The 72,089-nt window shown below is 38.9% G+C and overlaps 1 protein-coding gene and 1 non-coding gene across 2 annotated transcripts; both read left to right on the top strand.

Moving 5' to 3' along the window:
- The first annotated feature begins 11,657 nt into the window (after positions 1-11,657).
- Hao1 (hydroxyacid oxidase 1) lies at positions 11,658-68,252 on the top strand. Its single transcript, XM_004661509.2, has 8 exons — positions 11,658-11,794; positions 17,054-17,205; positions 35,481-35,736; positions 42,750-42,925; positions 54,166-54,257; positions 65,218-65,376; positions 65,740-65,809; positions 68,004-68,252. Exons 1-8 carry the CDS (start codon positions 11,658-11,660, stop codon positions 68,072-68,074), a joined length of 1,113 nt encoding a protein of 370 aa, XP_004661566.1. The 3' UTR covers positions 68,075-68,252.
- Positions 65,402-65,481, top strand: LOC123463203. The gene has a single exon (XR_006638795.1). It is a non-coding gene; the product is annotated as a small nucleolar RNA SNORD45 (small nucleolar RNA).
- Positions 68,253-72,089: the final 3,837 nt, after the last annotated feature.

Here is a 72,089-nt window from a genome sequence, read left to right as displayed (position 1 = left end):
TGGGAGAATTTGCTTCTCTTTTTCAGATGGACACAGATTCTGAGGAGAGAATTGGCCAATCGCACCCCAACAGGGCCCCAGTTGAAACCAAGAGTAACTGGGGAAATGAGCAGAGTGCTGCTTTCTTGAAAACCTGGTATTAGCACAAGGGTGAAGGAGACAGACACAGAGACCACTCAACTCCTACCAAACCAGATATTCAGAGACACAGAGGCTCCCAAGACCTCATGACTGAAATAGACCTAAAATAAACCCATCATAGCTCAGGGAAATTTGTGGAAGATGGGGCAGAAACATTATTAGAGCCACATGTTGGACCATTTTGTACAGAGATATTGCCTCTAAGCCATACCTGAGGGCTAATCCCACAAGCACGACCCACATTCCCCAACAAGGATGGTCCCTGTGGAGGGGAAGGACAGGGAGGAGGCTATTGATGGCACCAACATGGCTGTATACACACTGTACATAACTAATAGAAAAAAACAGCAAAAAATTGCTCTTGAAAACATCCTCACCATGGTTTAAAGATTCCTACTGATTAAAAAAATAATCACTAAAGATGAACTCACAATTCCAAATTGGAAATCACACCAGTTACTCATCAGAAGGACAGGTTAGACTTGTCCTTGAGACAATAAAGTTATTTAGAACATAAGGAATATAAAACAATAGAATAAGACACTTTCTCAAAATATTAGAGACTTGGGGACTGGAGAGATGGCTTAGCAGTTAAGGCACTTGCCTGCAAAGCCAAAGGACCTAGGTTTGATTCCCCAGAATCCACGTAAGCAAAATGCACAAGATGGTGCATGTGTCTGGAGTTCATTTACAGTGGCTGGAGGCCCTGGTGCTCCCATTCTGTCTATATATGCCTCTCTCTTTGTCTATCTCTCAAATAAATATGTGAATAATAAAATATTTTTAAAATATTCATTTGCAAGCACACACACACACACACACACAGATATATATATATATATATATATATATATATATATATATATAGAGAGAGAGAGAGAGAGAGAGAGAGAATGAGAATGAATATGGGCATTCCAGTGCTACTTGCTGCTGCAATGGAACTCCAGATGCATGTACCACTTTATGTATCTGGCTTTACGTGTGTACTGGGGAATTGAACAAAGGCCAGCAGTCCTTCAATTAGTGCTTTTACCCACTGAGCCATCTTCCCAGCCCTAAAAGAATACTTTGAGCTACTGTTATAATTACTCACTTAGTTGGAAGTTACTATTTAACAATTTTCATGGCAGCACAATATCTATTAAAGATCTAAGGGCTTAAGAGATCACTCATTGGTTAAGACCTGTAAGCCTAATGACCTGGGTTTAACTCTCCAGTACCCACATAAGGCTAGATGCCCAAAGTAGCTCATGCCTCTGGATTTTGTCTCCAGTGGCTTGAAGCACTGATGCACCCATTCTATCCTCTCTCTATTTATCTCTCCTTGCAAATAAATAAATAAATAATTAAAAAGATACTATAGTTTGAATGAAATTTTGTGAAAACTTTGACTATAATCCAAGAAGTTATTTATTTATTTTTGCAAGAAGTTTTATTTAGATACTGTGTTGTATGGGAGAAGCCTGTAAGATGTAAAATATTAATTCACTTGAGTCAGAACTTCAGTCTGCCTTGACTCATCCAGGACTTGTGTAATATTGTAAGACATGTCACTTCCCTGGTGAGTCTCCAATATACCCACAGTGTTCACTGTCTGTATGAACTTGATACAATCACACTTAATTCATTTTGCTGAAAACTGAACCTTACTTTCCAAAGATACCCAAGAACAAAAGTGACATTTTGGTTTTGGCTTTTATGAGCCAAAGGCTAGACCTGGAACTGACCTGGAACTCACTCTGTAGCCTGAGTCTGGCCTTGAACTCATGGTGATCTTCCTATCTCAGCCTTCAGAGTGCTGGGTCTAAAGAGGTGTTGTACCATGCTGGCTGAAATGCAACAACTTTGTATGTTCTTTCCAGAAACTTTCTCAACCCATCAGATTGGTCAACAGAGAATAACACATGGACATTTACAAGTCTTTCTGCCTTACAGCATTCACTGTTCCTATATAATTACATTCTGGTCCTTACACAGTCCTAACCAACCCCCCCAACCACTCCAAACAACCCCAGCTCTGTGAAAGAGACTTTTGAATTCCACTAAATACTGTTGAGGTGAAGCCCAGCCAAAATGAAACAAGGTCGACTTTATCTCTTCAGCAGGATGGTCTAGAGATGCCCCCAGCTAGTCCTTGATTTATTAAATGCTATTATCAGACATATTAGTGTTTCCAACTGTGTTTTATTCTAGAGTCACTTGGGTTTTTAAGTGTTACAGTTTCAAAAGGGTAAATTATTCCAGCATCCTTTAGACAGAGAGAGCCATGTAAATATAACTTGTCCAGTCATACTTACATGGATCAGAGCTTGGCTTTAGTGCTACCCTATAGCCGTGGTTTAAAGATTATTAATAGTTTGTGAATAAGGAGCCTTGTACTTTCCTTTTGCATGAGGCCCTACAAATTATGTAGCTGGCCCTGGCTTTGGGAGATAAAGTGAGAGCATCTATACTTACAGAATGTTAGTGTGCAACCAAGGTTAAGAAACACACAGATAGAACCTCTCTTCAATTAGAAAACCCAAGAACAACATCACTTGGTATTAGCTGGATGGTTATATAATATACTGTACACAAATGATAGCCTTAATGTGACAAAGCAATCTGAATCTAAAAGTCTTATTCTGTTGGTTTTGCCTAAATAATTATTATAGTCTCACAGTTAAAGTATTTATCAATCGACAATCTGTTGAATATATCTGCATTTGTTTGCAGTTGCAGCTGTAAGCAATAATCACAAACTATACATATTTAATCTTGAAGTTGTGGAGTTCAGACTTTGTGTCTGTGCAGACTATTTGCCCTCTGAAGCCTGCATGGGGTAGCTGTTCTCTGCCTCTCCCAGCTTTCAGTGTTGCCAGTTTTCGTGTCGGATCATCATCTCCCCCATAGACAGTGTTTCTTTCTTTAATGACAAATCTTGTGATTGCATTTTGGGCCACTCAGATAAACAAGGATCATTTTCTTATTTTAAGGCCCTTATTTATTCTCATCTATAAAGTCCTTTGCTACTTAGTATCTTTACAGGTTTTAGGTATCTGGATGAGAACCTATGGGGATAAAGGGAGTTATTCTACCCCTTAACCATAGCATTGTGCATACCTTGCCTAAGTCCAAACACTGGAGAGTCAACTGGGAAAATGAGAGATCAATTTGTCATTTCAAGTTTACAGCATGTAAAGGGCACTGACTACTAGACATAGATGTGAATAAATAATGTAGTCCCAGATCGTTCCAAGAAGTTTGAAGAGAAAATTGAAGTAAGGGCAGGGAACTTGGGAAAAAACGGCACAATTCCTAGTAGGGTATTGGAGGCAGCTTTCTCCCTCAAAGCACCTTTCTAGCAGTTTTGATTTCACTGGGGAGCCAGCTATTGATAGGGAGATGAAAAGTATGTCTTGCAGAAGGAGGAGTAATTGTAAAGGCTTCAGTAGAATGAGTTGATATCGTCAAATGAAAATGAGCAAGAAGACAGGAAAATGTACACTCTATATGACTGAGGGTGTGGGGGAGAGAGAGAGAAAGAGAGGGAAACTGTTTAACAGACCATGACTGCCACTTTATAAGAAATTTAAAAATTGTGTGTATGGGTGTGCAGAAGTGCTTGCCCTGACAGCATGTATTCTGAGGCCAAGGAGTGTCCTCCTCCTTGAGGCAGAGTCTCTCACTGAACCCAGAATTGCTGGTTTTTTAGTCAGGTTGGTTGACATGTGAATCCCCGTTATAGGCATGCCTGTCCACAGCTTTATTTGTGGGTGCTAGGGGGTCAAACCTGGGTCTTTATGCTTGTGCTACAAGCTCTCGTGTCAGCTGAGCCATCTACCCAGTCCGAGGTATAGGTTTTACTTTGAGATGGAAAGCCGTAGTAAGGGGTTGAAAGCAGGGTGAAAATGTGATTTCATTTAAGGTTTGAAGTCCATCATTTGAGTTTCATCTCAAGTGAAGAAAGAGATGGCTTGGTCTAGGATGGTTGAAATACATAGGAATTGGGATATAATTTAATGTTAAAGTCACTAAGACTTTCTCCTGGGTTAGCTATGGATGGTATAAGGGAATGAAAATTACTAGTATTTCTTTAGAGTTTAGATACCTGTGTGATCATGACAAATAAAAAGTTATTGGATTAAACTACTCTTATGGACTGAATGTTCATGTCATTTTGTATTTCCATAAGAAATCTACAATTGACAAGTTAGTGTAAGATAATAGTCCATAATTCAATAGTCTGGTAGTTTGTTATCTAAATAGTGATAGTTTGTCATTGAACTCATTTCCCCATACATATATATGCCTTCTGTGAACATTTATTAGTAGCCATGTAGCCCACCATGGGGAACTTCTTGAAGAGTTGTCACCTTCCTGTAAGAGTACCAGTGAAGGGAACAGGAAAGGGCACATAAGTGCTGTTCATTTTATATATATCCAAACATTTTGAGAACCTAGATATCCTCTATAGGCAGGAATTATTTAACATTATTAAATGTTATTTTTTTGAACCAGTCATGCTGACTCCCCATGGGAAGAATCATAAAGCACTTAATAAAACATCCTATATTTCTGATTAAGAATACTGGCTAAAATAAGCAATCTGCCCATATGACCATGAATTTTAATTCTATTCTTTTACATTTCCTGTGCTTTTTGAACCTATTGAGATATTGCTTCTGGCATATTGAAAATTATGCCATATTATTTCTGGAAAAGGTTAACATTTATCAATACTGAAATCACATTAACAGATACTATCTTGTCGCTGAGAGCTAAAAAAGCTCCTTATCCACATGACTTCTGGAAAATCCTATTAAGATAAAAGGGCTAAGAGCTGTGAGCTGTCCTGTTTCCCAGTGTTATCTAGCTGTGGCCCACTAAGATGAATGTGGGGACTGGGAGGGAAGAAAATTGTAGAGGTGGGTATATTGAGATCTTGGAAGGAAACACTAGTACTGATGTATTGTACTGTGTTCAGAGATGATATAAATACCCAATGGGAAAATTGTTTCAGATAATAATTTGAGAACCTCTTGATGTAGAGAATGTTTAGATGGTGTGGTGGTTTGATTCAGGTGTCTCCCATAAACTTAGGTGTTCTGGATGTTAGGTTCCAGCTGATGGAGATTTGGGAATTAATGCCTTCTGGAGGGAGTGTATTGTTGGGGACAGGCTTATGAGCTTTATAACCAGTTTCCCCATGCCGGTGTTTGGCACACCCTCCTGTTGCTGTGGTCCACCTTATGTTGGCCAGGGGGTGATGTCTACCCTCTGCTCATGCCATTGTTTTCCCTGCCATCATGGAGCTTCCCCTCAAGCCTGTAAGCCAAAATAAACCTCTTTTTCCCAGAAGCTGCTCTTAGTTGGGTGATTTCTACCAGCAATGCGAACCGGACTGCAACAGTAAAGTGGTACCAGGGTGGGGTTGCTGCTAGACACCAGACTGTGTGGCTTTGACCTTTTGGAGCTGATTTTCAAGAGGAATGTGGGAGGATTTGAAACCTTGGCCTAAGAGATGCCTTACAGTGCTGTAAGTACAGCTTGATGGACTATTATGGTCAGAGCTACAAGACCTGAATGTAGTAAGAACTATGGACTATGAGGTTTGGCTTATGAAGATGAGAAAGAGCTTTGCCTGGACTGGGTTAGTAGTTTATGTGAGAAGATTGCTCTTATGCCCATGTCCTGAGAATTTGTGCAGGGTTGCTTAGCGTAGAAATGAACTGGTGTGAGCAGAGGGCTATGGCACAGAAAGAAAAAATCTTTGGGTGAACTGTTGCCCATTCAGCGGCAACTGAGAGATCACAACCTTTGAGACTGGGCTAGCTGACCTGCGCTGGGGCAACAAGAAGAATGTCGACTGGGGCCTGAGTGCTTAAGGAGTGTCCTGTTCTTCAAAGTTTGCTTTATTCCCCCCTGGATTAACAAATTGGCACCCTACCTGGTATCGTGGAGTATAAAAAAATGATGGAAAGAGGGTCATTGAGTTTGCAACCCAGTCTTTTGTTTTGGAAATGGCCATGGGCAGTGTGAAGTGGGTTTGCTGGTTGCCTGCATGGAGACCCCATGGGGCCATGAGGATGAACCGTGGCTTGCAGTGGAGATGCCGGGACCATGAGATGGCTGCCAAGGAGCTGCCAGCCCTACGAAGTTTTCCAGGACTGTGAGTAGCCTAGTTGGAGGGGTGGAATTGGAATGCCAGAGACTTATTGCTGGTCAGAATTATTGGACTTGGAGATTTGTCACTGGCTAGAGTTGCTGGACTTGAAGCTACAGAGTATGATGTTTGCCCTGATTGTTTTAAATCTTGTATTGGTTGAATGTTTCTTTGCTATGCACAATGCCATCTTTTGCAGTATGACTATTTATTCTGTGCCATTATGGGTTTTTTGAGGTTATTTTTTGGTATTATGGCTCAGTTAAAAGATCTTGGACTATGGGGATGTATGAACATAATTGGGATTGATAAAAACTATGGGGACTTTTAAATTCAGACTGAATGCATTGTATTTTACATCATGTATGGATATCAGTTTATGGGGGCCAGGGGTGGAATGTGGTGGCTTGATTCAGGTGTCCCCCATAAACTTAGGTGTTCTGAATGCTAGGTTCCCAGCTGATGGAGATTTGGGAATTAATGCCTCCTGGAGGGAGTGTATTGTTGGGGGCAGGCTTATGAGCTTTATAGCCAGTTTCCCCATGCCAGTGTTTGGCACACCCTCCTGTTGCTGTGGTCCACCTTATGTTGGTCAGGGGGTGATGTCTACCCTCTGTTCATGCCATCGTTTTCCCTGCCATCGTGGAGCTTCCCCTCAAGCCTCTAAGCCAAAATAAATCTCTTTTTCCCAGAAGCTGCTCTTAGTTGGGTGATTTCTACCAGCAATGCGAACCGGACTGCAATAGATGGGTTACTTCCATTGTCTTTCTGTGGCAAATTCAGCATATTATTTTCAAAATTACAACCTGTATTTTTTGTGTGATTTTTCTTTTCTTTCTTTCTTTCTTGCTTGCTTGCTTGCTTGCTTGCTTTTAAATGAAGACTGCAATAGGATTCTTAAGCACATGTGTATCTAATTTATGGGAGTTATTCCACAATGAGGAAAGAATGGTTTAGAAAGGAAAAAAGCTACCAGGTTTTATTCTACATTGTCTCATTATAACCTGAAAATAAAGCTAGTCATGAAATATGACTTTCCTTTTCACAAAAGCAGTTGTCCATCAATGAGGTCTTCTAGATATATATTCAAACAATGGAATATTTTTCTGCTTCTATGTCCTATAATGAGCTGACTGATAGACCTCACTTGTTAAAATGTAGTTTTTTCTTTTCCCAATATCATGAAGCTCTTGGCATGAGATCAATTAGTAATAATTCACAGGACGTTGGGAAGATTCTGGGTTTTTTTAATTTTTTTTTTCCAGAGAGAAGGAGAGAAAACTGGAATACTGCTGATTTAATCTACTAGATTGAAAGGGTCTTTCTTTGAACTTGACATTAACTGAGCAAAATCACATTAGCACTACTCTGCCATAGCTGTGAGGGGTAATGTCCATTCATCCAGGGAGTGGGCTTCTGTCTTAGCTACCCAAATCCAGCAGAAAATTTTTCATGTTTTTTTTTTTAAATGTCAAGTGACCTGGCTGAGTAGTTCCCTAGGTATTTTATTCATTACCAATAAAAGAAAATCTATAAAGTATTAGCTCTTCTCTTTTAAAAATATTTTATTTATTTGAGAGAGAGAGAAAGAGAGAGAGAGAGAGAGGAAGAGAGAGAGAATGGACATACCAGGGCCTCCAGCTACTGCAAATGAACTCCAGCTGCATGTGTCATCTTGTGCATCTGGCTTATGTGGGTACTGAGGAATCAAACCTGGGTCCATAGGCTTTACAGGCAAGCATGTTAACCACTAAGCCATCTTTGCAGTCCAAGGCCTTCTCTTTTAATTAATTATCTTTTAAAAATTTTTTTTTGGTACAGAGGCTTAAACCCAGGTCCTTATGCATACTAAGTAAGAGCTGTACCTCTGAGTTGGCTATTCCTATAGCTCTTGGCATGTAATTTTGAAATCATATGTTGTAAGGAAATTTGAGAGGAATTAATTATTCTCCTCATGTGATAATCAGTAACTTTGATTGTGCACTGTGGATATTCTCAGAGCTTCTGTCCTTATTGGTGTTGTGTACTTGCATTAGAATATTTTAGTTGCCAGTAGGACCTCGTGGCACAACGGTAGCACGTCTGACTCCAGAATATTTTAGTTGCTCCCGGGCCTGGTGGTGCATGCCTTTAATCTCAGCACTTGGGAGGCAGTGTAGGAATATTGCTGTGAGTTCGAGGCCACCCTGACACTGCACAGTGAATTTCAGGTCAGCTTTGGCTAATGTGCATTGAGCTGGAGTTTCCAAACATTGGTTCCTCAGCCCATTCAGCAACTGCCTGGGTGAGAAGGCAGCAGAAGACCCCACCCCTAGGGAAGCTGGAGGAGCACAAGGCCAGCGAAAGGACAGGGTAGGGTGGGTCTTTAGCTCTAAGGGAAGATCAATACACAACTGTCCATTCCACATATGGGGTGTGGGGCAATGGGCAAATAAAACAAATAAGAGGAAAAGGCAGATAGATCTTATTACCCAAGGTAAAGACTCCAAAGATTATTAACTCACACAAAGGTCAACACTCTGTACCCCTTATTTCAACCTTCACACTACCTCCAGGTGACTGATTGCAAAGTTATCCTGTTGCAACACATGAAAGAGAAATCTTTCACAGACGTTTGTAAACATTTGTGTACCCTTTAACCTCAGCTCAAGCCAAGGCCTCAAAGGAAAGCAAGCCACATGTTAAAATTTTAACTTAAACCTTTTAAGTTGTAGAAAGTGTCCTATGTAGGTAGAGGTAAGTTGCCTGTCTAGAACGTGGCTATAAGAGAATGGCTCTGGGCAGAGGTAGAAAACTAAAAAGAAGAGAATTAGTTGAAGAAAGATGGGGAATGAAGTTAATAAAAGAAAACAAATTGCAGTAATAGACGAAAGCATGAAGAGAGAGATGAAAGAAAATAAAGAATCAAAGAAAAGGTAGAAAAGGAAGGAAGGAAGGAAAAGGAAGGGAAGGAGAAAAGGAAGGGTAGAAGGTGAGTGAGGGTCTGGAGAGATGACTTAGTGGTTTTGTGTCTGTAACTCATTTACAGTGGCTAGAGGCCCTGACGTGCCATTCTCTCTCTCTCTCTCTCTCTCTCTCTCAAATAAATAAAAATATTTAAAATAAATAAATAGTTTTAAAACAATATGAGTAGAAAATTGGACATTCTGCAACCAATACTCTAAATTGCTAAGTGGGACAGATGGCACTGTGAACTCAGTTGAGGATATGGAAAGCTCATAGAGTCCTTTCAGGTTACACTTGAGTTTCACTCAAGGTCAAAGGTGCAGATGAGAGTTCATCAGACAACCTTGTGACTTGGAAATCTGTAGGATGTGCATATACTGAGGCAGTATTATTTAGATTTTATTAGGATAGTATGGAGGGAGATTAGAAGTAAAATAAAATTATATTAATTGCAATTTAAAAATAAAACAGAACCAACAAGATTTTGGGCCACTTTGAATGCATGAGGGGGGACCTTAGTGTACAAGTGCCATCTACATTGCCAGTTACCATTCTGGTTTCTCCAGTCTGAGAGCAGGGTGGGTGCAGATGTGCAGGAAGGCAGGCTTTAGCAGCTGGAACAGAAGCAACTGGGGTTTGCTCTGGTGCCTCTTCAACATCTCCTCTCACAGCAGCCTCCAGGGGAGTTTATAGACTGTGTTATTGCTGAAAGAATGTGGGATATTTAGACAATGTAGTTATCGTAAATTAGCAAAAGCTGTTTTAAAACTCCAACCATGTTGCTTACTCCTGTCCAGCAAGAGATTAATGAGGCTACGTGAGGGCTGAAATTCAGTTTCTTTTCTAAGACAATCAGTTGTTGGACTGCAACAGTACTGAAGAGTAGGGGACTGGTTGGTCAGTTTGCTTTTAAATTTAGGCCCCTGCTTGCCCAACCTGACACCTCACACAGTGTTATGTGTCAGAATCACCTGCAGGGCTTGTGATACATAGCCCAAGAGTTTGCATTGTTTCACTGGGAGCGGTTCTGAGAATGTGCATTGCTGACAGCTTCCAGGTGAGGCTGATGCTATTGGACTCAGGAAAATTCTGACCCTTATTTCATTTCTCTAGCTTTGCCAAGATCTGACCTGTGTAAACTTATTATACAGTAAGAAATTTCCTCATCATCCTCATCTTATTAGTTGCAAGGCACAGCTAGTTATTTTTCATAATGGCTAAAGTTACAAATGGTAGAATATGCAAATGGAAGATTATGTTTAATTTGAAATTTTTGCATCTGTACTCAGCTGCAATTAAGATCCACTTGAACATAGCAATTACTATTTACTGTTAATTTGTTAACTGTCAAACTAAGTGCAACCTGCTGATCATAGAAATAAATTGTTCACATTCCAATATCAATTAAAAATTGATGGAGTTATTTTTTTTGAAGGGAGACTGCTGGGTAATAAACTTTGATATAGTAATTTTAATAAGTCCTCTTATCTATCATTACTGTGATGCAAAAAGTGCTTGTGAGCTTTAGAATAGACCTATGTATAATTAAATATCATCCTAAGCAAGTAAGCAATAATCCAGATAAATCTTTGATTCAGTTGAAACACTTTTATTTATTATGCATTTTTTTCCCCCCTGGGGAAGACCTAGTCAGGCTCTTTTGGTGCTGGTTTCATTCCCAGTTTGCCCAGTGTGTCACCATGGAAAAGGATCTTTGATTTCTAATTGCTCTGTCAGAAGACTTGATCCACACCCTGTATCCTGCTTCTTTCCGTGACTCACAGCATGGGAATTTTACATGACATTGGAATGGGCTCTGTGTATATGTGGTCACAGGTCAAAACTAAGTCTCAGATTGCATAGGAAGCTCTAAGTAAGTCTTTCTCATCTTGGATACTATACTTTCTACCAGATACACTTAGAAGACCCTTACCCAGTGTAAGTTAGAGTTTCCCTCCAGTCCTTACCTGGTGCAAGATATTTTGACTCTCCATCCAATCCTATTTAATTTATGAAGCTTTATAAAGCATGAAGTGACAGTTGAAAAAAAATCTGGCTGCATAAATACATGTTATTTCAGGATGATATTTCTCCTGAGGTTTTAGATAATAAATCAACCTATTCTGGGTTTGAAATAGAGTAAAGCACCTTATAACCCTTAAATTTTAACTCATCTCTTTGAGCATGACTGACTCAACCACTGCTTCTTCTTTAGCCTCAGTTTCTGTGGTGGTGATGTTCCTTGGCAGATCAAGATGTCAGAGCCTAAGCACGTGGTGTTTGTTCACACTGGGCAAACAAGGGAGAACTAAAAGTGAATTTAGGCAAAAGTCTAGTAATAATTGATGAATAACGGAACTGTCAGGGTATAGAAGGCACTCTATTTAGAAACCCTGACAACATCTACAGTTGCAGTACTGTGAAAATGTTTCCCCGGTTGGTCTGCATCAATGACTATGAACAACATGCTAGGTCAGTGCTTCAGAAGTCAGTGTATGATTACTACAGGTCTGGGGCAAATGATCAGGAGACCTTGGCTGACAATATTACAGCATTTTCCAGGTAAGAAATTGGTTATTAAAATTTATTATGAAATTTGTCATCGTGTGTTAGTAGAAAGATTGCATACAAAAAATATCCACTTTTGTATACATAGTATCATATTAGAGGAATTTGTGTATAAAAGAGAGGGAAACACTTCAGGGATGATAAGATGGCCTCTTAAAATATTTTTTAACATTATATTTATTTGAGAGAGAGACAGAGAAAAAGAGAGAGAGAAAAAGAGAGAGGGGGAAAGAGAGACAGACTGGCCCATAGAGAATGGGTGCACCATGGCTTCCAGCTACTACAAATGAAATCCACACAGATGTGTCACCTTGTGTACCTGACTTACATGGGTGCTGGGAAATCAAACCTGAACCTGGGTCCTTAGGCTTCACAGGCAAGCAGCTTAACCAATGAGCTATCATTCCAACCCAATTCTTAAAATATTTAAAATTATTCAAAATCTGGGCATCTTGAACAATTTATAACTAAGACAACCTTACCTTGTCTTACTTCCATATGATCATTTATTTAGCTACTGGTAGAAACATTCATAAAGTCTGTTGGTGCCATTTTCTTTTCCTCTGCGAGTACAGTGAGTGCTTCTGGGTGGTGCAGGAAAGTAGCATTACTTGCATGACAGCCATCAATCCTGCTTGCATGCTAGATAAGATTATTGCCTCCCTTGTTCCCATCCTGTTGGCTTCCCATGTTGTCATTCATTTTGAATACGGTTGTCTAAATATTCACTTTAAATTTCAGTTTGTCTACGTGGCATTAATCTTTCAACCCTGCTGGTTCATCTTTCCTTCAAGATTCTTCATCTCGTTTTCCTAATTAACTTTCCCCTGACTTTCATATTTCAAAGCATAGAATGGTGTCACAGTTTGTTTTCTGTTTGTAGTAAAAACAAGATGTGCAATAGCTGTAAAAGAGTGTTCTCAGCTGCTCAGGGCAGCCTTCATCACCCTGTATTCTTCCAGTTTTGCCCATCGTCTGTTATAGTGCCGAGAAATAGCAGTGCTGCTGTAAGTCCTCGTACATGGTGATTCAGTAGAGGTTTTAGAAAACAAGGAGGTAAAATTTGCCTTTCTTTTTAACTTCCTTCTTTGGTGTACACCAGAATTACTTTTCTATCTAATTTAGGAGAGGTGAAATCCAGGAAGTCTTTGGCTGGCAGCACTGGCTCATCACAAGTCAGTGGTAAAACCCGAGGATGGTGAGGGTTGGAGAGCGGAGTGTCTCCTCAGCAGCCCCCACTGCCACCAAAATCCTTTGACTTCAGCTTTCACTGAAACTCCATTGAGCTCCTGCAATTTCTTGGGAAATTGTGAAAGGGAATGTTTGCTAAGAGTAAAGAGGTTAAAGTTCTGCACTTAAAAAAAAATCCCCATTTAATATGTAGGGGTCTTCTCAAAAGTCTCTGCTCTTCTTAGATATTCCTTCTGGAGACCATGCCAGCTCTGTTTACCAGGTAAATGGGTTTTCTATGAGTACTTCCCTTAAAGAACACCTTGGCCTAAATAGGACATTATAGCCAAGGAAATTTCAAAGCTTCACAGATGCATAGGATTAGTGTCTCATCATTGTTGCTGGTAATCACATAGTACATCTCTAAGGTACCTTCATCATTTCTTAAACACCTTCTGTCTCATGCTGGTCAGTACATGAAGGACTCACTCTGAAATTTCTCCTTCTGATCCAAATAAATGCTGCAAACCATCGAACCCTTAGATAACCTGTTTTGACATAAGGTCAGGGCATTTCTAAAATGTGTATAAATTTTCTGCACTTTCCCATCTCATAAGTACAATGGAAAATCCTCTGTGGCTGCACTTATCAAAGAATACTCAATCTAACAACCACATTTTGGAGGTAGGAGGACTTGGGCTACTTATTTGAACTAGTAACTGCTGGGAGACATTTCTAGATATGCCTTGGACTCCAATATTATCATGATAAAAGAAAAGAATCACAAGAGCATGTAAAAATGAAACTACTCAGACAAATGAAATTTTCTATTGCAAATATAACAGAGATAGGGCAAATGTCAGAAGGTCAGGGTGTTTCACTCTAAATAGCCTACCTGAGTGGCATTAGTTTAAAGGATAATACTACAGCATTTCTCTTCCACATTGACTCAAACTCACTGGGTCTGCATATACTGTGTGGCTTTTTCTGAAATTTATATATGATGAAGAGGTCCACAATTTCGGTGTGCAGTAGCCCTTTATGCCATTGGAAATGGAGCTCTTCTCTTCCCTGTGGTATCAGCTATTAATGCTGACAAATGTGTGGCTTTACTTTTAATGACCAGTGGATCAAGTGGTAAAATCTTCACTATGTTGAACAGCAATAGAGACTCATGAGTATTATTCTTATGGATATAAATGTCACAATGCTTCTCAGTTAATATGTTAAATAGATGCTGAAGTTGCTTTCTGAATCATTTGTTTTACATTTTTGAAGAAGTTAAGTTGAAGAACCTGGAATTTTGTGCAATTGTTTTGTAGGACTTAAACATTAATTTGGAGTGTTCAGTTGGTGTGACTATTCAGCACATGGCTTGAAAAAGTCAGGTAACTTGCGAATGTCTTCAGAGAGAAGTTACCTTTTTGGTAGAGGAATATTGCTTGATTGATTATTTAGAACTGAACTCTTGTATGGATGTAAAGCATGGGCAGAAAGTCCTGCTGGAACATTCCTCTTTTCACCTGCTTCCTTAACTCATTTTCTACCTATTCAAAAATACTGATTATCCCATTGATTAATGTTCTCCGTCCATCTTCACAACATTTCCCCACATTGTTGGCTTTGTAATGACACAGTATAAGGTTATGTTAAGGCATAGTGGGTGAGGTTTGGAAAGCTATAGAAATGATCGGGCCAATTACTGTCATTAGTATTTGGAAGACGTACACTTTTTCTACCCACTATCTTTATTTAATTTTGCCCGGGAATTGCATTTCATGCACTGGCAGACAAGTCTCTGTAACATCTCAGAACAGAAAATGATATTTATGGGAAAACAAGGGCTCGTGGTTATTAAGGAGACTGCGCCACCACGTGGAGGAACACAGGCTGCTGTCTCCAGATGGAAAGATTGAGCCATGGCTTATAAATGGAAATGTGACATTTAAAAATCCACGTGTGCACATACACAGACACACATACATGCATGCACGTACCACAGCTGATGCCCTACAGCTTTGTGTGTTCTGTTCATAAAAGCGCTCATTGTTCCTTCATCCCTAAGTAAATATTCATGCCTTCCAAGGTTGCCATACCAGTGGCTGTTATTAAAACCTCTTTTATTCATCCTAATAACACACTTAGAGATGATTGGTAATAAAAGCTCTCTTGAAGGCTCTTACATCTCCAGCTTCGAAGTGGAGATCAAAGCGTCCTACTGTGAGGGTCAGGTGGAGAAGAAAAGACTTCCAGAAACAGAGCATGTGGTGTGACATAAAATAATGACAATTATGATGTCCAAAGGAATAACATAGAAATCACACAGTAAAACTTCTTTATTATATTGTTCAGGGACTGGAGGTTTTTGCTTTATTATGTGACCACTGTTAGTTTACAGACTCTTAAAGCAAAATTTCTGCTACAGGAAATGTGATTCAGTGAAGGGCTTTTTATTTCTTGCTTTATCCTTGCCTAAGTCATACTTAGCTTTGTTTACTTTAAAATAGTTCAGTCTCTCTGAAGGTAGAGTTAAATCCAGAAAGTGAGATGTGAGTGTTGGTTAGGTCTTTGTGTGTATGTCTGTACACAGTGATTACATTAATTCTTCTTAAAATAAGGCAGTATTTACTTTAAATCATTTACTAGTGAGGAACATAGTGAACCCGAACAAGTAGGAGATATATATTTTGTTGACAGGAAAAAGAAGTTGTTTTCCTATAATCTTTTTAGTTAATATTTGTTTTTGGCTTAATGATGATTTTTTTTATTTCAGTATAGAATAATTACAGAATAAGTCATACAAAATTATTTAGTCTAAAAAAATCTTTAAATAAAATTGTTAGTTTCTATTAATTATTTAAAACTTGTAATTCATTCATTTACATATTTGTGTGCATATGTATGTGTATGGTGGGAACATATGTGTCTCTTTGTATCCAGCTTTATGTGGGTGCCGGGGAATCAAACTCAGGCTAATGAGCTTTGCAAGCAAGTGCCTTTAATCATTAAACCATCTCTCCAGCTCTCCTTTTAGTACTTTTAGTAAAAATATTTAAGTAACAAATAAAATCCCCAACTCATTCCTAATCATCATTCTTTAGTGGATAAGCATTTAGTTGAAGGACCTTGAAGAAGGCAAATTATAATCTTAAAAATAAATTCCTCTAGCTACTGAGCTACTGTCTATTACAGAAAGCAAAAAAGTATATGTAACCTATTTTCTTAAACTCAAATCTACCTATTATGTGTTTGTGTGACATTTTCAGAATGGCCTAGGAAAAGTAAAATAAAATCTACATTCATTCTCCCAACCACCTATAGCAGAATATTCATCATGACACTGTGTATAGTCACTATAACATAGAACCATCCAAATGTTCTTTAGCTTGGGAATGGTTTAACAATAGCAGGACTCATGTGTGGTGGAATGAAATTCACCAGTGCAAAGGCACATAGGACTGACAAACCCAGTCAGCACCATGGTGAGTACCGACCACATTACAGTTCCCAGAAGGAGTCAGGCTCCAAAGCTACCCATAGGCCGTAAATCCATGCATATGATAGTCTTTAAAGGCAAATTGTGAGGACAAACAAAACAGTCCAGTGGCTGTCAGATGACTGAGGTGAAATTTGGGCATGAGTGAAGTGTTCTAATTTTGATTGCCTTCGCTATTAAACCACTATGTCTGTCTGTCTGTCTGTCACAATTCCAAGAACTGAGTACATTGCATAGATGAAATATTCTTCCTGTTAGCTATGTGTTAGTGAAATTTGCTTAGGAATTCATTGTCGTTTTTCTTACATTTAAAAATTTTAACTGATGCACACAAAATGAAAGTAATGTATGTTAGTGGAATAATAGCATGTAATCTTCTACACAGGTATACACTATTTAATGTTTATGATCATCAGATTGCTTCCCATGCCAATAAATATTAAAATTTCATGTTTTCCTTTAGTGTTATAAAAAGTAATTTGCATAATTAAAAATACAATTTTTTTCTCTTTTTAGTTTACTGCAACTGTTAAAGTTTTGGCTATACATTTAACATTCTAAAGTTGTCAATTTTTAAAAAATTCTAGATGGAAGCTCTACCCGCGGATGCTCCGGAATGTTGCTGACATCGATCTGTCAACTTCTGTTTTAGGACAGAGAGTCAGCATGCCAGTATGTGCCGGGGCAACAGCCATGCAGTGCATGGCGCATGTGGATGGGGAGCTGGCTACTGTTAGAGGTAGGAAGGAGTCCTCCGCACCAAGGCAGTAGGGGGCTAACAGTGGCTCCCTTCCTACATGAGCCAAATGAATACTTCCTTGGATGCTTTTGTATTCACAAAGCCTATATCCATTGGATCTACCTTTAAAATTACTCTTCTTGAAGTTTTTACTTTTTGGATCTGGGCATGACACACTGCTTTGGGTTTTCTCAGCTATAAAGTGGGGATATAAATAGTTGTCTCATTGGTTTACTTGAGGATTGTACCTATGCCTCCAAAAATATTTCTTGCATTATGAATAATATAAACATCTTTAAAAGGAATGGTCTGATAAATGGCTCACCCACAACCATAGGTAGGTACTGGCGGAAGTGGGATACAACCAAGTGATACCTTTCTTCATAGATCTGCTCCTTCCAAACTCAAGTGATTTTCATACTAAAGGGGAAAGCCCAACGAACTGATTGGTTCTGGTTTTTTCCATGGCTTTAGGATGTGGTTATATTTTATGGATGGGTTATATTGCCAGTAGAGAATTTCCAGCTATCTCAGAAGGAAGCAAAGAGAAAAGAAAATATGATGTAAAGAAGTTTCTTTCCATGGCTAATATATGAATGTCCTAGTTGCCTAGCAATGATGAACATTTAAAAAGCTGTGCATAGATATCTTCACATTTTGCTTTAGAAACTCATAGAAAACTTTGTAATGAATTCTCCTTGACATCTTTGGATGATAATCAGGGCAGAGAATGAAGGCCAAGAGAACATAAAATAAATACTATTTTATTGTGTTTTGGTTTGAGAATGAAGGATCTCATGGATTTACATTACTCCTTGAAATGATTGCCACAGAATTCTGCCAGGAACATCAAAATTCTGCCATGGAACAAAGAGGTTATATGGCACAGGCTTAGGCCAGGGACTGGCAGTTTTGGGAATACAGTCAGGTAAGAAGCTTTAGATATTTGGGGCATTTTATTGCAATCCAAAAACGGAGTAGGAAAAGGAAAAGTTGGGAGTGAGGGATATGCTAATTGGGTATTCAAAGGTGGGTTAAGAAGCTATAGACAACAACGAGTAAAACAAAAGTGGATAAATGAACATGTGGCTGGGAATATGGTGCATCTCAAAAAGGCACTTCTTGTAAAGCATGCTGGCCCAAATTTAATTTCTCATAATCCAGATATACTTGACCTCAAAAATGGCACAAGCATCTGGAATTCAGTTGGCAGTAGCAAGACTATCTCTCCTATCTGTCTGTCTCTGTCTTACACACACACATATACACAATTTAAAAATAAATGAGCAGGGGCTGGAAAGTTGGCTTAAGTGGTTATGTCATCTGCCTGTGAAGAACCCACATACTCCAGATTCACATGCATCTGTATTTCTTTTGCAGTGGCTATAGGCCCTTGTGCACTCATTCATATTCTCTCTCTCTCTTTTTCTCTGTCTCCCTCTCTTAAATAAATATTAAAATATTAAAAATAAAAGAAAACACAACCTGCATTAAGGAGATTGAGGTAGGAAGAATGCCATGAGTTTAAGGCCAGCCTGGTCTACAGAGTGAGTTGTAGGTCATTCTGGGCTACATTGAAACCTTGCCTCAAAATGAAAAAAACAAACAAACAAACAAAATGAACATAAAAGATTAAAACTTCAGTGTTCCAAAAATTAAGATAGCTATCAAAGGCAAATTGAAAAACAATTGAGAAAATATGTGACTGCAAAAGGTTAATACCCATCAATGTAAAGAACATTTGTTTTTGAGTACGAAGAGACAGATATAAATTAACAATAAAATGTAAATAAGAAGTTAACAAATGGAGGTATAACAATAGCCAATCAACAGACGAAAACTTTTAATTTCACTTATAAATAATTAATATATAGTCTGATGAGATTCAGAATAAATGTTCCTTTTCAACATGGATGGGAAGAGTGTAAAGTTAACTAATTTTTATAAAATTACTTTTATACTTCCAGAAATGTGAATGATATCAGTTACCTTCTAGAAATCCCCAGAAATCACTGATTATTTTGAGGAATAACTTTTTTTTAAGAATTTACATATCAGCTGTTTTTAGTAGGCTTAAAATTGGAAAGTCTGTCCCAAAATTGGAGATAGGTTAAAATTTGAGTGTATAAAGAAATAAAATTATATTTTTGTTCATTTTTATTTAGTTATTTGAGAGTGACAGAAAGAGAGGGAGAGAAAGAGGCAGATAGAGAGAAAGAGAGAGAATGGGTGTGCCAGAGCTTCCAGCCACTGCAAACAGATTCCAGACACATGCACCCCCTTGTGCATCTGGCTAATGTGAGTCCTGGGGAATCAAACCTTGAACCAGGGTCCTTAGGCTTCACAGGCAAGCGCTTAACCACTAAACCATCTCTCAAGCCCTAAAATTATTTTTTTTAATAATACAAGTAATGTTATAAGTCTCCTTTAATGTTGAGTTCTTAGCAGCCTCTGATTTTCTGCTTTGATGAGTTTTGAGTCTCCTCAGTGTCAACCACCATCTCCCTGCAGAACCTCAGAACCTCAGGCTAGCAATGAGAGCAGAACTCACTTTTTAAAATTTTATTTATTTGAGGGAGAGAAAGAGGGAGGGAAGAGAGAGAGAGCGGGAGAAAAATGAATGAAAATGGGCATGTCAAGGTCTTCAGCCACTGCAAATAAACTCCCGGCACATATGATACCTTGTTCATCTGACTTATATGGGTCTGGGGAACTGAGCCTGGATCCATTGACTTTGCAGGCAAACACCTTAACAGCTAAGCCATCTCTCTAGTCCAGAAGTCATTTTCCATCTGCCACTTCCTCTGTAATGTTTCCTGGGCCCTGGCAGATGGGGTAGAGATAACTTGGTAACCCCTCTGAGGAGAGCAGGGCACTGGAAACATAAGAGTGCAGCCTTCTGGGAATAAGACCAATTTGAATTATGTTTATATAATAAAGTTCTCTATAAAACTCAATAAAGTTATCATAGCTATTTTCATTCTCTTCTATTCATTTATTTACATGTTTGATACAGGTTCTCATTGTGTACCTCATCCTCGCCTTGAACTCATGATCCTACTGCTTCCACCTGCTGAATGCTTTAATCACATACATGCACCACCATACATGGCTGTAATTTAGTTCTTATAAAAAGTAGTCACAAGGCTGGAGAGATGGCTCAGTTGTTAAAGCACATGCCTGCAAAGCCTAAGGACCCACGTTTGATCCTCCAGGTCCTATGTAAGCCAGATGCACATGGTAGTGCATGAGTCTGGTTTGTTTGCAGTGGCTGGAGGCCCTGGTGCACCCATTCTCTCTCTCTCTTTCCCTTTCTCTCTCTGTCTTGAATATATTTTTTTAAAGCAGTCACAAACAATACATAGGTTCTAAATATATTCTGAAGATGCCTTCTGTTGTTATTGAGTGGTGAGTTTACTATTATGCTCTTCTGTTTATGTAAGAAGGAAAAATAAAATAAAAATAAATTTAAAAGAGCAGACCAAACCAGAAACCCATAAAGAGGTTGGAAACAACAAGAAGAAATAGGGAAAGCATTAGGCTGAGCTCTCCTGCTCTGATACTATGGAGGAAGAATGTGATGTTTACATGGGCCTCTTCACTGAATGTTGCTGTTACATTGTGCAAGCAGGTCGTGTTCTAGAGCTTGTTTCATAGCTGGTACATGAGTGTTTTACTCTTCTGCTCACTTTCAATGGTTCAAAGGCCAGTACTGCCTATTCTAGTGAGAATGGGCTGAAGATTAGTTAAAAATGCTCCCTTAGAAACTGAGCTGATAACTTAAGACAGGCCTATATGCCCATCATTACATCCCCTGGCACCAACCATGACTAGATGTTATTGCCCATTAGAGTCTCATTGTTAATTTTACTTTAAAAAGTCTATCACTATCACAAGTATAATGTCACTGAATCTTTAGCAAGAACAGAGCAGCATGTTATATCATTAAGCCCATATCACATGTGAGAAAATGAAGCACATGTCATAAGACTCAGATTCGTGCTTTCTGTCTCCAGAATTGGGACTTCTAACCACTTTGTGTTGCTTGAATTTCCAAAGCCCATTTAATATCTCAATTACAGTTCTCAGAAGTCATTAGTTTATAGATTTGGGTGCATGCGCAGCAGGTCCCCCATGAGATTGACATACACAATAGGCATGTGGACAAGGAGGAAAAGCAGAGGGAAATGGATGCAGTGACTCCAAGTCTGCAGAGGCATTGGAAACCACAGTGCCAGGCCATATGCGCTGACCTCAAGAATACTAGAAACCTCTGTTAAGGACTTCAGCCTTCTTAAGCTTTGCATTTGTTTTCCCACGAGTATCTGCAGGTTGTTTTGCTGTTTCATATTGCAACTAATCCTGTAGACTACTGGCCTATCACCTGATAACCAATATTCCTTGGTCAGTGGACTTTGGCTGTAGGATAATGAGTAACCTGGAAAGAAAAGGTGAGGCTCTGGGGTTGTTGCTGCTGCAACAGAGGATAACAGAGTCCTTTATTAATTCTTCCTTTCAGAATCTAAAACTTTTTGCCTGACATTTTATGTTTGTCCACAAAAGTCCACTGTTTGGTCAGCTGGGAGTAGGCCAGATCCTTTAGCCTGTAATGCAGCTATTAGTGGCTGACCACCCAGCTCCCTTGATCACAGCAGTGTAAATCTGGCTAAGGTGTCCACAAAAACTGTTTGCCCATTAACATTTTTCTCCATGAGCTGCCTTGCTCTCAGTCACTTTCCCCTTTTTCCTACTCAACTTGGACCTCTCCCAACTAAAAAGATTTGTGCTTAAATCTTATTGTCATTTCTGGCATCTTCAGGAATGTAGCTCAAGATTGAAGCTTAGTGAAGATTATAGCTAGCCATTGGAATATTGAAGCAAGGATGGAATTCTATCTACATTTAGTAGAGATTCCTTTGTGAAACTCAGAAAATCATCATGGAGATATGGAGTTATTATTTGATTTTTTTATCACCCTCAGAAAGAATATGGAAATCTCTCCTGATAGATTTCATCCTAAGGAATATTATGAAATCAATAAATATTACTGTGAAAAATTGTTTTGTCACCATTTAAACTTCTTGGCCTCTCTCCATTTCCAGGGTGATAGCCTCCAGTGAGAAACAGAGGTTGGGGCCAAGTTCAGAAGACAAAGGTTAATTTTTAGTCTTTCTAGAAAAAGTATCAAGATCATCACTGTTTGTGAGAAAAAGAGAGGGCCAATCATATTCATAGGGTATTGACTGGTGTGCATAATTAGCATGTGTATCCTGCTGTTGCCTTGACATACATTCCCTATGTGATCTTTAGAGTACAACGCCAAGGACCCTTCACCATTTCCTATCACCACAGCTGGGTATGAACTAGACCCAAGGGCAGGATTCTACACTTTAATACTGCTTCTTGATTGTACAGTACCCAACAGAACTATGCTTCATTTCATTTTAAAAGGCCAATTAATATAGGGTTGACAGAAAAATGCAGAGGGCCATTTTTTAAAAATAAATTTTAATAAGCAACAAGTTCACTTGGTACATAAGGATATAAGTAAGAGCCTTAACTCTCGTGGATTCTTGTAAACATTCATGAGATAGATGCTAGAAAAGCTGACAGAAACAGGGCATGCCACCACTTTATTTTCTTAGAGCTCCAAGTCTCAAAGTCTCTTGCTTTTACAAAATCTTTCAAGAAAGTACACTCCATTTCCACCTTAGTTGGAATGAAAAATCACTCCTTTTATTTAGCTAAAAATATTTTTGACTTTTGTCTGGACCTAAAAAATTACATTTAAAGCCAAGCTTGAAGTGTTTTAATTCTAAAGAAGGACAGAGGTGAGAAAACAGCAGTGCAAGCAGAGGGCCATGGCCATCAGGAGGGGATGGCCGGCTCTCTCCCAAAGGGGGCAGCCATGTCCTTGTTCTCGCAGACTGCTCTTGAGAGAGTGAGGAGGGAAGCCTGCCAAATCATCAAATCTCTTAAAAGAGGCCAGAAATCTCCATTTTTTATGTACAATCTCCTGTTTTTTATATGTTGGCAAATAAATCAAAATTCTCTAAAACAGTATTTGGGGCAACAATATGTGGGCCAAAGCAAATACTTTTGTGGGCAACAACTGTCCCCAGGGCTGTTCAGCTGGGGCATCTGATTTATGTGGAAATTTACCACTAACTGGTTTTGCTTCTTGTGGCAGGTCATTTTCACTCTCTAGGATTACATTTCCTCACTGATAAAGAGACCTGCTTAAGCGAGGCCAGTGGTTTGTATAGTAAGTCCCAAAGGGCTCAGGGTTGTTCTAAGGGATCCTAGAGAATTTAGCTGTCACTGAGCACATAGCTGCTATGTTGCACTAAAGTTCAAAGGAAAGAGTTCTACTTCAAAAACAAAAATATGGTAAAAATTATAACTATTAAACTTCACAAACAAAAACAGCTGGATATGGTGGCATATGTCTACATTCCCAGCACACAGGAGACCGAGGCAGAAGGATTGCTGTGAGTTCAAAGCCAGGAGGGGCTACATAGCTCCATGCCAACCAGGACTGCATAGTACGATGCTGTCAAAAAACAAAACAAAACAAAACAAAATACACCATAGAGCTGGATACATCTGAGTTCTGCTTTAGACCTAACATTGTAGAGGCTGAGACAGGAGATAGCAGTGACTTTGAGGCCAGCCTGAGGCCACAGAATGTGCTACAGGTCACGAAGCTTAGTGAGAATCTCCTTTGAAAAACAAAACAATGAAAACCAAACAAGAACCAGGAGGAAATGTCCTATAAGAGTAAGTGATTTTGATACTTTTGAAAATGATAGATGGTTTTTCTACATTTAAAATTTCATGAATTACCAAATGAAAGAAAGCTCAACTATATAGATGCCCTTTCTTCATTTTCTGATATTTTACCTTTGTCTACTATATTATATGTCAGCAGGCGGATGAGGCAGGAGATGAGGTGGGAGTGAGCATTTGATTTCTGTTTCTTATATTACATTCTTGAGATGTAGGATAGGAATCAGATGCATACTTACCTTTGCATCTTGGTCATTTAGTAAATATTACATAAATTCAAAAATTGGCCCCTCCAAATGTAGAAACGATAGCCAATGCTTATTGAGTACTTCATGTTTCCCAGGCAATTCCCACTACATTCTTCTAGTTGGCACAGTTATTCCCAAATATAATGAGCTATAATGAGGAGCTTGAAGGTCATCCCCATCTATATTATAGGATTTGTCATTGAAATGTTATTTTAATAGTTTTATCCTTTTAATTTTAAGAAGATGAAATATATGACAGAAAATGAAACTCAGAAATATGAATGTTCTATAAAAATTAGGAGCATATGTAAGAAATCTTGAATTATAAATCAAAAAAATCAAAGTTTCTATAGCTGTTATGAAGTGAATTGACTACACAGATTGTATATATATTTATGTATGAATGAAAAATATTTACTCAATATTTTAATAATTGTCAAAAGACATGATATTTAATGTGAATTGTTTCCAACCTAATGATACATGTATTTGGGGCTCCATTTATTTTTGTTTTGAAATTTTTGTCCCTAATATTCTTCAGGGGAGAATATAAAATTATTTTTACAGGTCTTTCATATATTGAAAGAATTAGAAATAATGAACATAAATTACTAGCTGATAAAACAGGTGGAATTGTGTGGCTTTATTTCAGTCATGTTGAACGAGTGCTGTGCGGCTCCATGCTCTGCTTTATGCCCTGCAGCCATGATTAAACTTTACTTTGTCTTCCATGGAGTTACTTCATCTTTTTTTTTTTCCTCTTCCTTGCTTTTAAAATGGGAAATAATTTAAAAAAATAAATGCTCATTTATTCTTTTATTTCTGACTTGTTATGTGGACAAGTGCCACGTGAGGGAGTACTGGGACCTCATTTAGAGAAAAATTAAAACCCACCTAATGCGTTCCAGGAATGCTCAGTATATTAGCAAATTCTTATTAAACTGTCCAAAAAAGAGAAGAGTTTGAAAAGAAATCCCTGCCCCTGCATGCAATTAGAGGATACCACACAGGATTTGATGGGCCATAAAACCATTACATCTAAACACTTTCTCTTTGAGCCTAAAAGGGCAGAACATTCCAAAGTGAAGTTTTGGGGATTCGGCTATGATCTGGCCACCTATTAAGGTGCAGGTGGAAGAGACTTCCTGGTAACACAAAGAGTCATGCAAACCCCAAGAATGAATTAGGATGTAGGTGAGAGCTCTAGCTGTCGAATTTTCTGGATTTGCTAAGATTAAGTGATCAGCTTTAACACTGACTGAAAGAGCATTCAGCAGAAAAAAAACAAAAAAAAACAAAAAAAAAAAAACTATCATTTCCTTTACTTCCAACCCAAATGGTGTCGTTTTGAAAGTTTTATTGATTTATATATTTATGTGTTGCAGCAGGCAACCGAGGAGATATACATTGCTGCATTCCTCCTAGGAAAATATCCCCATTGTTCTTAACTTTCCCCAATCCATGCAAAATAGTGAGCATGTTTTAAGACTCTTTCATTCCTTCAAAAGTGTCTTATACATCCTGTCTAATGGTTGGGCTGTATACCCCTGTCATTCTCAGGGCAGATGTACAAAGTCATTGTCTTTGTCATTGTCAGTAAAGGCAAAGGAACCCCTTGAATAAGGCCTCTCCCATAGTAGACAGAGTTTAATGCAAGTCTGTTTCACTCTGAATTCTGACCTAGTTGTTTGTCATTGCCCAGTATTTTCTGCACTTTAACCATTAAGAAGCAAATTTAGGAATAAAGGAGAATTAATTGCCTAAAGCTTTGCCCAAATTATGTTACCTAAATATTTAGAAGAGAATGCCTAAAAAAAAACAAAAAAACAAAAATCCAAACAGATAACTAGTAGTCCACACTGTTTTTATATTTGTTTCAACCAGTTTTAGCTTAGTTTTGTGATTTGAATCTGCTTTCCAGCAACCAAAACTGGTGAAGGAGACACATGAGTTAATATACTGAGTCAACTGACCTCTAAGCTCAGCAAGCCAGGACATTGCATTGTTGTCAGCTCTGATGTTCCTGAGGGTCATGGGAGCTATAACTCACTGTTACTGCTGAGCATAGCAAGAAATTATCATTTGGCATATTGCTAGCCTATAAAAGATCAACATTCAAAATTTGAAGTATGGTTTCTTCTAAATACACATTTGTTTCCTTATATCCTAAAACTGGAAATAGTAAGTTGGCCTACTATAAGTTGAAGATTACATGTATGAGGTGTGTAATTCCTCTCTGAAAATATTTATGAACATTATAATTGCATTTTGTCTAAAATGGATTCAATGATCAAATCACTTTAATGAAGTTAAAATTTATTTTTCAAAGATGGCTATTAAAACTTTCAACCAAGCTGTGTTAAAGATCAACATCAAGTGGAATATGATAACAAGGACTTTACACCAAAATGTAATCAATCAAGTCACTTTGTAGAGTTGCACGAAATTATTTCTGTGAGTTTTTAGTAAGAAGCAAAGAACAGAAATGTGTCCTAACACTGAGGCTGTTAAGCTGTGAGAACTTGACTGAGGTCCTCAGGTATAAATTGATGCTCCTCAAACTATCCTTAAGAGAAAAGCATCTTACCCTGCAGTATGTCAGGACCCAAATAGTCAGACTACAGGACAGTCACCTGAGAAGCACTGCAATCTAGGTGATGCTGTATTTTGTTAGTGTCCCACTCTAGAGACCAAGTGGAAGCAAGGCAGGGAGGTGTAAGATGTCGCTGGGACTCACTGTTTCTTACAGATGCTTCCTTGTGGTCTTAAAGAGGTTTCAGGGTCAAGGGCAATGTGGTGTGATCACTGCAGAATGTACTGCTCCAGACTCAGACTATGAAACTTCATGTGAACACTAAAATTCAGCCTGGCTTCCTGGCCTTTCTTAAGAGTGCTTCAATTAGTTCAGTTCACTACATGAAAAACAAACAAACAAACAGTAATTTGACCACTTTTAACTATTTCAAGCACAATTTGTTCTGCACTTAGATTAATTGCTTGAGAATTTTACTTTTGTAGGTTCTCTTAGTAGTGATTTTAGACATTCTTACAACATTGTGTTTTTAACAAACTTGTGTAACTAGTTTCTGCACAATGACAGGCTGACATACGCAATGGATGTTACAGTGAACACTTATGCAAACACTTCGGCCTGTCAGACCTCGAGTATAGAGCCACACAATGACTGGATACTTTGTCACTGCATAGTTTCCCTATTACACAAGGACTTCCTGTATAAATGACAAAATTCATTTTTCCAACACAATTATTTCCAGTGCATCTGTTATAGTGACTAAGTTTTGTAGGAGCTTTATAATCAAGTACACTTTTAAAATGTCTTAAAACTTTTGGGTAACTCCTTTCTCTCTCCCTTCCTCCCTCCTTCCCTTTTTTCCTTTCTTTTTCCTTTAAACATGTAACTTTGGAAACTCAGTGCTATGCTCAAAGATGTCACTTGAATTCAAAGGAACACATTGTTGAACTGTTCTGCTCTAGTATGAGTACATTACAAACTCACAGAAATTAATATTCCACTTGGTCCCATTGGTAAATACTATTTTTTCCTCTGGTGAGGTAGGGATGGAAGTCACTGTGGATGGGTATGAGGTCTGTCATCATGCTTTTGACTGATGACTGGCATGCTATTTGCAAGGTTGACTTGATGCTAACATTTGGAAGCTATTCAAAACTTGGTAAATTGTACCTTATCAGCTCTGAGTAAGCTCTCTCTCTTTTTCTTAATTTTGGTCATTTTAATTTTGATCCAATAGGATTGAATCTGAAATCTGGAAGCTGGGGAAATCATGGGCAAGTGACTTTACAAAATACATTTAGTTATGGTTGTGTTGAGGGGTTTTCACCCTAATGATTTTAAGTTTCTTGACTCTTAAAAGTAGTGAAGGGTGAACAAGTGAGCAAATGTGGCCTGTGAAACCATGCTTTTGTCCAGTCTCCACCAACAGACAGCAAAACTGCCTCAACAGAGCATGGGTGGTCACTGACAAGGCATGTGACAGCCACTGCCCACTTTGCCATCACTGGTCAGTTTCTGCCTTTCATTTTCTATAAAATCTGTCTTTGAAGATGATCAAAAGTATTCCACTTAACTGACAAGCGTTCCTATGATAAGAGTTCCTATGAACATATACATGAAGCACTAAAATCACTTGGGAGCTTAAGGGAAATGCACAATATCAAGACTCCCTATGGGCTACTTGGACATAATCTGAGTTTCCTCAACATCCCAACAGTTTCTGTGACATCAAGCTTGAGAATAATCTGATAGAACCTGTGAAGAAAGTTCTTAATGGTTCCCAAAGGTATAGTTATATCCTTGAATATGGAACAGGCCTGGATGTAGAAGAAACTCATTCCTTTCTGAAGACCCTAAGACTTCCCAGTCTTTGTGGAATCTTCCAATTTCAGAGTAAGCACCAGAAGTAATGAGGGGATAAGTCAACTCTAGTCAATGAGAGAGGTGAATTTTTGAATTTTCAAGTAAAGACCTGGCCTGCACAGGCTTAGCATATAATCACCTAAAATGTAAGCACATGACAGCTTTCCTATCTTCACTCCTCCATACCCATATTGTCTGAACCAAATATGTATGTTTGCATTGATGCTTGATATGAAGAAGTTGCCCACATCCAAAAGCACAATTTAATTCCTCAGCCATAGGGTGGATACTGACTATCCATGATGATTTCCAAGGATATTTACCTGTTCCAGCTTCCTTAAGTTACTGGGCACTGGAGCTTAGGGTTTGTATAATGCCCAGAGGTAGCTCCATTCAGATCTGAACTGATATAAAAATCCGTTGACCATCTGCTGAACATTGGTCTAGTGAGACAGAGCCACACTCACTGAAGATAAAGACTCTTGTAGTACTGTCACACCCTAGTGTATGCAATTAAAAATTTAATTTAAAAAGCTTCATTATGACTGAGTATAGGGAAGCTTTCACTTTGTAACCCTGAAAACACTAATTGTTTCCCTTTGGGTCATTTTTTTCGTATTGAATCAAGTACCTCAGATACTATTTATAATAGCCCCCTATTAGATGTATTGTTTGCTAATATCTTAACCCAGTCAACATGTTCTTGCTTCACTTGATAATTGTTTTCTGTATTAATGCTTTATAGTTTGATGCAATCCCTTAAAATATGAAAATTGTAACACATGATCATGTAATCCTACCCCCAAATAAGTATTGGAATTGAAACTGCTAAGGTAAAGATACATTTTCATTCCCATGTTGATTTCACCACTATTCACAATAGCCAATATAGCAACCTAATCATCCATCACCAGATGAATAAATAAGGAAATTATGGTGTGACCATACAATGGAATATTAGACAGCCTAGAAAAGAAATAAATTCTATTGTCCTCAATCCATGGATGGAACTGGAATAAAATAAAGCACACACAGAAAACCAAATACTATGTGACATCATTGTCTGTGGAACCTGTCAATCTCATGAAAATAGAAAGGATAATTTCCAGAATCTGGGGTGGGGAAGAAGGACAGAACAGGAATATGTTGGTCAGATGCTACAAAGTTTCAATTAGACTGGAGGAAAAAGTGGTAGTGAACCACTGCACTGCATGTAACCACATTCAATACTGAAACATATTTCTATTTTTTTTTTTTTTAGTTTTCTAATGCTGGTGATTAAACTCAGAGCCTTGTACATGATAATCAAGTACTGTACTGAGCTACATCTCCAACTACAAGTAATAGATTTTGAATGTTCTTATCATGAAAATTAAGTTGGATATGTTATTTAGCATGACTGAATATTGTAATCATTATTACTTGTCATTTGAAATATATAGAAATTGATATATTAAAAGAACAAAAATATTGCCACAAGAAGCTATGGGAAAGGTTAATGTATAATAATGTTAAACAAAACTCTGGTCTTGAGCAAAATTATAAATAAAATCACAGCTATCTCATAGTTTTTGTTCTACCTGGCCTTAAGAATCCTTCTACCCAGCTATTTGCAGTTGTGTGCTCTAAAGCATATAGACATTGTTTGAAAACCTTGTCACAAATACCCATCCATCAGTGCTTAAGGCATTTTGCAGTTGGAATGTGCCTCATAGATGGCAAAACTGGGATTGTAATCTGGGCCTTGAACCTATGATCCTCCATTGCCCTTCTGAGATGCCAGTGTTATCTCCCAAGTCATAGACATAGTTTTGTCTTTAGTACTTATGTACCTGTGACAATGTCAGTGCCTTTTTGAAAATGATATGCTTGTTCTGAATTTTCTCTAGAGCAATGGTAAGTGCTGTTGCTTGTAAATCAAGAAGAGAAAGAAATGCCAAATATATTAATAAAGTCTGAATAAAGCCAGTGCATCAAAGGTTTTTTGGGGGGGCATGGTAGTGCATACTTGAAATTCTAGCACTAAGGTGGAAAAGGACCCTCATCTGTATTAGGATAGCCTGGAATACACCAAGTTATAAGTCAAGCTACAGTATGATATAGGACTCTATCTCAACAAAAATAGCAAACAGACAGACATTAGAGATCTATTCTTTCAGTTGTATCTTAGGAAATTATAAGAGGGGATGAGAAAGGAAAGTTCTGGGCTGTTACTAGAGCTCAATGGTCATTCATTTGATGGTATGCATTCTTAGATGTGTTATCTTTAGGATGTGTTTTCAACCTCGGAACTGCATCAGAAACCTTCACTCTAGGTAAGAGCCAGGCTGTGCTTTCACAATACAGCTGAGAGCTGTACTTCCCAGGTGTGCTAGAAAAAAAGCACATCTTGGCGTTTTCTGTTCTCACGTGGTGAATAGGCACATAGTGTGCAGAAATAAAAGTGGGATCCTGTCCTTTGTAGAATGGCATCTGATGGTTCTTGACTTTGAGGGTGGGAGGTCAGAGATTCAAATTTCACAGGGAGAGTCAAACTGAATAGAAGGATGAAACACATATATGCTTCCAAGCCCTGGACTAACAATGCCTGACCCTGCTAAGATACTTATAAAATTTTAAAGGTTATAATTTTTATCTCCAAAGATCAATGTGAGCTAGAAATATTTATTTTTATCTCTCAAGTAAAGGTGACATTTGAATTTTTTGTTTTGTTTTGTTTTGAGGTAGAGTCCTCACTCTAGCCCAGGCTGACCTGGAATTCACTATGGAGTTTCACGGTGGCCTCAAACTCACAGCAATTCTCCTACCTCTGCATCCTGAGTACTGGGATTAAAGGCGTGCGCCACCACTCCTGGCTGTCATTTGAAATTCTTAGCAACTAGTATAGCAAAGGACCTTGACCCATTAAAGGTGATGCTCAAGTGCTGGTCTAAGTGGAGATGCCACCCAAGGTGTTCCAGGCTTTAATAAGGTTGCTGGGTATAGAAAGCTCTGAGGCTTCCCTGAGGAATGAAGGAACTGATGACACACTGAAGCTTTTTGAACATTCAAAGGGAAATGAGGACAGAGGAAGATTTACTTTGCAGCTGTGGTTACTTACCTATTAGAATGGAAGTATTTCCATTCTTTTTGTTTTTGTTTGAGTCAAAGACACACTATAAAACTCAGGCTGGTCTTGAACTTCTATGCCTCCTTCTTCATCCTTCTGTATATTGCAGTCACAAGCACCCACATTTGGGATTATTTTAATACATGAACAAGTATAATTGCCATGCTGATGTGTTCCAGCCTAATCTCAGATCTGATCTTACTAAAATGGGCAAATCTTTTGGTCTCTCCCTAAATGGGCCTTGTACAATCCCAGACTATTTGTTTATGAAGGAAGGCACCCTGTTAAAATTAAATGGTTTGGGTGTCAGTATTATCTGTGCATTGTTTAGAGACTTCTAGTGAAATCAGGGGCATATTTTTGTAGGTTTTAATGTTCCCATTGTAGAGTTGCTGTGGAGTGTACACAGTACTTTTCATTTACCTGCATGAAGGTTCTTGGTCTACTCACTGCTTTGTGCCAATTCCCTCTGCACCTATAGCCAGGCTTCCCTCTAGATTTCAAAGTTATATGCCTTCCCAGACCTGTTGGCATGTGAGCATCCTAGGCACATGGTTAACCTACTCTTTTGGGTGTCATGGCCGTGAAATATTCAGGAAGGCTATTTATCTATGCTTGGTACCAGAGAGTCTTGTAGACATAACCTTGGACAAATAGACTTTCTGCATTTTGTCCTGTTTTACTTCCAAACTCTGTGTGACCTTAGGTTAAATCTTTTGCAAGACATAGTCTCTTTGTGATGAATTGATGATTAAAAGATTTTGACCCAAATGATCAATACCCTCTGGTGTTGTTTTGACATTTCTAAACTTAATGAAAGTTGGGCAATGTTCCAGATGTTTGTATGTGTTATTACCTAGGGAAACATAGATTTTGAGGATGTGTTTTGCAAGCTAGGTGAAATATGATAGAAATTCTCCAAGGAGCTCCTGGGAGAGAGGAACAGATTTGTGGCCCATGGACATGGTCCTCTCTACCTCATGGCTTTTGTATGTAGTTTGTGATTTGAGAATGTTGATGAAAACACTGTCAAAGTCATGAAAAGCAACATTTTTTTAAAAAAAACAAATTCACCTTATTGCTATTTGAACTTATACTTTTATTATTTGCTGCTGCTTCTATTTAAGTGTCAATGCCCAGACTGCAGCAATGTCTGGAAACTGACTGGAAGGCCAAGTTCCTGGTTCCCATCTTGAGCCTATGGGTCAGAAACTGTGGAGAGGACCCAGGGTCTAGTTTCATCATCCCCATGGGTACTGATTGTTGACTAAAGTTTCGAAGTGAAGTGAGTTCTTATTTTTTAATGTTTATTTATTTATTTATTTATTTAAGAGAAAGAGGCAGAGGGAGAGGGAGAGAGAGAGTGGGTATGCCAGGGCATCCAGCCACTGCAAACAAATTTCAGATACATGTGTCATCTTGTGCAACTGGCTTACATAGGTCCTGGGGAATTGAACCTAGGTCCTTTGGTTGTACAGGTAAGTGCTTTAACTACTAAGCAATCTATTGAGCCCTGAAGGGAGTTCTTGAATCTCTCAGAGAAGCTTTATAATGGCATCTCTCTAGATTCCCATCACCATCTCAGCGAATCACTCAGGTAACACCTTTTGCTCCCGTTTGGTGCATTCTGAGCACTCAGATGATCCAAACTTCTTGGAGTCACATAGCCAGTTTAGAGATAATTATGATTTATCTCTTAAAGTTTTCTATATAGCATGAAACATCTAATCCGTTTCTCCTCCATTAATGTTTTGGAGGAAAGTACATTGTACATGTTCTTCCACGTCTTCTAAGACTCTTTTTTTTTTCACTTGCTTTTTTCTTGTTACATTGCTTACAAGGATATGCCTCTTTATGATAACTTGCTTATACATTTTTAAAAGCTCACATAAATGGTAGGGATACAACTTACTATAAACTTTAAAAATTAAATTTAAAAAATTAAAAAGGAGAAAATATTGAACTTATCCATAAATCTCCTACCATCATATGTTAAAAATTACATTTTTCACAAATTTGGAATTGTGTTATATATATTGACATATGGAATGATTTCCTTCTTTGATGTATCTATATTCTGATTATAAAGGTCAGTGTTCTCCAGAAAGACAGAATTAATAGTATCTCTATCTTTCAAAATCTATCTATCTATCATCTATCTATCTATCTATCTATCTATCTATCTATCTATCTATCTATCTATCTATCTATCTATCTAATCTACCTACCCATCTAGCTATCTGTCTATCATCTACCAAATTACATATGTATAATAACTTTATATTTACTTATCTACCTATAACCTTCCCATTTATTATCTCTCTCTGTATTATATACCTACCTACCTATCTACTTACTTACCTATAATAGGGATTTTTTTTTGGGGGGGGTTAAGGTAGGGTCTCACTCTAGCCACAGCTGACCTGGCACTTACTTTGTAGTCCCAATCTGGTCTTGAACTTACAGTTATTGATCCTTCTACCTCTGCCTCACAAGTGCTGGGATTAAAAGTGTACATACCTGGCTATGACTTTTTTTTGAAAAAGGAATTTGCTTAGATGACTATGGTGATTCTTAAAAACCCCTAATTGTCAGGGTGGACAGCAGGCTGGATACCTAGTGAGATGATGTTACAGGTCAAGTCCAGTGGTAGTCAGCTGAGAAGTTTCCTTCTTCTTTCCTTTTTAAAAATTTTTTATTGACAAGTTACATAATTATAGACAGCAAACCATGGTAATTCCCTCCTGCCCACTTTCCCTTTGCAACTCCACTCTCCATCATGCATCTTACCCCTCTCAATCAGTCTCTTTTATTTTAATGTCACCATCTTTTCCTCCTATTATGAAGGTCTTGTGAAGGTAGTGCTGGACACTGTGAGGTCATGTATATCGAGGCCAATTTCTGTCTGAATGATTGAATGTAAGAGTCCTACCCTTCCTTTGGCTTTTCCATTCCTTCTGTCATTTCTTCTGTAATGGACCCTGAGCCTTGGAAGGTATGATAGAGATGTTTCAGTGTTGAACACTCCTCTGTCACTTCTCAACATTATGGTGATATCATCCCAAGGTCACCACCATCTGAAAATAAAGCTCCTGTAACCAAAAATGAGAGCAACATTAACACATGAGTATGAACATTAAGAGAAGTGCTTACCAGGAAATTTGGTGAGCATAGTATATACATTTAGCTAGACACCAACAGATGTCACTCCCCTAGAGCTCATGACTTCCCCCTCATAGGTTTTCAGTATCAGGCATGTCTTCCCTCCCATGGAGTGGGCCCCTAGTCCAATTAGAGAGCAGTTGGATTCCCCCATAACAGACTGCCACTATTGTACCAGTTGGCTCATTTGGCCTGGCTGGACAAATTTTAGGCTTGCAGTGTACACTCTTGTTTATCTCCACTGATGATTTGTCTCTCCCCCATGGAACTGCATGCAGCATAGCATTTTTGCTGTCAGCTAGTCTCAAGGTCAGTGCTCTATAAAGGCCTTCAATTAATTAGATGATAGAACTTCTTTGGCTATTTGTTCCTTTTTGTTTAGGAGTCCACATAATATTAAAAGAAACAAATGTTTTATGTTTACAAATATTTGAATTAATGCTGTTATGGCATTGAAAAAGTTTTTTTTTTTTTTTTCCCTTTTGAACCATAACTTAAAGGCTTAGGGGCAAGAGGAGCTATGCTAGGCCTGTGTCATGTCTCCTCTTTTTTTTTTTTTTTTTCTAAATAGCCTGTCAAGCCCTAGGAACTGGGATGATGCTGAGTTCCTGGGCCACCTCCTCAATTGAAGAGGTGGCAGAGGCTGGTCCCAAGGCACTTCGCTGGCTACAGCTGTACATCTACAAGGACCGCGAAGTCACCAAGCAGCTAGTGAAGCGAGCTGAGCAGATGGGTTACAAGGCCATATTTGTGACCGTGGACACCCCTTACCTGGGCAACCGCCTAGATGATGTGCGTAACAGGTTCAAGCTGCCATCACAACTTAGGTAAGTGTGCTTAAAGTAGATCTTGTCTGGGATTGTTGGGCTTTGAGATCTAGAGATAGTGTTAGTGCTAAATACCTAAATAACATGTGTTTTCATGGGAATGACATATTTGAACTGTTAAAACAAAATAGGAATTGGTATGTATATACTTATAAAATCAACCCCCCCCTTTTTTTTTTTAACCAGAGTACATTAGGACTGCATGAAGTAGTAATTAGATGGAGGAAAAAATTTCACTTTACACAGACAAGTGTTGGTTATTGAGAGCCTGATATCCTATATTTACTTTTATCTTTCTTTATTCTTTCTAGCCCTAATTGTTCCAAATGCAAACATTTTCCTTTATATTTATTTTCAATCATATTAAGAACAAATAGGGCTAGGAAGATGGAAGAAGCAAAAAAAGTGGAGGTGAAAGAAGCCATGCTTTGGACCCTTCTTCTGTTTCTTTCATAGGGTTCTTCTACTGATCAATGTTTTCTTATTTATTCATTCATTCACTTGTGCCAGCAAAACAGTATATCAAATAATATAAAATTGAACCATAATGAGTTTTCCCTATCAGCCAACCTTTTTATTAACTTTCCTTGTAGTATTGAACAATTAGAATCAGCTTGACTCAGATCCAGGAACTCAGTGGAGCTCACAGAGAAAAGAATGCATTTTCCCATAGCTAGAGACCTCTTTCTTCATTGCTGTTTCTTTCCTACATTTGATACCAAAATCGGGCTGGGGAGAAGGCTCAGTGGAAATAACCATCTCTTGGATTTTTTATACCAGTTGTGACTGATGTGTAGTAGCTCTTGGTGATAAAAGTATTTGAACTAGGATCACACTCTTAGTTTTAATGGAGGTCATTTTGATAACAGTGTATGAGAGGTGATCAGAGATGGCTTTCTGGGAATCTTGAGTTTATTCCACAAGGATCATTGCTCACACTGTCTACACTTTAATTGTGTTTGAAACAATAAGGGCTAGAAAGATTGAAGAAAGATAAAAGACTAAGAACAAATGAAGCCACATGTTAGCATAGTCTGTTTATCATTTTAAAATAATCCAAAATTAACAGTTTCAAAAGTCAAGTTAGATTTTCCTATAAGGACAAAAAATTGCTGACAAGTGGGGATTTTATGCATTGTAGAAACAATTTATGTTTCCTAACTCCATATCTAGTTTGTGTAGGAACCACATAGTCATCATTTACCTCTACCATGTGTGTACCCATGAGAGTTTAAACTGTTGCACATAAAATCTTTCTGTTGAGCCATAGGTAAATTACCAATGTCATTAGTTGCAATACCTCCCTATTACTTCCAGGTAGGTTTAGAATATTATTTCTGTATGTGAGACCTGCCGTGGGACAATGATGGACTTGATAACGAGGTTAGTCCTCATATCCCCAAGTCAGGGATACCCAGACACCCTGCTAGTGAAGAGAACAAAGACAAAAGGTCATGATACAGTCCTACCCTTGCCAAAGTTATCAGGAGGCAGATAAATTCCAGTTTTTCTAGTAGGAGATCTGCATTTATTCTTTCTGTACTTTTACTATCCAGTTCTTGTAGATTTTGTCAAATAATTAGTTTCTCACAATCTTGGCTTCTTACAGGAAACATTCCTCATTATTTCCCTTTGGCCATTTGGAAAGAAATTTATAACCCTCCATCCATAACACTACTACTTCTCGTGCTCTAATAACAAATGACATTTCAATGTTTGCTTTTGGTTTGTATATTCTTTGCAGCCTAAGATTTTCTTGGTCTGGATGGCAAGATGCTTTTCACAGTTATCTGGTTAGCTGAGCATTGGACCTGACAATTAACTTTAGCTGGGTCCTGTCAGTCCTTCAGTGCTGGGGCTACCTGGTGAGGAGCAGTGGGGGATGATTTGCTTCCCCCTTTCCCTTTGCTCTTGGACTTCTATCCAGATGATGTGGAGGGCCATGAAACAAAGACCCTTTCAGCTGTCTGTATGATAGAAGTGGCAGTGTCTCTCTAGCTTGTCACTGCTCTGGTCTGAAGATGATCAAACAATGAGCAACACATCCAGGTTATGGAGAACAAGAAAACACTGCAGCTGGGTGCAGCCCAGCCCCAGCCTGCACTCTGGCAGGGTTTGTTATGAGGGATCACGGTGGCCAGTATCTTCTCCTCAGCTCCTCACTGGCCTACATGCAGCTCTCAAAAGCAGGACACATAGATGAAAATTGAGGCCTTCTGTTTTAGGCCACATACACCCCAAAACTCATCTGTTAATTGCAAGATGTGAAATCAGTTTCTTTCTGCACTGACCTGACTCATAGAAGGTGAAGCCTGGCTTCTCAGAAGTGAGGTTTGGCAGGCAAGGGAGACAGGAAATCCAGAGGAGAATGAGTCGGTGAGTAGTGGCTCCCTCCAGCCCTTGTTACTTCCTCTGGCTGGGGAAGTGGGGGGGTGGAGGTGTCCTCACTCTTGGCATCTGGGAGCAGCAGGAGTTCAGGGGTTTGGTAATCTCTGCTTGGTCTATATGTAAAACACACATATGTGAGCACTTTGAAAGTGGCACAGAGGTTCCTGAAAATAAGAGGGGCAAAGAGAGGTCTCCTTTGCTCTGAAGGTGAGAAACTGAGCCTGTTCACCTCATAGAATTCTGGGGTTTTGAGACAATAGCCTTTTGCTTTGCCCATAGCTCCTGGAGATGCTTCATTTTCCTGGATTAAGAATTGGCTTTTCAGTGATGTACAAGGCAATTTAGAGAATAAAAGTGATATCTTATTATTAATTATGATCCAGGCAGATTGCTATTAGGAAACAAAACAAAACAAAACAAAGCATGTTCTCTGATAAGTGTGATAGCTGAAGGTGTCCATATCCTCAACCAAGGAAGTGGTCACTTTACATGGAAATATAGACTTGGCATATGTGATAGTTAAGGACCTTAAGTTGGGAAAATGGTCCTGTTTTATCCTAGTAGTCATAAAAGGGCTCATCAAAGACAGACATGTTTGGGAGTCACAGAGAAGCTAAGATGAAAGAAGCAGAGGTTGCAATGATGTTGCCAAGAGTCAGGGGATTAGGTGGTATCTACAGTGGAACGAGTCAAGGGAACCTGTCTACCCCTAGGAACTGGAGAGGGAGTGATATTCTATAGACTTGAAGTTAGCCCAGTGAGAACATATTGGACTGTCTGACCTTCAGAATGATAATAATTCTGTAGTATTTTGAGGCTGTATATTTGTGATCATTTATTACAACAACAATAAATTTTAAAATGACACCATGGATTTCATTTGTAAAGTACTTTGAAATGAGGCTAACCCTGATTTTCATTTAACCTGACCTCCTGCCAGCTCATGTACATCTTGTTCTGTGCATATATATTGACTTTATTTACTGGTAGACCCTAAATACTTAAAATAATAGCCCATAATAAATGTTCAATAAGTAATTGTTGAATCAATAAAAACATAAAAGATTATTTGAGATTTTTCCAATACAGCATAACTAGGAATTCAAATGTATGGCCTTAGCCTGTCTTTTTAATCACCTGGAAACATTGAGAAGGAAATTACCAGGGGCCTGTTCTGAACATAAGATTTTCCTAACTACCGAATTAAAGGCTGCAGGCCCTCACCTCATCTTTGGTACACTGTGACTTTCTCCCACTCTTTCTCTGATCATATTGTTAGCCCTACTGGTTTTCAGTTTATTTCATTTTAGTTTAGTTTTTTCCCCCCAATATTGATATATGGTTTTCTCTTTTACCATATTATCTATCTATCTATCTATCTATCTATCTATCTATCTATCTATCTATCTATCTAAATAAATATATTTTACCAAATAATGCCCATCAGTTTTAATGTTACAACTAGCTGTTTATAACATTTAAGTTTAGTCATCATTACTATTTCTATGATACTAATTTACAAAAAGCTAAAACAAATTCTATATTAGATTCAAAAGTATATTAAGAACCACTCAAAGCATAACAATTACCTTAAAAGGAAGGAGAAAACTTGAGCTGGAGAGATGACTTAATTGTTAAGGCATTTGCCTTCAATGCCAAAGGACCCAGGTTTGATTTCCCACAACCCACATAAGTCTTATGCACAAGGGGGTACATGTATCTGGAGCTCATTTATAGTGGCTGGAGGCCCTGACTTACCTATTCTATGTTTTTCTCTCTCTCTGCCTCTTTCTTTCTCTCTCTCTCTGTCTCTCCAATAAACAAACAAACAAACAAACAAACAAACAAATAATATACACTTAAGAAAAGCAAGGACAAACCTTGTTTCATTTTTGTGTCATAAAGCTGCTTGTGATTCTGAAAAGTAAGCTCTGCTTAGTTATGTTGATATTTTTAAGTAGCCCCTTACAAAATGGAATGATTTTGTTACCAGAGGCTGCCTTAAGTATTACAAATATATACACATATATGTCATAATCTGAATAAAAATAGCATTCATGGCAGTTTCTTTCAGATCCATTGCTAAAACACTCCATCGTGGTTCTCTGTCAAGATATCTGCAAACTTTTTCTTGGCTTCTGGCTTTGAACAAAGTTTCAGAGTAACAACAAGGCTTCATTGTGCCTGGAGATTTCTGTAAGGCAACATTCATTCAAGTGTTGATCTGCATTGCACCGTCCAAGAATAACAACAGTTATTTATATAATTTTATCCATGTTTCTGTTTTTTCCTATCCCTTTAACCCTTTCACCCCACCCCTGCTGAAGGACTGTAGTTTGTTTGGGATGGGGGTGGGGTTCCATGCAGAGTAGACACATACACATTTTTTTTCATCCTGCTCTTGTTATGGAATAGATAGTCTGGACTCTTACTTATTAACCATATTATTTAAAAGCTTCAAATTTAATGACATTTTGAAATAATTAAGTGGGTCTCCCTCATTAGGATATGTTTATTGAACAGAAAGCTTAATTCAATTCAAGTTAAGTGACCACAGAAAACCAAGGAGTGTGATAAACTTAGAACCCTAAATGGTTTGAATAAAACAGGAAAAGCCCAGGCATTTCCCCCTCAAATCCCTTCTAAAGCCCAACAGCTAAATGGATATCCATATGACTCTCAAAGATTTGGATATTTATATGATCTTTCTGTGTTTTTGAAAGTAAAAAATCTAACAGTTCAATCCTATTGAGAAAACTTTGCCATATTCAATAGAGTTTTATAGGACTGATAATACACACTGCATAAGCCACACCATCACTTATTTTATCTGAAATATATGAAGAGTAAAAGCATCAAATACAGTTGTATTATAGGATTGTATGAAAATAATTTAAAATATTGTGCCTAAGTTAGTTATAGCTCTATCTATCTAGCTGTCTATCATCTATCTTTCTATCAGATATTATAGAGATAGCCCAAGACATTTTCTACATGTAATGGCAGAGCTTGTGAAATGGAAAAAAGAGATAGGATTAAAGTCAGAGGTCAATAGGTAGCTATGTTTGTATCCAAAAGGAGAATGCTTACCTACCAGTATAAAGTAAATCTAGGTCCTCCTTCTCCTTATTCAAAAACAGCCTTTCAAGAAATTAGTTTGCAAATAACCTGGGGCTGGGGACTGGTAGCAAAACCACACCGAAGGCGCCATTGCATATCCAACTTGCCATCCATCCATGTAATGGTCAGAACCATGAGCAGAAAGAACTCTGTCCTTAGCTTGGACAACTGCCCAAATATAACCAAGATATGAGAATTTTAGGCCAAGAATAATGAACCAGTCAAAAGGTGATGCAGGAGTAGATGTGAGGTGTGAGTGAAAGAAATACTGGGCTAAACTAGGCCAACTAGGTTACATAGGGGAAGGCACCAGCTCACTGGTAACATATTTCTTCTTGGATCCCTATTAGGAGACTGTGAACCAGTTATTTAAACATAATTGGTCCATTTGGAAAGCGAAGGGAATCTCCTTAAAAGTTTAGTGGCAAGAGCAGGGAAGAAGCAAAAAAGGAGGCTTATTTCAAGGCAACTGTATAACTGTGGATTACTTACACCTGAACCTATGGGGACATTCTTGGAGAGTTTGTCTACTGAGGGGTGTAGGAGGTGGCACTGAAAGTTTCAGTGGGTGTAACTCAGGTCCAGGATCAAGAAAAGCCACAGGAAACAAAGGAAGGTGAGGATCACTGGAAAGCGTCTTGTTGGAGTTATCTAGATCAGGCTTTGCCATAGAGTCCCAGAGTATGCAGCAGAGAAGGCCAATACTGGTAATCCTCTGCTAGGAAACCCATCCTTGTTCTTGTGTGACCACCACAGAAGCTGCAGGTCAAAGAAGCCACAGGGCCACACTGACTGAGGGAGGTGCACATGTTTCTTCAGTTCCAGCCTCCTCTGGAGCAATCTAACTCTGTGTCAATTTATTGTCTATACATGAGGAGAGACCAACCCCCAAAGAGAGAATTGAGAGCATTGAAGATTTCCCAAGGTCAGATGCAATAATCAAAACGCAACTTGTATAAGAAAAGATGTTAAGTCAAGAGGCCTGGATAGGATCCCAAATAAGGCCATTAGATAGCTTGATTCCTGAGACTTCTCATTTTGTTCCTCTCTTACTATTTTCTCTCTCTTACTATTTTCTATGTAAAATGGCAATCATTGAATTAATTGTACCCAACAATGGTCTTTGAAAGAGAAACTGAAAATACAGGACTACAAAAGGTCTTTGTCAACTATAAAGCACAATGCAAATGGTTTTCATTATGATTAACTTGCATTGCCGGCTAGAAATAACACAGAGTCTATTGTCCACAGACTGAAACTGACTGAAACAGGAAATGTTTGAACATGGCCACATATTGTTCCTTGAAACTGATTTGTCTGAATAAATGTGCAATGCAAAATTAACTTTAGGTGACCAATAAAAACATGGAAATATGCATACATCTAACTTGTACGAGACTGAAAAGAGAAGCACTCACTGATTTAAAAGGGCCACATTTTTTTTTTTTTCATTGAATCAACCCTTGTAGAATAGTTTTAACTCTTATTTTATATATCTATTTCAGGATGAAAAATTTTGAAAGGAATGACTTGGCATTTTCTCCTCAGGGAAATTTTGGAGACAACAGTGGTCTTGCTGAATATGTGGCAAAAGCAATAGACCCATCTCTCAGCTGGAATGATATTCAGTGGCTTAGACGGCTGACATCGCTGCCTATTGTTGCAAAGGGCATATTGAGAGGTTTGCTTATTTCTCTACCTGGGTGTGTACTGCTTTCATAATATCACTGGAAATATTCAGGATATTTTAAAAACACATTTTTATTTATTTATTTTAAAGGGAAGAGGGAGAGGTGGGGAGGGGGGAAGAATATATGGGTGTAACAGGGTCTCCTGGCACTGCTAATGAACTCCAGATACATATACCACTTTATACATCTGGCTTTACATGGTTACTGGGAAATTGAACAGCTGAGTCACCTCTCCCAGCCCAGCCATGATTTTTTCTATTTTTAAAATTTATTTTTATTATAAATGGGCATAATTAGTATATAAACAACACATGTTGGTACTGTCATTTCCCTCATCTCTGGCCTTTTCCAAAGAGGCCCTCCTCCTTGGGGACGCAGGTCAAGCCCATGAGGATTGTGGGTCATGCATTGTGGGAGCAGCAGTCAGTTACGGGGGAGAGGCAATGATTCTGTGCAAAATGTTCCAACTTGTGGCTCTAACAATCTTTCTGCCTCCTCTTCCACAAAATTCCCTGGGCCATGTTGGGTGCATTTTAAATCTCCTTCAGTGATGGGCTCTTAGGAGTCTCTGGATCTCTGCTTTGTTAGGTATTGGATGTCCTCAGTGTCTCTCTCCTTTACCCTTGTTACCCTTGTATTGATATCAGATTTCCCCAGAAGGCTGCACCCTTGCTTATTTCCCCATTTCTCTGTGGTTTTATCTGGGGCCTGGGTGAAGTATACCAGGTCATTTATCTCCTCCCATACTGCTACCCTCTGAAAAAGAGAAGCAGAATCTCCAATGGAGAGTGAAGTCAGCACCAGTTAAATGGGACAAAGATTATTAATTTAGAGAGAATTTAAGGGGTGTAGAACCTCTTATAGCCCAAGATTCATGGGATCTTGACATTAGAAAGTGGAATTGTTACCTGGATATGATTCTGACTTATTTCCCAGTCCCAGATATGGTTTCCCTTCCACTGAGTGGATCTGTTAGCCAATCCAAGAGCAGTTGGTTTTCCACCATGGCTGTGTGCCACTATTGCACTTGTGTGAACATCATATCATGTTGTTTGCTTCTGGGTAGCTTATACTTTGAGTTTCTCAGACAGATGTTGGCCACTTTTCCCCAGTAGCTCATGTAGCGCCTTCTAGCACTAGATGGACTGTCTGAGAACTGGCTCTCTTCTGGATTCCAACCAGGTCTCTCCATGGTCCATGTCAACAGCACATAGTGTCTTCAGCAGTAGTGTCTTACCACTAAATTCTATTGGATAATCAAGTCCAGTAATGATATTTTAAGATAAAATGATCAGGAAAAATTATCATCTGACTTGAAATAGACATTTTGGCTCTCAGTTCTCCCTTTTAGTGTTATCAAATTTTACTTCATCTGTAGATAATATTCTGAGACAGATTAGTACTCTCCCTAAGTAGAAAGTTACCTTTTTCCAAAATATTGAGATATCTTTTCCTTATTTTCTAGCTGCTACTGAGTCACAGAGCTTGGCAAAGTATCAGTACAACATTATGAGCTCATTGCTTTACCTAAAAGCTACAATAGTTGCTCTCAAGCCAAAGAGAAGCCCAAAAGAGAAACCAGACCTGTTTTAAGAGCCTTGTGTCTTTTTCTTGTTTTCCTTCCAATAGGTAGGACTAGTTGACGAGTATGTCAAAATCAATATCATCTCTCTATGGAGAGTGGTGGACAAGTACTATAACATCCTTAATTACCAAGCCACTGGCAGAAGGGGTATAGCTTTGAATCCAGCTTCCACATGTATTCAAATTCCTTAGGAAGATAAGATGACTATAGTAATTCTGGAGTATTAATGTATTTTCTTGCATTTAAAACTTTGTAATACATTTGCAAAGTGATGACTATAGAAGGGCTACCAAAATATATGCTTTTTAAAAAGAAAAATAAATGTTTGAGTAAGAAACACTAGGATGAGTCTATTAACATCTCAGAGTCTGAGTGCATAGACACAGACCTTGTTACAGATTTAACTTAGAACAAGTGGGTCTTGTGGCTCCTGTTTATAAAGCTCGAGGACCACCATCTATCCAAACTTTGTAATCTCATATACAAATGAAGGTCCTACAAATAAAACAAAGAATGGGTCTAGTGCAGCTCTTAAATGCTGGAAAAGATATGTCTGAATAGAACTCAGTCTTAATTCTTATTTTTTTCAAGATTTTTACATTGTTTCTTATTGTTTATTGTCCTAATTCAGAATTTCTGCACACTTTCTATTCGGGTGTTTATGTCCTGCTTTACACATAACTTTGACAACAACCAGCTTACCTTATTGATCACCCATTTCTATGGCCTCAATATACTCTGAGTACTAAAGAATACTAGCCAGGAGGTTCTGTTCATTCTTTATCTACTCTCATTCACTCATTCCATAGACGTTTATCATGTTGACTTAGAACTCACTTTTTAAAATTAATAATTTAGTTTCCTTGGCTGAAAGGAGAGCATGTTCTTGTAGGGTCAGAAATATGAACATGCATTGTGGATATAATAAAACTGCAAAGATGTCAATGCTGAGATAAATATCTGTGCAGTACAATGCAGTCAGTTTAAACTGGCTTCAGACAATTTTGAGAAGCATTAGAAAATATTTCATTTTGGCATGAAAGATGATGCTTGGACTTTGCCCTCATCTGAGATCAACAGCTAATTTTGGCTGAAATGCTGCTAGAATGAAGAAGCTGTGGATAATCATATATGTGACATAAAGCCACCTTAAAGGAGGTAGACTTAAAGGCAGTTGAGAAGCTACTTTATTACTTTAGCATCTTAGTAAAACCATGTCTTTTTTGTTTGTTTTGTTTTTTTGAGTTAGGGTTTCACTGTAATCCAGGCTGACCTGGAATTCACTATGTAATCTCAGGGTGGCCTCGAACCTCTTACCACTGCCTCCTGAGTATTGGGATTAAAGGTGTGCGCCACCATGCCCCAGTTTAAAACCATGTTTTGAACAATGTACTTTATGGATGATGGTGGACAACCTGAACTCAGGGAGATCATCTATGGCACAGGCAAGAAACGATTGTGGGCACATCTAGACTAATACCACAGAAGAGACTGATCAGCTGTAGTTCAATTAGGATTAAATACTATTAACCCTAGGGGAACTGAACTGAAAACACTAGGAAGAATAGGTGTTTACTGAAGTCTCCTGGTTGTCTCAGTTAAATAAAGGAAACATAAAAGAAAGGGGTCATTTCACCTTGACTGCCTTGCAATTTAGGATTCTCAGTTTATGCCATCTTATATAACTGGGTTCTCTAGGATATGCTACATATTTATTAAATTAGATTCAATATAATGCATTCCACTGAAAACAATACTTTGACATCTAAAGCATTAGTCTGTGATTATTTCACCAAGTATAGCTACCCTGCCACCATCTTTATCATCTCTCTTTTCACCGCATCCACATGGATTCTCTGGCTTGTGTTTTCATGCTTTCATGGTGTTTTCTACACAAGTCACATGATTGTTGGGTAAAGTCTTCTGTGGAAACTATGTGAGGTTTTATCATTGTAGAGAGCTAAAACAGCAAGATAAGGAAAGCAGTACATTCAAGAGGAAGTTATTTATACATGAAAGGTCTGTGTTGTCTAGCTTTCCTGTAACTATTTTCTTCATTTATTTATCAAACAAATATCATCTCCATAGCAACAACTGCAAAGCTGCACCATTAGCACATGTGCTCAGTCTAGATGGGGGAAGGGAGATGAGCAGTTCTGAGAAACCCAGGTTTTCATCCAGAAGCACATGGATTCACTGAGACTCATCATTTTATTTCATTTTCCTTTTACCAGAAAAGTGAAGAATTTCTTTGCAGGAACATGAAGTCATGGGCAACTGGAAAGATATAGATGCAACATCCCATTCTTACTACGATTTTAAGAACAGCATTTTAATGAATGCTAATTGGCACACAGGATGTAATCTCTTGCTGTGGTTAAGCTCTGCCCTGGGAGAACTTTAACAAAACTCAAACATGTGCTTCAGACAGTATTTGGTCTTCCCCAGAACTCACGCTAACAAACAAATGGCTTTTATGAGGAAAAGGATAATGCTTTTTAAAATTTCTTCTTCTTTTTGTCTAACTTGGCTCTTGCTTTCATTATGGCTTTTGCTTATGAGAAACTGTTTGCTAATTAGTACTTTTTTATGTAGACATGTTTAGGAAACTTTTAAGGAATAGTCACTTGATATTCCTGAATTAATTAATTATTAAGCTAATATGTCAGTTAAGAGTCCTGGCTCAAAAACTCCAACATTTTGAGAGCAAAACTTGAAGTTTTGAATTTGCTTTGAGGTTTTAAAAATGGAGACAATTTATGAAAAGGGTAGCCAGCCATACTATTACTCATTGACTATTGTCTTTCTTAAACAGTTCACTTAGTGGCAGATTCAGAAATAAAATGTCACAGCCTCATTCTCTGAGAATTAGTAAAAATGTCAAAGATTTATGAGTATTTTTCTAAGCCAGAGCATTTTCACCCTTTCATGAAGGCAAAACTGCTTTTCTATCTGGGTTATAAAATTAAGAAATATATAATTAGATATAAAATTGCTAACAGCTGTCATAAGGCACTAATGACAGTGCTTTATATCTGACCATGAGTTACTTTCACTGTCTTTTCTTCTCAGACTTATGATGCCATTTTAACAAACCCTTGATTACCATACTGCCTAGAGAACATGGAAGACCACTTGAAATAAACTTTTAAAGTAGCATTTAGTTCAAGTGGATGGTCCTTCTCATTGCAACCTGACTAGAATATGACTTTTCTGTAGTAAATAAAACTCATAGAGTGGCCCAAAGTATTTAAAGTGTCTTCTTTCCTAACCACATACTCATCTTGTTCACACCTATTCCTTGCATCATCAGATGAAAGTAAAAATTATTCATACTTACTGAAGATGCAATATATGTCAGACATTTTCTCCACACTCTTCTCATTTATTCCACAAATAAATCTGCTATGGACTTTCACCCTTGTGGGCTACTTTAGGACACTGATATACAGTGAACTTTAGGAAATGGCCAGTTGCACAGCAAGTGAACAACAGCTGTGGAATTTCAATCCAGGTGGATGTGGTTTAAGCCATCAATCACTTCTCCATAGTGTATGTTGATAATGTTTGATATCTCAGGATGCACCCTGGAGCTACTTGATGGCAGACTATAATGGAAGACTGCACAAATGCTCAATTATAGGGTCATAAACTACAATAACTTGTATATGTTAAGTTCTTGCTTATATACATGACTTATACATTTGTACATAACAAGATAGCCAGAAGATGTCACCCCATTTAAGAACATAATTTTATAAAAGCATAATTTTACATTGCTAGTTATGGTTACATTTACACTTTTTTTTTGTTTTTTTTGAGGTAGAGTTTCATTCTAGTCCAGGCTGACCTGGGATTCACTCTGTATTCTCAGGGTGGCCTTGAACTCATGGTAATCCTCCTACCTCTGCCTCCTGAGTTCTGGGATTAAAGGTGTGCACCGCCATGGCAGCTTACATCTAAACTTTTAAAAAATATTGTGAAATGTCTCTTTATTTGGAAACTAAGGCAATGTCAACATTGATGGTGAGATGTCCAAGGCAGTAGTCATGGGGGCTAAGTGAGCTAATTATTATTATTATTTATTTATTGTTTGTTTTTTCAAGGTAGGGTCTCACTCTAGCATAGGCTGACCTGGAATTCACTCTGTATTCTCAGGGTGGCCTTGAACTTATGGTGATCCTCCTACCTCTGCCTCCTGAGTGCTGGGATTAAAGGCGTGCACCACCATACCCTGCTAAGCTAATTAATTTTTTAAAATTTGGTTATATTTTATTAGCACACAAAATTTTTTAAAAATATTTTATTTATTTATTTATTTATTTATTTATTTATTTATTTATTTATTTGACAGAGAGAGAGAAAGAGAGAGAGAGAGAGAGAGAATGGGCGCTCCAGGGCCTACAACCACTGCAAAAGAACTCCAGACTCGTGCACCCCTTTGTACATCTGGCTAATGTGGGTCTTGCAGAATTGAACCTGGGTCCTTTAGCTTTGCAGGCAAGTGCCTTAACCACTAATCCATCTCTCCAGCCACACACCAAAGTTTTATATGGAATTTTTGGGCAATTTTTTTTCTTTGCCCATGCTTTCCTTACTCCCTCCCCATCTTGTTCCTCCAACATAGCCTTCTTTCTACTTTTATACTACTGTTTCCTTTAGTATTCCTTCATCTCATCACTTCCTGTTCCCCTCTTGTGGCCTCCTATAGCAAATCATTGCCTCACATTCCCTTACTCACAAAACATAAACATTAATAGTCAAGATCCACATATGTGTTACCATATAGAACTGCACAGGTCTGGAACATTCCCATAATCATGGGCATTTCTATTAGAGAGCAAAGTGGAAAGGCAACACATTTGGGAAACTACTTCCTAAGTATTTAAATGACAGCACATTGTACTTTCAGTTCAATATGATGGATTGAACACATACTTACCATCTGATAACACCCAAAAGCTTACTGAAATGAAAGAAATTCAAATCTCTTTAATCTAGTAATAGCAGAGGAACATGAAGAGCACAAATGGCAGGGAAATTTGTGAAAGAAACACAATGTATGGAACCAAAGTGCAGAGAAAACACCATCTGAAGATATAATTCTCTGGGAGCCCAAACAGTTTTCTTTGCACTTTCCTTCTTGGTTACTCTCATAAGAGTTATGCCTCTCTTGCACCAATGGGTCAGAGGAGTCATAAAAGATGTACCCACTATTGCATCAAGGGCAAATATTGCCTGGCAGGTCAATATTGTAGCTCCAAAGATCTATAGCTGAATAAGACTATGGACTTTTCTCTCCAAGCAGCCTGTGTCACGCCCGCCTCGCCAGCAAGGAGGACGCCACAATCAGGATTCTTCTGAACACACTTTATTGGGGACTGCCAAACTGCTAGATGCAAAGACGCGAAGACCCAGAACCACGAAAGGCAACTGTTTATATAGGGTTTAGGCTGCTTACCCACAAATGATTGGTCAACTGTGGATATGTGGCCACCAGTGATTGGTTACTTTCTGGATGCCTCATTAGCATCGGCCCGCAACGGGTTGGAGCATGCGCACTGTGCTAAATTTACACCAGCTGTGACCAATAAGAGGCCAGAAACCGGCGCCAGCTTGTAATAGCGTCTGCGCGGCTCCTAACATCTCCCCCTTTTTTTATTATTTAGACACCAAGGGACCAAATCACCGATCTAGCCTTTCCCACTTCTGGCAACAGGCGATCAAGGTTATAAGGCCTTGGAAAACTCACAACTCACCTTATCCTGTGCAATGAGTTATTCCTCAGGGATGTGCAAAGGCTGAGTGTGAAATAAAACTAAAAGTCTTATGCCTAACCTGGTGCAATGAGAATAAGCTCTCAGGGTGCAAAGGCCACAAGACAGCTCAAACGAAGGGAGAAAACGTCCAGGTCAAGCAATAGCAAAATTACACACAGGCACATCATGCAAGTACCAACGAGGCCCAGAGTAAGCACCAATCACTGGTTTCAGCTCCCTATTGTTTCAGAGTTATCAATCAAGCATTAGGTGAATGTCCTATTTCCAGTGCAGCAAATGCTTGCACTAGCATAGCATTGTTTCTGAGTCTTTGACTTCGCATTTTACAGAAACACCAAAAACATCCGATTGCAACAGCAATCATAAACAGCATTATGGAACCCATTCCAGCCCATTCCTTCAAATAAAGGGTAGCTTTCTATATCCAATCCAATAATCCCGTAACCAAAAACAAGTCCACTCATGTTGAATTCTAATGGGTCAGCAGTCCAGTTAGTAAGCAAATAATGTGATAACTGGCGTGACAGATTATACACAATCCATTTTCCATTCACATTCCAATTGTGCCAATTACCATAAAGTATCAACTTGTTCTTACACTAAATTAATTCTTTGATTAACAATCATTAACCCTCCTCTTAATTGTGCATTAATAGAAGTTTGAACATCCAAAGTATTAGCTACATTAGCTGATAAATTATTCAAAGTCGCAGCAGTTTGTATAGTAATAGCAGCCACAATGGCTGTAGTAATCCCAAAATCTCTTTTGATTCTAAACAATGTCATAGAACTAGGAGAACAGCATATAGTAATAGCAGCCACAATGGCTGTAGTAATCCCAAAATCTCTTTTTGGTTCTAAACAAAGTCATAGAACTAGGAGAACAGCATATAGTAATAGCAGCCACAATGGCTGTAGTAATCCCAAAATCTCTTTTTGGTTCTAAACAAAGTCATAGAACTAGGAGAACAGCATCATGTATTACAGGTAGAGGTTTTGGGAATACTGAGAGTATTCCCCAACGGGGTTCTGTCCATATCCCCAGCAGGTTGAACAGGGGTAATATCATCAGCACAGCAATCACGATCTTCATCCTTTTCTGGACTCTCTTTGACCACTCGCGTCAGTCTGGCAGGAACCCAAATGGGATTGTCTTGATCCTGTGGAAAAACACAAACAGCTCCCCTGGATCTTATTAAAACAAGATCCGGGCCCTTCCATTGATTAGATATAACATCTTTCCATTTTATTTTTCTGAAACTGGTGATGGTGGCAGGCAATGCCTGTCTGCTGCTGACCTACCCATCACGTCCAAATTTAAAAAATTAAATGTGTCTAGCCTGAGTGGCGCAGGCATCTTGATAGATAGATTTCCAATCAAGATATTGTCCCATTGTTAAGCAGGCTTTCACTGTATTATACCAATCTGCAGGAGTCATTGCATGAGCAGTGAGCCTCTCTACCTGAGCCTGAGTAAAGGAGGCATTAGTCCCATACGTCCTAACTGACTCTGCAAGATCTTTTAACTGTTTATGTCCTATGGGCTCATGATATTGGCCCTGAGCTGGATCGTCAAACACTGGAAATATTTGTTGAATTTTTCTTATTTCTTTTGGCTTGCAGAAAGAAGTTCCCTCCATGTATCTCAGTACTTCCCTATTTGTTAAAGGTGGGGCAGAAGGCACAACAGGCGGGTCAGGGCGATATCTCTCAGCCTGATGCCTGTCAGCTTCCTCCTCTAACAGAGCCTCATCATACAAGTCCAACTCCCCTTCGCTATCTGAAGATTCAAAAGATCTTACAGAAGCAGTCTCAGAACTTGATGAGCTTGCCACATGTAAATGTTTGAATTCACTTAATAAAGGATACAAATCATTACCTTCCAAATCTTTAACCTTAGTTTCCTTTTTATCATTAACCTTCATTACATTTTGTTCCTTCCTTTTATTACCTTCTAAATCTTTAACCTTAGTTTTCTTTTTATCATTACCCTTCATTACATTTTGTTCCTTCCTTTTATTACCTTCTAAATCTTTAACCTTAGTTTCCTTTTTATCATTACCCTTCATTACATTTTGTTCCTTCCTTTTATTACCTTCTAAATCTTTAACCTTAGTTTTCTTTTTACCATTAACCTTAGTTTTCTTTTTACCATTAACCTTCATTACATTTTGTTCCTTCCTTTTATTACCTTCTAAATCTTTAACCTTAGTTTTCTTTTTACCATTAACCTTAGTTTTCTTTTTACCATTAACCTTAGTTTTCTTTTTACCATTAACCTTCATTACATTTTGTTCCTTCCTTTTATTCTGTTTTCCTTTTTGTTCCCTTTTTTCTGTTTCTGACATACTGTCCTGATGTTCCGCTAAAGTCCTCTGGCCCTCTTTCACTTTAATGAGCACACAGGGCAAGAAGAAAATCATAACAATAGCATCAACCTCCCAGGGCAGCATACCTCTCAGAAAAAAGTCCGGATCCGTCCGTCCCGTGTGTCAGTTCTGAATCCTCCTTAAAACAGGGGTCTTCGCTGGTGCAAGATGTTCTTCAATTCCCGGGTTTCGGCACCACTTGTCACGCCCGCCTCGCCAGCAAGGAGGACGCCACAATCAGGATTCTTCTGAACACACTTTATTGGGGACTGCCAAACTGCTAGATGCAAAGACGCGAAGACCCAGAACCACGAAAGGCAACTGTTTATATAGGGTTTAGGCTGCTTACCCACAAATGATTGGTCAACTGTGGATATGTGGCCACCAGTGATTGGTTACTTTCTGGATGCCTCATTAGCATCGGCCCGCAACGGGTTGGAGCATGCGCACTGTGCTAAATTTACACCAGCTGTGACCAATAAGAGGCCAGAAACCGGCGCCAGCTTGTAATAGCGTCTGCGCGGCTCCTAACAAGCCTGCATAGCACCTTCTAGCACCATAAAAGAGGAAACATCCAGCTTGATTTTTCAATGACCTGCAACCAACGCATGTGGTATCTTTAGAAACTATGTAATTTTGTGTGTAATCAAGAACATTGTCAATAACATTGTTTTGGGTTCCTGAGAATGCCCTTATCAACAACTCATAAAGCACTCCTGGTCCTGTTTTTTCTGTTTATTAGTTAGTGGCTTCTAGGAACAACATATTATACCCACCCAGGACACCACTGTTAATTTTTTTTTACTTATATTTTCAAGTTAACTTACAAAGTTGTAGTTCTCCTTATTTGTTTCATATATCCTTAGTTTTGGTTTATCTCTCACCTTCTCTGCTCCATATGCTCACTTAATCCTTTTTGCCTTTTGCATTTTCCTCTCTACTTCCATATCACATATGTTCTACTATTCACCTTCTTAAGTCTCTCCCCACCCAGGGCCACTTTCTAGCTTTCTGTACTCTATCAACACTCACTTCCACTTAAACACACATATCTTTTTATGTTTATTTATTTATTTGAAAGTGACAGACAGAGAAACAGGGAGAGAAAGAGAGAGAGGGAGAGAGAGAGAGAGAGGGCATGCCAGGGCCTCCAGCCACTGCAAATGAACTCCAGATGCAAGTGCCCCTTGTGCATCTGGCTAACATGGGTCCTGGGGAATCGAGCCTCGAACCAGGGTCCTTGGGCTTCACAGACAAGTGCTTAACTGCTAAGTCGTATCTCCAGCCCAAACACACATATCTTAAATTCAAAGCTAAGGTCTGCAAATGACAGAGAATATGAACATACAATGTTTGTCATTCTGAGCCAGGGTCTTTGGGTGTATTTCAATAGTAAAAGTGCTGATCAGCCTTCTTTTTCTTGTATGTTAAAGCATTGATGTACAAATCTTTTGTCAAGTTGCTTTTTCAATAAAATTATGTTTTGCTTTTTCCAGGTGATGATGCCAGGGAGGCAGTGAAATGTGGTGTTGATGGGATTTTGGTGTCCAATCATGGTGCTCGACAGCTGGATGGGGTACCAGCCACTGTGAGTGAATGCAAGTGAAAGGATTTCTCCTTGGGTTTTTCTATTGTAGTACAGTCCTACCAATATATCTTCTCTCTGTACTGTTCTGTGTGATACGTTTTACAATTGTTAGGTATGTATACAGTGTATAAAGTTATATTGGTACCATCATTATTCTCCTCTCTGTTCTCCCCCTTCTGAAGGGACCCTCCTCATTGGGGAATATGGCTCATGCATTGTGGGGTAGCCATCATTTATGGGTGAGAGGCAATGTCTCTGTGCATAATGTCCCTATATATGGATCTAACAATCTTTCCACCCCCTCTTCTGCAAATTCCTCTGAGCCATGTTGGGTTTGTTTTAAGTCTACTTTAGTGATTAAGTCTTGGGAGCTCTGTGTCTTTGGATATCTGGTTTGGTAGGTATTGAGTTTTCTCTGGGTATATCTCCTTTACTCTTGTGCTGGTACCAGGTTCACCAAGAAAGCAGCACTCTTGCTCATTTCCCTAATTAGTTTCAGTTGAGGCCCTGTTGAGATGCTGACAGGCTAATTCTCTCTTCAGGATCTGCAGCCATCTGAAAAAGAGAAGCAAATTCTCCAATGGAGAGTGAAGTCAGCACCAGATAAATGAGATAACCATTATTATTTTAGAGAGAATTTAATAGGTGTAGGATCTCTTGTACCCCATGATTGGTGGGAGCTTGATACTGGAGAGTGGGCTCATGGTTTTGGATATGGTTCTGACTTGTTTTCCAGAACCAGCTATGAGTTTCATTCCACTGAGTGGATCCATTAGCCAAATCAAGAGCAGTTGGTTAACCAACTGTGCCTCTATTGCCCTTGTGTGAGCATCACATCAGGTTGTTTGCTGCTACATAGCTTAAAAAACAAGTTGCTTGGACAGTGTTGGTTATTTTCCCTCAGTTGCTCATGTAGCACCTTCTGGCACTAGAGGAGTTAACTGTCTGGGAACTGACTCTCTTCCAAATTGCAGTCAGGTCACTCCATGTTCCATACCTACAGCATATTGTGTCTTCATCAGTAGGGTCTTACCACTAGCCTTTGATGGGTCATCAAGTACTCTGACATAAATCTACTTTTGGGAAACCTTGTAGGTCTCTTTGATTAATAGCTCATTGTGGATGTTAACCACATGGTGGTACTGGGAGTAGTTACAGGCCATTGCTAAAGAAAAGAAGGAAGAAATGGAGAGGCAATATAAAAGAGAAAGAGAGAAGAGGGAGGGAGGCAAGGAGGGAAGAAGGGAGGGAGAGAGAGAGAGAAAGAGAGACAGAGTAAGAGGGAGAGAAACAGGAGAAGATTAAGGTTAGTCTGCATCATACCCTCTCCAGGGCCCTGTTGTTCAACCATTTACTCTGTCTTTTAGGACATAGAAATTTATGGTACCATTGTCATTTGGGTCCAGTTTTGTGTTCCCCACCTTTACCCTTCCCTTATGCCCACCCTTCCTATTGTTCAGTCCTCAAGATGCTTATTAGGTAGGTATGTCAGCATCTTGGGCAGGTTCATGTTAGGAGTCTTAAGAAAATTAGGTGTGATTATGTGAGATCTCAGTGTTTAATTGACACATTTTTTTTCAAATTAGTGAATATAATTTTTTCAATATTTATTTATTTGAGAGAGAGACAGATAGAGAAAGAGGGGGAGAGAGAGAGAATGTGCATGCCAGGGTCTCCAACTGCTGCAAACAAACTCCAGACACATGTTCCACCTTGTGCATCTATCTTGTGTGAATCTTGGGGAGTCAGACATGGGTCTTTTGGCTTTGCAGGCATGAACCTTATTTGCTAAGCCATCTTTCTAGCCTGAATATAATATTTTTTGATTATCCAGATATATAATTTTATGTATTTTAACATCTTAAGTCACAAGAAATGTATGTGTAGTGATTATTTTTATTTACTTTTTAAATTAATTAGAAACTTTGTTATATGGACAAATCATGTGTTGGTCCTCATTTCTATTCTCCCTACACCCGTTCCAATGAGGGCCTTCCTTGGTGGAATTACTGATATTCACCATGGGGTTATGGGTTATGAGAACAGGAGTCAGTCATTGTGCGGGGCATGTGTCTTGGTACTCCTTTCTGCCCTTTGACTCTTAAAATATTTCTGCCTCCACTTCCTCAATGTTTTCTGAGCCTTGGCAGGTATGTTAGAGTCTAAATTAGTACTAAGCTCTCAGCAACTTCTGGATTTCTGCTTTGATACATTTTGAATGTCCTCAGTATCGATCACCATCTCCCTGGTGCAGGTTGGCTTGCCATGAGAGCTGCACTCATGCTTAACTTGACAATTCCTTTGTGATTTCACCTGGACCCTGGCTTATGTGCAAGAGATGACTCATCTCATGAAATGGAGTCATCTAAGTTTTCTTATCACATTGATGGCTTTTGATTCTCCCAGTTTTCACAGCCTTCTGTGAAAGAGAAAACAGTTAATTAAGAGATATTTTGATGGTTGTAGCCTCCTTTGGCTTGTAACCATAGGCACACCAGTAGATGCAATGTAGAGTGTGAGAGTAAAGCTTAAGCCATGCCAATTCCGAGATGAAGGCATTGGCAGTTGTGGGAACTACAAAAGCCTTTGGTGGGGTTGAGATCATGGGCACAGTGGTAAGAAGTTGGGAGGAGAGACAGGCTGGAATTTCCAATGGAGGTGGCCAAGTAAAAGTGAAGAAGGAGGGTGAGGGGTGGGGACAAGAGAAAGAAACCCTGTGTCACAGAAGAGGGAAAGCCAGCTGAAAGCAGAGACTCAGAAAAAAAATGGTAAGATAATTTTACTACACATTTTCATCAATCTAGAGATTTTCAAAGAACCTTGAGGTCCAGACTGCATGATAAACTATTTCATCACAATCTCAGGGTCAAGGGGAAATACACAGGCACCAGTGCTTTTTAGTTATCTAAGAGATTCCAATGTGCTTTGAGGAGTTCACACTGTGCTAAACAAATCATAAACCAAAATCTAGATATAAAAGTAAATCAAACTGTCCCACAAAGTAAGGTACTGGGCTAAGAATAATGAAGAACAGATAGCCCCAAGGGAACCCAAAGCCCAGAAAAACACAGGGGTTGTAGGATAGATTTTAAGAACAAAGCTTGGAAGATGGGGTGAAATGGGTTAGTGGTTTAAGGCATTTGGCTGCAAAGCCAAAGGACCCACCCAGGTTTGATTCCTCATAACCCACGTAAGCCAGATGCACAAAGTGTCACTTGCATCTGGAGTTTGTTTGCATTAGCTGGAAGCCCTAACACACCCATTCTCTCTCTTAAATAAATAAATAAATAAATAAATAAATATTTTTAAATAAAGAATCATGAACACAGATACATATCCTGGGGTGGATGTCACAGATGCATGATCTAGAATGTGGCTAGAGCTGTTGAAGTGTTAAAAAGTGGACATGCTGTCCACTTGTGAGAACTTGGCAAATATTCTTCTCATAAAGGATATAATAAGTGTCCTTTATCTCTGCCCTGTCCCAAGGTGCACTCATCATAAGTGAGTCGGTGATATGATGGCTTATGTGGATTGTTAACTTGATGGGACCAAGCATCCCTGTGAGAGAATATCTTCATTAGGTTCATTGAGATGGGAAGACCTATTTTAACTGTGGGCAAGATCCTGGGTCTGTATACAAAGGAGAAAGCTGGCTGAGTAGCAGCATTCATCTCTCTGCTCTGCTGCCTCAGTGTTAGACTGAATGTGACCAGCTCCTGCTACCATGCCTTGCCTTCTATGATCAGCTGTAACCTGAAAAAAACCTTTCCTCCTTTAGGATGTTTTTTTTTTGTCAGGTTTTTGTCCCAGCAATGCGAACAGTAATTAATGCATGTAGAATAGGAAAGAATGAGATATGCCTGAGCAATGTTGAGAAGTAACTCATTGCATTGTCATGAGTGGAAAAGTCTTGAGAAGTATACCTGGCTGGATAGGAAAGTGATGGACCTCTTGAATATTCTATGTCATTAGTTTAACAGCAATGTGTCTTGTAAGATGGATTTTGACATGACAAAGGGCAGGGAAACCAATTGTGTGCCCTTAATAATTATAATAAACAAGAAAATAGAAAAGAAGAACAAGAAGTGTCTAGGGACAAAGGCAATCTACTTTTCCTCTGAATTTTCTCCTTATCTTTTGGAGTTAGACATTAACTAGATGATTTCTTTAGTGCCTTTCAACTGTGAAGTTGTGTAGTTTGTTTTATCACACATGAGGTAATTACATATCATAATAAAGCTTAAGTGTACATTTGTTCAAAAATATGCTAGGTTTTGCAGAGCCACCTTTCTCTGAACTGGGTCATTACATGCACTATTCTTTCTCATACTAGGGGTAGTCACATGAATGGCTATCAATGGGATGAGCAGCTGAAATTATTCAAGCAGCTGAAAAGAGGATAAGACAAATAATTTAACCAAGTAGTAGTGAATGACTGTTTCATTGCACTAGCAGGTTGATTTAGCTAAATCCCTAGACCAGCTGAGTGAGTTTTATGACAGAGTACATGCCAGCAGGGAATATTGGGTGTGCACAGGGCACTCACACAGTTTTTCCTAAATCACTAAAGGTTGCAACCAACCAAGTGTACATACTGTGGGATTATACTGTCAACGATTTAAAATCATAAATAGCTGGAGGTTGTCAGCCCTTTCCAACTCAGCCTTCATACAGGAGACAGGACATTTTGGGTGATATTAAATGTTGCCTGCAGGTAAAAGAGGTGGAAAGTGACGCCCTCTTTGAAGCTGGGTGGAGAAGTTGGTCACAGCTCAAAGCTTTTTCCCAAATTTATGCCTCACTTGTGTGTGAAGACATAGACTCAGTGTGCGGGCCAAATGAAGTTTGTTTTCTAAAAATAAAATATAAATCTACTGAAATCAATTCTAACTTGATTTTAAGGGAAAAAATATCTAAATGGTGTGGTTTCTTTCCCTCTGGCTGAGGGCATATGGAAACTTATCTAAAAGGGCTTTTTGAGTTGTGGTCTCAGAGACTGTTTAAAAAAAACAATAACTCTCCCCTTTGCATGCTGTGCGCATGGAGAGGAGACTTGTTCCAGCTTTGCCTCATGCTTTAGGCAAAACTAAGGCCCCATAATGATGAGAGAAATGTAAGAAAGAACTTGGTGGAGGGTAACTGGTGTTTTCTCCTTGGTGTGAGTGTTCTGAAGTGTGCAAAGGCTTGAAGGTGGCTGTGATGTGAAATTTTGCATTAGGTCTTATTGTCCTACAGTTTGGGTTACCACATCACCAGAGCACAGGGCAAGCTGATGTCATGGCAACATGAAAGAGAGAGTCTTGGGTTTGACTCATTGTCTTGCTTCTCTTCAGGGATGAACAATAAAATAGCAGGTCACTCAGATGTTTATGGCTGAGCTTCTCCTAGTCTTGTATTGTTTGCATAAAGAAAGTGGCTAGGCCATTGTAATTCTATATACCTCACAGGGTTTCCTACCATGGAGAAATACTTGCCACTTGAATTCCTAAACCAGGAATTTACCTTCAGTCCTTCTCAAGACATTGCTCTACGAACTACTGCCAGCCCTCTGTTTTTCACAAAAGTAATCAAAAAATGATAAGTTCATCTCAGAATTCTATTTTCATTGTAATGTGACCCAGAATGGCCTTGAAGTAATCTGAGGCAAATATGACAGAATCAAATTAATTTCTAAAACCCACAGCATTTTAGCTTCTTAAACTTAGGTTTAAAGACAATTCTGGGCTGGCTAGATGGTTTAACAGTTAAAGCTGCCTGCTTGCAAGCCTGCTTGCCTGAGTTCAACTCCTAACCACCCATGTAAAGCTGAATGCAAAGAGTAGCGTGCTGCTGTGATCCCAATAGACCTTCTTCAATGGGAGGCCCAAGTTTCAGGATATGCAGAAGCCCTGGGGCCATTCAGGCTGGTGTGTATGAAGTAAAGTGACTAAAACAAAATAACAAGGGAGACTCTGTCTCAAGCACAGGAGAAGGGGAAGGCACTCTAAGATTATTCCTAGACCTCTGTTTCAGTCAGCTTCGCATGGCTGGTAGAAATCATTCAACCAAGAGCAGCTCCAATGGGCATCTGCAATGGGTCTCCACTGCAATCCATGGTTCATCCTCATGGCCCCATGGGGTCTCCATGCAGGAATCCAGCAAATCAGCTTCATACTGCCCATGGCCTTTTCCAAAACACATGACCGTGTTGCAAATTCAGTGAATCTTTCCAGCATTTCTTATACTCCACAATACCAGGTAGGGTGCCAGTTTGTTAATCCAGGGGGGAATAAAGCAGACTTTGAAGAACAGGACATTCTTTGAACACTTAGACCCCTTCAAAAGAGTCTACATTCTTCCTGTTGCCCCAGTGCAGGTCAGCTGGCCCAATCTCAAAGGTTGTAATCTCTCAATTGCAGTTGAACAGGCAACAATTCACCCAGAGATTTTTCTTTCTGTGCCATATCCCTCTGCTCACACCAGTTCATTTCTACCCAAAACTAACTCTGCACAACTTCTCAAGATACAGGCATAACAGCAAGCTTTTCACACAAACAACTAGCCCAGTCCAAACAAAGCTCCTGTTCACCCTCCTAAGCCAAACTTCACAGTCCATAGTTCTTCCTGCATTCAGGTCTTTCAACTCTGACCAGAATAGTCCATGAAGCTGTACTTACAGCACTGCAAAGCATCTCTTAGGCCAAGGATTTAAATCCTTCCCCATTCCTCTTAAAAATCAGCCCCAAAAGGCCAAAACCACATAGTCAGGTGTCTAGCAGCAATCCCACTCCTCAGTACCACTTTACTGTTGCAGTCAGGTTCGCTTTGCTGGTAGAAATAACCCAACAAAAAGCAGCTTCTGGCTTACTGGCTCAAGGGGAAGCTCCACAATGGCAGGGGAAAACGATGGCATGAACAGAGGGTGGACATCACCCCCTGGCCAACATAACATGGACAATAGCAACAAGAGAGTGTGCCAAACACTGGCTTGGGGAAACTGTCTATAACACCCATAAGCCCTCCCCCAACAATATACCACCTCCAGGAGGCATTAATTTCCAATTGCCATCAGCAAGGGAGCCTAACATCCAGAACACCTAAGTTTAGGGGGGAACACCTGAATCAAACCACCACAACCTCCACATATGCACTGGTAGCACAAACACCCCATACTCATCGACACATACATAGAGACACACACAATATGAAAGAACATTCTAGAGTGTTTGCATCCTGAGAACTTTTTTTTTCATTTCAGTTTGATGATAACTACATCCAACCTAGCTCTAACTTACATGTGCAAAACACTTTCACTTAATATTTATTTTGTTAAGTTGGTGCTTCTCAAATTGAGTCCTTTGGGGTGTGCTGTATGATCTTCTTGTCTTTGTAATGGAGGTCCATGAGGCAAGGGGTAGAGCTCAGTGGTAGACTGCTTGCTTAGCGTTAGGGAGGACCTGGGTTCGATTCCAGGTAATACAGGGTAGACAGGGAAAATATGGGGACATGAGACGTGACAAAACATCCTTCACCCAGGAGGCTGTTAGAAGACTATCATCATCAGAGAAGCAACAATTCCAATACTATCAATTACTGCTCAAAACTTTCTAAACCTGCAGTTTTCTAGGAATTCACCAGAAATCCCATTTGTAGGAAAAGGACAATCCCAGCAACTTCTGGTTTTACCTTATCAAGCAATGGTTCCAACCATGGCATCTCCAGAGCCAACAGGTAATGCTACTTATTAAAATACAGAAGGAGGGGAGTTCCTTAGCAACTTTTTGGGATGTAATTTGAGAGCCACCATGATGGTGTATATGGCTAGTGCTATGTCACTTAACTGATGTTCTCCCTTCGAGAAGCCCATACCCATGCTCTCACTGGGGCTTTCACCCTCTGCTTTTCCAACCCCAATCTAACCTTTCCTAATCTATATCTCTAACTCTGCTTCATACTGAAATTTCCTTTTAGCATCAAAGCCACAAATCCTGCATTTAACTTGTTATTCCTAAAAATCTAAGAAAACTCCTCAGGCTGCTGGGAGTGGCTATGGAGCTGTGCCTCTGCTCTCACCACAGATACACTGCACTAAGAAAATAAAATAAAATAAAGAACACAATAAAAGGGCTCGTGTAATCTCATCCTTCAGATATATTTGATCCATCAGTTGGCCTTTACTGTGTAACATATCGTCCTGGAACTGATTGTCAGAAGACAATATCCATTAATTTTATTTCACATTTTTTGTCAGTTGGCAGTTTTGTCTTAGAACTGCTGGGTACTGGGGACCTGGTCCTGGCTGGGTTTGATCCTGGATGTCTGGGGCAGGTGCTGCTCCAGCTGGGATAGCCTGATGTAAGATAAATTCACTATGGCTTGTTCTCATGAAGAGACAGGTTTCCACTCTCCAGATCTAGGCTTAAAAGTCACGTTGTCGATGTTCCTCACATTCTATTGGTGAGAGCAAGCTACAGGCCAGTTCAGCTCTCCCTCTGCCCTCCATGCCGTGAATCATAATCCTGCTAGGAAGTGAAGATAGAGCAGAAAACCATTGGTACCATTTTTACATTTGCCAACAATGAGCTAAACCTCTGTGGGCTTGTGAAGTCTGCGTGGTAAAGTGTGATGGGTGGAGTAAGCTTCAGGGGAGGAATTCCTGGCTGTAGCTTGGTCCCAGTCTCCTTTACTTCTAACTAAAACAGCTCAGTTTTACCTGATTTTGTTTTTGTTGAGCTACATTGGTTTGAGCATTTTAGGTTCCATGCTTGAAATGTCACAAATCAAGATAACAACAATGGACATTATATGGATGTGTAGCAATGGAAAAGGAAGAGACATAAACAGGGCTATAACTAGTGGGCTTGTCTGTTGTATTTATTTATTCAGTCTGCCTTGATCACATTCATTTTATGTAGTGTCTGCCTAGTACAAGTGCAGCTACTGAAAGAAAGAAGGAGGTTAGAAATATCAACATTGGGTATGGCCTTCTTGTCCATAGACACAGGAAACACAAATGTAGGCCCTGTTTTATGACCTGGGATTCACATTTGAAATATCCTTATTAGGGTGCTTTTAGGCCAGGTTAGGCATTGGAAATAACCTAAACAGACTTGATTTGTGTTACTTTGAAAATGTGTATTGAACCCAAGCTAGCTAATATTTTTCTTTGGTTCTGGTTTCAAATGGGGAAATATGCTTAATTATGGCTTGCATCATCGCTTGGAAATTGTAGCATTTATATGTTGATGTAACTTGCCTGAATGTAAAAGGAGGACTATGTATAGGTAAGGGGACATATGTAAATGGATCCAGAGCATGTTTGGCAAGGCAGAGAAGCCAGAAGGGAAAGGGGAAAATCACATTACCTGCCAAACATTTAGAGGCCACTTGCCAAGTGTTGCCTCCACTTCCTCCAAATCGTAGCTATGTTTGGTTTTCAACCTTTTACATAAAACTCTATTTAAGTTTAGCCACTAAAATTTTAGAGGCAAAGTAGGAAAGCCTTTGAATGATTTCAGCATAATTATTTCTGGAAAAGGTGCAGTTTAAGTTTATGGTACCTTCTCAGCAATCATTTTAATGGAGTCAGGACTTCAATTTTAGATCTAAAAGTTTTGAGATGAATTTCTCTAGATTTTTCACCCACTTTAGATGAACTAGTAGGCACTGTTGTGGGTACAACACAAAAGATCCCAAGCTCAGTGAATTACATTGACATTTATTCACTTGAAACCACTTGTGACCAGACACCTCCTGAACCAGGACTTGGGACCAGGTAGCTGGCAGTGCTCCACAGGTCCAGTTAGGCTTGGTTCAGATAACTCTGCTTCCTGAATAGATCTGCTGGAGCCAAGGCTGTGAGGAGAATAGGACCTAGTGGTTACTTATCGCATGACTAATGGCAAAGGTGCAAAATCAGAAGTACTTGTGGTTGCTTAAGACCTATGTATTATTTGCCAAAGTAGAATACATGGCCAAGGGCAGTGTCAATGAATAGGCAAGCACATTCTGTTTCTTTTAGTGGGGGAGACTATGAGGTTGTCTCAGAAAGAAAATGTGTTCAGAGAGGTATGACAAATCAAGTAGAATAATGTACATAACCAGCTCAGCCTTGTGAGGATCTTGCATTCTATAATGTCAACTTAAACCTGTTAACAAATGCTACTCAGGGCAAGAAACTTCAGGATCCATGTGGTCATAATACTTCAAAAGGAAGGAATATATGTAAAGGAGAATTATCTAATGACATGATACACAGGGAAATCAGAGTATGTTTTTAATGACTATGTGTGTATTTCTTATACCCTACTACTTGCAATATTAAATGTGAATTTTAGCCATTGAGTTCTAATGAAAAATGTTAAGCATAACTTATCAGCAAAATAATTCATTTACTTTTATAAAAGAGATAATATGAAACATCAAGTGTTTCAAATTACATTTATTATTTTGTGATCTTAATACTTGAATTTGTATATCAGAAACAGAAAAAAATTGAATGTTTGGCTTTGTAAAAAACAAATTACTCAGGCTGGAGAGATGGCTTAGTGGTTAAGGCGCTTGCCTGCAAAGCCAAAGGACCCAAGTTCGAATCCCCAGGACCCATGCACAAGACAGATGCACAAGGGGGCGCATGCGTCTGGAGTTCGTTTGCAGTGGCTGGAGGCCCTGGTGTGCCCATTCTCTCTCTCTCTCTACCTGCCCATTTCTGTATATATATCTCTCTCTCAAATAAATAATTAAAAAAAAAACAAATTATTCAATTCTAAGTTTCCTTGACTTTTTGGTTTGTTGGTTAATAGTATTTTCACTCCCCCTCCCCTCAAAACCCCTGTGTAAAATGGCTTTCTTATTGATTCTAAACTTAACTTCACTCTTTTCTTCCATGAGCTCTAGTGGCTGTATTTAGGGCCATAGGAGGTAAAGTTAATGTTGATTTTAATATTAATAGGGTTACAGTGTCCTCTTCTTTTCATAGATTGATGCTCTGCCAGAAATTGTGGAGGCTGTGGAAGGGAAAGTAGAAGTCTTTCTGGATGGTGGTGTGAGGAAAGGCACTGATGTTCTCAAAGCTCTGGCTTTGGGTGCCAAGGCTGTATTTGTGGGGAGACCTATCATCTGGGGCTTGGCTTTCCAGGTAAGAGAACAAAGAAATAAATATGGGTCAATGATGAGGTGGCATGTATTCTGAATCTAAGGTTGATTATAAACTACTTTAGCTCTAGAATTACTCTGAGACCTGATAAAGTACCTGAAACCTAAGACAGCATCCTAATGCTTTTAAAAGCTTTTCATCAGATATTTCAGTGTTACCTTTGGTGAAATCAGCATAAATGTTGATGTACATTGACTATTTTAAAAATAAACTTGTAAAATCTGCTTTACCTTGAAAGAAAAAAAACGAAATAAATATATAAAACAAAATATCTCCTAGAGAAGTAAATGCATGAAACGAGTTACACTGACTTACCCAATAATTTTATACCTTTTACTGCCTTAGGGGGAGAAAGGTGTTCAAGATGTCCTTGAGATACTAAAGGAAGAATTCCGACTGGCTATGGCTCTGAGTGGTAAGGCTCTGCATTCATCAGTTTTCCAGCAAAATACCTTCTAGACACCCCTTGTGGGAAGAAAGATCAATTTTGCCTTATGGTTTCAAAAGGTCTCAGTCCCTCATGATAGGAAAAGCAGCATGAAGGTCACAGCAGCTCTCTCAGAGCTGTTTATTGGGAGCATCATACAGAGATGGCTTATATTGTGGTGGAACAGGGAATAGAGGTAGTGGAAATAGAGCTAGAGGTTGGGTATGGTTATAACTGTCAAAGACCTGCTAAGAGTGCCTCACTCCTAAATCTTCACCTTCCAAATGTCCCATGATGTCTGAAAGCACACTACCAGCTGGGAAACAAGGGCTCAAAACACAAAAACTGTGGGCAGAACTCCAGATTCAACTCATGACAGGCTTTCATTCTTTTTTAAATTTTTTTTTGTTTATTTATTTGAGAGCAACAGACAGAGAGAAAGATGCAGAGAGAGAGAGAGAATGGGTGCGCCAGGGCTTCCAGCCACTGCAAATGAACTACAGACATGTGCACCCCCTTGTGCATCTGGCTAACGTGGGTCCTGGGGAATTGAGCCTCGAATCCGGGTCCTTAGGCTTCACAGGCAAGCGCTTAACCACTAAGTCATCTCTCCAGCCCAGGCTTTCATTCTTATTTACCACTTTTTTTCTTTCTGTCCTCGTTAAGCCAGGTTCCTTGATGGAGAGTCAATTTTAGGGGGAAGCAGATAGAATCTCCTCTGTCATATTGAATTTGGTGTTGGCTTCATAGGTAAAGTTTCAGGGTAGAACATTCTTAGACTGAGGGAATTTACAATGTACATAGATCAAAAGCAGTAACACTGCCTTTATTTGTGACAATGTGATCAGGGCTATGCCGGTGAAGTAGTATCACCCTCTTTCTATCTGTCTAAAACTAAGCTCTCTTATACCCATTCCTCACAGAGTATCTCCAGTCTCAGTTCATGGCCATACTGAAGTGTCATGCTTGGTTATATGTTCATAGGGATGCACTAAGTATAACTGGAATTTGGCTGTCCTCAGCACTTCTCTGCTGCACTATCATCCTTTCATTTCCCATGGTATTGGGCATCTCCTCTGTAGCTTTGCCTCCTTGGTCTCTTACAGTCTCTGTTGGCCATGGCAACCAGCACTGTCATTTTACAGATTAATGGAGCTCATGCTCCTCTTCTCATGATCAGAAATTTCTAATGGCTCTTTCCTGACTCAATAAAATTCTTTACAGTAGCTTATAAGCCTCTTCCTCGCCCAGTTACCTTTTGGTCACCTCTGTCACCACTGTTGCCCTTGCTTACTGCACTCAGGCCACACTTGCTTCTCCTTCTGGATGCCTCCCCACCCTGTCTTTATGTCAATAAGTCCTGCCACTCTTTGAGCCTTGGTGTACATGATTCATCTATTCACATTCATTTTTTTCTCTATCCTTCTTTCATTCTTTTTCCTTAGCATTTCCTGTGTGTTATATGATTTATTTTTTGATTACATGTATTATGAATATTAGTTTGTTATCTACAATATAAAAAGCTTGAAGCATGGAGCTCTTCATCTTGTGTGTTCACTGTAGTATTTTCTGGGCTTTGAGTGGTGCCTGGCACACAAGCAATAAATGTTTGTTAAAAACTAAATAACTCTTGTGATTACTAAGGATTGTTTGAGTTTGATTCAGCAATAATCTCCAGATACAAAAAACTCCACAAAAATTGGCCTTGACTAAATGATCAACTTCCTCATCTTTGGAAAGGTCAAGAAAGATTCCTTTTCTATAATGTATATCATACAGTTCATCCCTCCTGGTATCTACAAGGCTGGAGATAAACTGTCTACTGGCTACATGCTGACGGAGCCTGTCAGAACCTTCTCAAGAAGAATACCGTTCTGTGAATCCTCACTACACATTTTAATTTGCTACAGACTTATCCTAAAAGAGAGCTTTCAGCCACTGGCTTTCTATTAAATGTGGCAGAAAGAATACACTCTTTGTGTTAATAAAAATATGTGCCAGTCATTTTGTGTTAAGGACTGTTTAGGTAATAAAAATGGTCTCATGCCACATAAGATTTGGCAAGCCTACCTTGAATCATAAACCTTACATTTGTCAAGTTTTACATTCCTTGGGAAAACGATTACCTGCCTGATTATTATTGCATTCATTTCATATTAAATGTATGCATTATTTTTTTCAGGGTGCCAGAATGTGAAAGTCATTGACAAGACATTGGTGAGGAAAAATCCTTTGGCTGTTTCCAAGATCTGACAGTGCACAATATTTTCCCATCTGTATTATTTTTTTCCGCATGTATGACTTGACAAAGAGACACTGTGCAGAGGGTGACCACAGTCTGTAACTCTCCACTTTCATACAAAGGGTGTCGTTCTTCTCCCACAAAATAGTGATCCCTTTTCGTTCATTGCTTTTGACTTTTCAATGTGTGTCCTAGGAACATTTTAGAAAGAAATAGACTTGCATCCTGGAAATATATTAACTGTTAAAAAGAAAACATTGAAAATGTGTTTAGATAACGTCATTCCCTGGCTGGCTAACGTGTTGGGAAACAAAAGATATCCTCTGATGAAATTGGAGGTAGTGAAGCAAGGTAAAAAGATATTGATCTCACTATTAACCTGCATTGTACTTATTTATCCTTAAGACAGTGCTTCTTACACTATAAGCACATATTTGAAGTATTGGAAGTTTCTAGAAAACACAACAGTTAGATTCATGATGCTGAGAAAGTAGCAATGGGTGGAATTGGAATGGATGGCTATCATGTGTGATTTTCTGGAAGGTTATACTTTTTAACACCCTATTTCTTTGAAGGTTGATTCCCATATGACTAATGTCTCAATACAACTGAATGTTTTATGGTGTATCTTACTCTTGTTCAGAAAAATAAAACATTTTTTAAAGATAGTATCTAGTCCAAATAGAACAATACTATTTTTTAATAATAATTTTGAATAAACTTGTTTTGTTATTCCTTTGACTTTTAAATTATCAGATAAATTTATTATTAAGCCATTGTATAAAATATAAGCATTACACATATTAATGGGGTTCCGCAGGATGCTTTGACCCATGTACTTATTGTTTAATTGTCCAAACAATCTCCAAACCAAGTTTCTAGAACTATGCTGGAAGACAGGGCAGTAGGAAAAAAGATAGTTTCACTAAGCAGTGCACTTGCTTGGTATTTGGTGTACCATAGAGTATACTTGAACCATCTTGAAAGCAGTGAAAAAAATATTGTTGGGTCCTGTACACTGTTGATTCTCCTTCATCTTGCTAAGGAGCTGGTTGTTGAGTTAAAGATTCCATCTACTCTTTAGCTTTTGAATTTTTATTTTGTTGCATTTTATTTCTTTTTGTAAGCTAGTTGCTTTAACTGTTGAGCTATCTCTAAAACCCCAAATTACTCAAATTATTTATTTATTTTCCGAGAGAGAAAGAGAAAGAGAGAGAGAGAGAGAGACACTATGGGCATGCCAGAGCCACTTGCCACTGCTAACAAACTTCAGATATGTGTGTGCCATTTTGTGTATCTGGCTTTACATTGTTACTGGGTAATCAAACCCAGGTTGTCAGGCTTTGTAAGCAAATACCTGTAACTCCTGAGCCTTCCCATGAGCTTTCTCTTTTAATGGCATAAAATGTGTACAGTGAGTGTATAAAGTGGAAAACTAAATATATAGGTAGAAAATTTTGCATTATAGATAACATCTCAAATCAAGATATTGAATGGTTCACTCTTTTCCCACGGTACCCATTACTCCCATTACTTCAGAAGTGATTGTCTCCCATTGGCACTAATTAGCATTGATCGACTTTAAACTTTATATAAATGGGGCCATGTAGTGTGTGTATTTAGTTTTAGAATCTTCTTCCCGGGCTGGAGAGATGGCTTAGCAGTTAAGCGCTTGCCTGTGAAGCCTAAGGACCCCGGTTCGAGGCTCGGTTCCCAGGTCCCACGTTAGCCAGATGCACAAGGGGGCGCACGTGTCTGGAGTTCGTTTGCAGAGGCTGGAAGCCCTGGTGTGCCCATTCTCTCTCTCTCCCTCTATCTGTCTTTCTCTCTGTGTCTGTTGCTCTCAAATAAATAAATTAATAAAAAAAAATAAAAAAAAAATAAAAAAAGGAATCTTCTGCCCTTCCTCTGTGAAGGCTGCTGAGTGTATTAGTAATCAGTTCTCTTAGTTGGTTGGTAGTGATCAATTGTAGAAATGTTGCTGCAATATGATGTTTCTTGCTGTTATTAGGTGTTTGGGCCATTATCCCTCTCCTTCATTTTTAATTTTCCAGAAGCAGTTTCTGCTTTTCATAAAACTGAAAATTCAGCATCATTTCACAATTTTTGCAGAAAAGCTAGGCAGTTTCAACATTAAGCATGGTATGTTCTGTGGAGATGTGGTCCACATCAGGGTGATGGGCCACAGAGTTCTCACCCTTTGTAGGATCTCTGCCTCACAGGTGTTTTGTTTCTCTTCTGGCTGAGATTATTCTTCTGTCCTTCAACAGAATCATGCCAGGAACCTATAGCAGTGATGGGTACCTGCCAACAGAAATGACCAGAATTTCCTATGCTTAAGTTTGCTTATATCCTGCTACCTGGAATAATGTGGGATATGAAATAAACTCCTTCTCTCTACCCTGCTGAGGCACTCAGGTTCTCAGGCCTGCAGGAATGAATAAAGCTGGGTTGGCTTTTCTCAGCATGCAACTTGCAAGCTGCATCTATGCCACGCTGTTCCCCTCATTTACTTGTTTATCTGTTCAAAAGAGTATGTTTGTAAAACAGCTTTCAAGGCTGTGATGCCTCAGATTCACATCAAAGGAAGTTGTGGTTTGTTCTCAAAGAATAAAAAATTTTATTTCATCATTGTAAAATTCATAATTTATTTACCACCTGATGCACCATGTTGCATACAAGTTGCATAGCAACAAAGCAAAGTTTGTTGGCTTAGGAAAATCTAAACATTTTTTTATACTGTGAACTTTGCTAAGGGTGCACCCTGTCACATACCAGTTATCAAAAGACTACAGGGTGAGAGTTTATTTTAGGGAATATAAATGTTATCCCAAATGACAGAGAACCATTATTATATGTTTATATGATGGGACATTTTATCTATTTTAAAGAATGCAATTTCCTGTCCTTATGGAAATCTAATAAGCTAGGATCTTACTCCCTCCCTAACAGAATTGCCCACTGATGGGTGGAAGAAAAGATGCTCTTCTGAAATCAATCTTGTTTGCTTCTCTAGTGATGATTTTTGGAACTTAGATAATGGCTATGTTCAACTGAATATTTTCTAAGATCTTCTAAAAAAATCAAGAATCAAGGGATCCTGAATGATTTCAAAATAAGAGCTGGAGTTTCTGTGAGCAGTGTGTAATCTTCCTTTGACTGGGCATCATTGGGGAAAAAGGCCTGGCCAGGTTTCCTACATGGCTTCTCTGGTTGAATACTTATCTCTATTTTTTTTTCTCCCAAGGTAGAGTTTCACTGTAGCCCAGGCTGACCTTGAATTCCCTATGTAATCTCAGGGTGGCCTTGAACTCACTGTGATCCTCCTACCTCTGCCTCCCAAATGCTGGGATTAAAGGTGTGCGCACCACACCTGGCTGAATCCTTTATCTCTAAAGCTGATCCATTTTCCATTACAGTACAATCCCTGAGTTTGTTTCTAACAGTAGCTTCTTTTTGTTGACAGAGCCATGCATGGAAAGGGACTCTACATTATATGTTAGAGTTTCATTATCATCTTTACTATATGAAGGTCAAACCTAACCTGCCCAAAAGCATTGAATTAAGATCCTTGAGGCCAGAGAGAACAGCCATTTGAACCATAGTTTAACCTTAGCATCCTCAGATCTCAACTGTGAATTGAGGACAGTGGTCTGTGCCTGATATATTGGAGCATTATGAATATAGCAGGGAAAAAATATAAGAAAGTATATTGTGATAACAAAATAACCTTCAATAGAAAGCTTATTAGTAATGATTTTTAATATGAGCAATAATGTAATAAATGTCAATGGGAATTCTATAATCTTTATGTAGAAAATATTGCTAAAAAGACTTTTAGGGGCCTGGGGAGATGGTTCAGAAGTTAAAGGTGCTTACATGTAGAGCCTGTTAGCCCAGGTTCAATTCCCCATTATCCACAGAAAGTCAGATATACAAAGTGGCACATACATCTAGAGTTATATTTACAGTAGCAAGTACTCATTCACTTTCCTTCTTCTCTCCTCCTCTTCTTTCTCTTCCTTC

Source organism: Jaculus jaculus, chromosome 8, assembly GCF_020740685.1.
Source record: "Jaculus jaculus isolate mJacJac1 chromosome 8, mJacJac1.mat.Y.cur, whole genome shotgun sequence".
NCBI classification, from domain to species: Eukaryota; Metazoa; Chordata; class Mammalia; order Rodentia; family Dipodidae; genus Jaculus; species Jaculus jaculus.
Note: the sequence above shows the minus strand (reverse complement) of the source record. Positions and strands in the feature narration are given on the sequence as shown.

Bases quoted from the DNA above. Each gene is read 5' to 3' on its own strand.
- Hao1 (XM_004661509.2), top strand. From the start codon at position 11,658: ATGTTTCCCCGGTTGGTCTGCATCAATGACTATGAACAACATGCTAGG. The intron at 54,258-65,217 runs GTGAGTGAATGC...TTCTTTTCATAG, and splicing joins TGGATGGGGTACCAGCCACT to ATTGATGCTCTGCCAGAAAT. The intron at 65,377-65,739 runs GTAAGAGAACAA...TTACTGCCTTAG, and splicing joins TCTGGGGCTTGGCTTTCCAG to GGGGAGAAAGGTGTTCAAGA.